Below are 72,089 nucleotides of genomic sequence, written 5' to 3'. Positions count from 1 at the left end.
AGAGGCTGCTGGGGGATGGGCAGCAGGCAGAGAGGTCTGGCTCCTCACCTGGACTCCTGAGAAGCCAGTCAAACAGGAGGAGATGATAGTCTCCCCTCTGCTCTTAGCCTCCACGGAGCTGCTCCCTCCTAAAGTCCAGGAGCCCTTCTGGAAGCAGGAGAAGAATTCCCACATGGAGGTTACAGAGTTCCCCATTAGCACATGATTTAAAGCTGGGATACCAGAGGGGCAGTCCAGGTCCCGCTTCTATTCCTGGTGACCCCTGGCAAGTCACATGATCCCTTAGAACCTCAGTATTTTTAGTCTGGAAATCAGGCATTTTAGTTTGCTCTACCTACTGCACAAAGGGTTCTGCGTTGTGAGCTACCTGTAAGGGTGACGACAACAAAGACAAGGGTGATGTTGATGACAGCACTTGCCACAGACTGTGTGCCAGGCCCTATCGTAGGTGCCTTAATGTATGAACTCACTTCATCCTACAACAACCTCAGAAGTACGTACTGTTATCATCTCTGTTTTACAGACGAGGAAATGGAGGTGCAGAGAGGTTAAGCTACTTGTCCAAGGTTACACAGCTGGTAAGCAGCTGAGCTGGGATTCAAACTCAGCAGTCTGGCCCCAGACCTCACACCCCTGTGACTGAGACTTCCATGGTCTGGAAGAACAATGTTACTCCCTCTCTCCCAGTACGACAACAAGTGCCCAGGGGGAGGGGATCCAGTTTGCAGAAGTGGTCGTCCAGGTCCTGAGAGCGTGTGGCCATCTCCACCTTGGCCATCTCCTGAGGGCGACGCAGTCACTGGGCGGAAGGGGGGCGCTGCTCCAGGGCTTCAGTAACCTTCTGTGTTTTTTCAGTGCAGTCTCTTCAGGCTTTGTTACCACAATACATTTATTTTTGGAGTATTACTATTACCAGTTTGACACCGCAGCCCTCTTATTTGTCAGCCCCATTCTTTCTGGTTTATGTTTAAGTGTGTTGTGTGTTGACTCCACTGCTGCTATCTTTGCTTCTTTTCTAAAAACGGTATTCGAGTGGGAAGCACTGTGTATTCACTCACTTCTTCAGCAGACATGACTTCCGTGTAAGGACGCTGTGCTGATTGCTCTGGGGGACATCAAAGATGAAGTCGGTGTGGCCTTTGCCCTCAAGAATCTTCCAGTCCAGGAGTGACAAGTAACATGCATGGACGTGGCTGTAATGGCACATGGATGCTGTATGAGCATTGCCACCAAAGTCACGGCAGGACTTCAGACAGCTCTCAGGGAAGTCTTTTTAGAGGAGATAGTGGATAAATAAGTTATGGCGCAGAGATCCCAAAACACAGTAGTCTATATAAGATCAATCTTAGGATATAATTTTATTTCCCTCTCCCGTAACAGTGCAGACGCAGGTGGCACTAGTCTGGTGGGACAGCTCAGCTCCGCAGGGTCATTCAGGGACACAGTTTTGCTCTATGCTGTTGCTTTGCTCCACTGTCCTGTTGGGTATTATCTTCATCTGTATGGTTAAAGCTTGGTCATTGCTGCATTGACCTCCCACCTTGTGGCAAGGGCGAAGGGAGGATGGAGGAACAAACAGATGCTTTAAGGCATGGACCCAGAGTGGCTCACCTATTCCGTTGGCCAGAACTTGGCCATTTGGCCACATTTAATTACAAAGCAGGTTGGGAAAAGTAGTCTATAGCCAAGTAACCAAGTGTCCAGCTAAAAGTTCCATGTGGAAGAAAGAGATAATGGGGGAATATTATCTATATCTCAATGACTTGGGCCTTGGCAAATGGACAGGATATTGTGGGGTAGGAATTGGAGGGGGAGGGCATTCCAGGTGGAGAAAACGGCAGAGGTGCGGGAAGGTGCATGATGGATTTGGAGAAAGTGAAGATCCAGCATACCTGGGGTGTGGGATTTATGTAGAGGAGCCTGTGACCCACGTTTGGGTAGAGACGGGGCAGGCTTCATCTCTTTAATAGGCTGCTCAGTCTTCCCATAGAATATGGTCCTTGTCACCTGCCATCCAAAAACGAATCTTCTTTAACCAACCACACAGGATGTGGCCACCATCCGCCCAACTCAGGAAATTTAATTTTGAACTGACAGCGATCTAGATTCTATCACAAGTTGGCTCACCAAGGCTGTGTTACTTTCAACAGTGATTTTCTTTTTAACACCTTTATTGCATTATAATTGCTCTACAATAGTGTGTTAGTTTCTGCTTTATAACAAAGTGAATCAGCCATACATATACATATATCCCCAAATCTCCTCCCTCTTGCGTCTCCCACCCTCCCTCTCCCACCCCTCTAGCTGGTCACAAAGCACCGATCTGATCTCCCTGTGCTATGTGGCTGCTTCCCACTAGCTATATATTTTACATTTGGTAGTGTATATATGTTCATGCCACTCTCCCACTTCCTCCCAGCTTACCATTCCCCCTCCCCGTGTCCTCAAGTCCATTCTCTATGTCTGTGTCTTTATTCCTGTCCTGTCCCTAGGTTCATCAGAACCTTTTTTTTTTTTTTTTTTAGATTCCATATATATGTGTTAGCATACAGTATTTGTTTTTCTTTCTGACTTACTTTACTCTGTATGACAGACTCTAGGTCCATCCACCTCACTACAAATAACTCAATTTCGTTTCTTTTTATGGATGAATAATATGCCATTGCATATATGTGCCACATCTTCTTTATCCATTCATCTGTCGATGGACAGTTAGGTTGCTTCCATGTCCTGACTATTGTAAAAAGTGCTGCAATGAGTATTATGGTACATGAGTCTTTTTGAATTATGGTTTTCTCAGGGTATATGCCCAGTAGTGGTATTGCTGGGTCATATTGTAGTTCTATTTTTAGTTTTTTAAGGAATCTCCATACTGTTCTCCATAGTGGCTGTATCAATTTACATTCCCACCAACAGTGCAAGAAGTTTCCCTTTTCTCCACACCCTCTCCAGCATTTATTGTTTGTAGATTTTTTTGATGATGGCCATTCTGACTGGTGTGAGGTGATACTTCACTTTAGTTTTGTTTTGCATTTCTTAGTGATTAGTGATGATGAGCATCCTTTCATGTGTTTGTTGGCAATCTGTATATCTTCTTTGGAGAAATGTCTATTTAGGTCTTCTGCCCATTTTTGGATTGGGTTGTTTGTTTTTTTGATATTGAGCTGCATGAGCTGCTTGTAAATTTTGGAGATTAATCCTTTGTCTGTTGCTTCATTTGCAAATATTTTCTCCCATTCTAAGGGTTGTCTTTTCATCTTGTTTATGGTTTCCTTTGCTGTGCAAAAGTTTTTCAGTTTCATTAGGTCCCATTTGTTTATTTTTGTTTTTATTTCCATTTCTCTAGGAGGTAGGTCAAAAACGATCTTGCTGTGATTTATGTCATAGAGTGTTCTGCCTATGTTTTCCTCTAAGAGTTTGATAGTGTCTGGCCTTATATTTAGGTCTTTAATCCATTTTGAGTTTATTTTTGTGTATGGTGTTATGGAGTGTTCTAATTTCATTCTTTTACATGTAGCTGTCCAGTTTTCCCGGCACCACTTATTGAAGAGGCTGTCTTTTCTCCACTGCATATTCTTGCAGCCTTTATCAAAAATGAGGTGACCATATGTGCATGGGTTTATCTCTGGGCTTTCTATCCTATTCAATTGATCTATATTTCTGTTGTTGTGCCAGTACCATACTATCTTGATTACTGTAGCTTTGTAGTATAGTCTGAAGTCCAGGAGCCTGATTCCTCCAGCTCCGTTTTTCTTTCTCTAGATGGCTTTGGCTATTCGGGCTATTGTATTTCCATACAAGTTGTGAAATTTTTTGTTCTAGTTCTGTGAAAAATTTCATTGGTAGTTTGATAGGGATTGCATTGAATCTGTAGATTGCTTTGGGTAGTAGAGTCATTTTCACAATGTTAATTCTTCCAATCCAAGAACATGGTATATCTCTCCATCTATTTGTATCATCCTTAATTTCTTTCATCAGTGTCTTATAGTTTTATGCATACAGGTCTTTTGTCTCCTTAGGTAGGTTTATTCCTAGGTATTTTATTCTTTTTGTTGCAATGGTACATGGGAGTGTTTCCTTAATTTCTCTTTCATATTTTTCATCATTAGTGTATAGTAATGCAAGAGATTTCTGTGCATTAATTTTGTATCCTGCTACTTTACCGAATTCATTGATTAGCTCTAGTAGTTTTCTGGTAGCATCTTTAGGATTCTCTATGTATAGTATCATGTCATCTGCAAACAGTGAGAGCTTTACTTCTTCTTTTCCTATTTGGATTCCTTTTATTTCTTTTTCTTCTCTGATTGCTGTGGCTAAAACGTCCAAAACTATGTTGAATAATAGTGGTGAGAGTGGACAACCTTGTCTTGTTCCTGATCTTAGTGGAAATGGTTTCAGTTTTTCATCATTGAGAATGATGTTGGCTGTGGGTTTGTCATATATGGCCTTTATTATGTTGAGGTAAGTTCCCTCTATACCTACTTTCTGGAGGGTTTTTATCTTAAATGGGTGTTGAATTTTGTTGAAAGCTTTTTCTGCATCTATTGAGATGATCATATGGTTTTTATCCTTCAATTTGTTAATATAGTGTATCACATTGATTGATTTGCATATATTGAAGAATCCTTGCATTCCTGGGATAAACTCTTGATCATGGTGTATGATCCTTTTAATATGCTGTTGGATTCTGTTTGCTAGTATTTTGTTGAGGATTTTTGCATCTATGTTCATCAGTAATATTGGCCTGTAGTTTTCTTTTTTTGTGACATCTTTTTCTGGTTTTAGTATCAGGGTGATGGTGGCCTCGTAGAATGAGTTTGGGAGTGTTCCTACCTCTGCTATATTTTGGAAGAGTTTGAGAAGGATAGGTGTTAGCTCTTCTCTAAATATTTGATAGAATTCGCCTGTGAAGCCATCTGGTCCTGGGCTTTTCTTTGTTGGAAGATTTTTAATCACAGTCTCAATTTCAGTGCTTGTGATTGGTCTGTTTATATTTTCTATTTCTTCCTGGTTCAGTCTCGGAAGGTTGTGCTTTTCTAAGAATTTGTCCATTTCTTCCAGGTTCTCCATTTTATTGGCATATAGTTGCTTGTAGTAATCGCTCATGATCCTTTGTATTTCTGCAGTGTCAGTTGTTACTTCTCCTTTTTTCATTTCTAATTCTATTGATCTGAGTCTTCTCCCTTTTTTTCTTGATGAGTCTGGCTAATGTTTTATCAATTTTGTTTATCTTCTCAAAGAACCAGCTTTTAGCTTTATTGATCTTTGCTATTGTTTCCTTAATTTCTTTTTCATTTATTTCTGATCTGCTCTTTATGATTTCTTTCCTTCTGCTAACTTTGGGGGGTTTTTTTTGTTCTTCTTTCTCTAATTGCTTTAGGTGTAAGGTTAAGTTGGTTATTTGAGATTTTTCTTGTTTCTTGAGGTAGGACTGTATTGCTATATATTTCCCTCTTAGAACTGCTCTTGTTGCATTCCATAGGTTTAGGGTTGTCGTGTTTGCATTGTCATTTGTTTCTAGGTATTTTTGGATTTCCTGTTTGATTTCTTCAGTGATCTCTTGGTTATTTAGTAGTGTATTGTTTAGCCACCATGTGTTTGTATTTTTTACAGATTTTTTCCTGTAATTTATATCTAGTCTCCTAGCGTTGTAGTCAGAAAAGATACCTGATATGATTTCAATTTTCTTAAATTTACCACGGCTTGATTTGTGACCCAAGATATGAGCTATCCTGGAGGGTGTTTCATGAGCACTTGAGAAGAAACTGTATTCTGTTGTTTTTGGATGGAATGTCCTATAAATATCAATTAAATCCATCTGTTTAATGCGTCATTTAAAGCTTGTGTTTCTTTATTTATTTTCATTTTGGATGATCTGTCCATTGGTGAAAGTGGGGTGTTAAAGTCCCCTACTATGATTGTGTTCCTGTCGATTTCCCCTTTTATGGCTGTTAGCATTTGCCTTATGTATTGAGGTGCTCCTATGTTGGGTGCATAAATATTTACAATTGTTATATCTTCTTCTTGGCTTGATCCCTTGATCATTAGGTAGTGTCCTTGTTTGTCTCTTGTAATAGTCTTTATTTTAAGTCTATTTTGTCTGATATGAGAATTGCTACTCCAGCTTTCTTTTGATTCCCATTTGCATGGAATATCTTTTTCCATTCCCTCACTTTCAGTCTGCATGTGCCCTAGGTCTGAAGTGGGTCTCCTGTAAACACCATATATACGGGTCTTCTTTTTGTACCCATTCAGCCAGTCTATGTCTTTTGATTGGAGCTTTTAATCCATTTACTCAACAGTGATTTCTGTATCAAATACTGACTGCCATTTAATACAAGTTCTGTAAAGTACCCTGTTAGCCCAGTGCCTAGCAAAAACCTTCACTGTGTTGGATTTTGTGTTAAGCCCTTGGAAGAAATGGCCACATGAAGAAACTTTGATATGTTTCAATAAAATGTTAAGGGTATTGCTTACTATTTTGCTCACTGAATAATATGGTATTTTGCTTTGTATAAGAATCAACCAATTATATGTCAAGTATATATCAATAAAGCTGGAAGGAAAAAGCTTCAAAAATTATAAATGTATTTATAGAGACCCTATGTACATATCACAGACCATATTTGGGATTCTTCATTAAGTTTTTACATTGGTTTTTGGATTCAGAACATATGTATTTTAATAATAATATTAGTGCTTTAGCTCATATGTTATTTGTCTTTTTGACTTGCTTTTCCAAAATGGCCATGTTGCCTTTCAGAATTTTCATGATGTCTGCTGGATTTCCATGTGATTTACTGAACAAAGGAACATTTTTTTCAGGCATAGAAATCTCTTTCTGCAATATGGAATGCTAAAAACAAACAAATAAACAACATATTTATGAATAAAAAAATAATCAACCAGATATATCTATTAATATCATGCTGCTCTGTCCTTGGCATTCAACACTTCAACAAATGTTGATTAAGGCACTATTGGCAGGCACTTTGCCAGGTACTGGAAATACAGAGAGAAGAGACACAGTCCCAAACTTCAAGGAGCTCACAGTCTGGGGCAGGGTGTAGGGGTGTGTGACATGTGGAGCAGATAGATAAGTAATAGGCATTTATGATATAATGTGTGTTGTGAGAGACAAAGGGCAAGATGCTATGGGAGCTTGGAGAGGGAAGGTTGAAGAAGGCCTTCTGAAGAAGCTGAGTCTTCAAGGTTGAGGAAGGGTTAATAATGTGAGGAATGGCTAGAAGAATGCTCCCAGCAAAGGGAACAGAATATGCAAACACATGGAGAAATGAAAGAGGGCGGGGCAGAGGTGGCTGCTGGGAACTCAAGCAGCTACACAGGGCTCTGGTTCAGGGGATGGTGGGAGCATGGCTGGAGTGGTAGCTGGGGCTGGTCACATGGGCCTTGCAGCCACCCCGAGGAGGATGGTCTTTGGCCCAAAGGGTCTGTGCGCGTGATTAGATGCGCATCTTAGAAATGTCAGCTGTGTCAACATAAACTGGGCAGGGAAGGGACAAAGAAGGGAACATGTTTCATCATTTCAGCTGAGAAGTGATGTGCCTTTAAATATGTGAAGACAAGGTGGACATAAAGAGGTGGAGAGAAATTCGAGGTATATGAAGGAAGAAGGACGGATAACAATTGGTGAATGACTTGGGGGTAAAGGAGAGACGCCTGTCAGATGTTGGATTGGGTGGCTACTCACGCAGCTGAAGGTTACAGGACAAGGAACAGGTGAGGCGTGGGGGATGCAGAGTCTGACCGTGGAAACATTGAGATATGGGTCAGGCGGTCAGATGTGCAGGAGGAAGAGAGACTTAGGAGTTACCAATGTGCATGTGCTGGTTAAAGACAGGAGTGTGTTCAAACCTGGTGAACGGGGATGATGCACCTGCTGTGTTGTCACACATTTTATTCAGTAAGAAAAAAGAAAAAAAGCAGCTTATGGAAGGCCTACTGTGGGCCTGGAACCTTCACACTTACTCATCTGGCCTGTGAGGAAGGACCTGTTTAATGATACCTGGCCTGGCTGGAGAAAGGATTTAAGTCTGTAGGTATCATTTGCAGCCTGATTTTACAGTGAGGTTCGGAGGTGGGAAATGAGCAGCTCCCAGTCAGGCTGCACAGAAGGTGGCAGAGGGGGATTTGGAGCAGGTCTTCTGTCACCTGGTCTGCACTGCAACTGCCTTCCGTGATGTGGGTGACCTTTAAGCAGGAGATACTTAGATGGGGTGGAACATGATGACCACAGGGGCGGCATGAGTCAGTGGGGTGAGGGCAACCCGACCATGGCCTTGACCCACGCTCAGGTACTGTGTTCTGCATCTGGTCCACCCCAAGGAGACTCTGCACGGTGATCTCCTGGTGACATTTGGAGAGGGCTTGGCACTCATTGTACCATCTTTGTCGGAGCGGGAGGCTCTCTGCCTCTCTTGGTCTTCAGCATCCCCTGTGGTCCTGGCTGCTGGACGGGAGGCCTGAAATGAGCCCAAACTGGCACCAGGGCACATCTGTCCCTGGTGGGAAGGGAGGTTCACCAGCATTAGGTTTTGAAAGGTGTGAACAAGGGGGTGGGAGGTGGGGAAAAAGAGCAGAGGGTACTTAATTACTGACATTTATTTAGTGCAAGCTTAGTTTAGTAGGTTGAATGCCCACTCTTCACCCCACCCACCCCCAAAAAATGTCCAAGTCCCAACCCCCGGTAGCTGTGCATGTGACCTTATTTGGAAAGGGGTCTTTGCAGACGTAGTTAAGAAGCTTGAGATGAGGTCATCCTGGATTTGGGGCGGGTACTAAATGCAGTGACTGGTATCCTTATGAAAGAGAAGAGAGGGAGACCTGACCACATGGAGGAAGACAGCGTGAGTCTGGGAGCAGCGATTGGAGTGAGGCTGCCACAAGCCATGGGACACCTGGGCTACCAGAAGCTGGAAGAGGCAAGAAAGGATTCTCCCCGAGAGCCTTTGGAGAGAGCACAGTCCTACCAACATCTTGATTCTGACCCAGTGAGACTAAGTTCAGACTTCTGACCTCCAGAACTGTGAGAGAATAAATTTCTGTTGTTGTAAGTCACCGAGTTTGTGGTAATTTGTTGTGGTAGTCCCAGGAAACTAACGCAGCTGGCAAACACGTGGCCGGCAAGTACCTCCTTTGCCCCAGGCAGACATTAATAATCATTATCAGAGTTCTTCCCCATAGAACCTGACACCACCTCCATCATGTCCACAGGGCCCTCCAAGCAGCTGCTTGGACCCCGACTGGAGTCGACAAGCTGGATGAAACCTATTGGCGTCCTTGCTTCAGTGCCTACCACCAGGCGTGGCACTGACAGTTCAGGAAAGGGTCTGGCAGGGTCACTGATCTCAAGGGGCTGAGTCTTGGCCTGTGTGTGGGCGTGTGGGGTGTGGGCAGATCACCCCTGGAGCATTAACAGCTCTTGTTAGTCTTTGAACATCTGCTCAGGCCCACCTGGACTCCTCTCTGGGTCTCCTCTGGCTCCCCAGCAGCCCAGCAGCAGGTCTGCAGACAGCAGCCCAGAGTTGTGGCTTTACCCCTGTGAGGTGACTAATTCACCCACAAAGGCTAAGCAGTGAAAACCACCGCTTGAGCCAATATGATAAGGAAAGTGCACCCGTGCCTAGATTTAAAGGCTATGAATTCCTGAGGAGGCCTCCTTAACTCTTTCTGGAGTCACAGAGAAAAAGACAGCCCAGAGGAGGTGTGACATGGGACCTGGGCTTGAAGGAGGAGTGGAAATTACCTAGGTGTGGAGGAAGAGAGGAGAAGTCATTAAAACTGCAGGCTCCCCTCCACGGGGGACTTCTTATCCTTCTGTCAAGGCGGATTGCTCACCCAGGGCACTCTTTCTACTTTCCTTCCTTCCTTCTTCCCTCCTTCCCCCTTTTTTCTTTTTTCATCCTAGCCCTCCAATTACTTGCATCAGAATCATTGGCTATACTTATAGACTCTTGGGCTGCATCCCAGACGTAATGAGCTAGAATCTCTGAGGATAGGACCTAGGTATCTGCATTTTTAACACCTTCCTCAGGTGATTCTGAAGCACCATCAACTGGGAGTGATTGTACGTAAGGGTACTCCAACATAGCCTACCGTTGCTGGCCTGACACAAAGCAGGTGTGTGTGCTTTTCGGTGGAGCCTTGTTCTCGCCTTGCGAAACTCGTCTCCATATCAAGGCTTCTTGGCTCAGAGCCACCCTGCTCTGTGGGCCAGTTTTGGGCAGGCTGAGCACAGGGGCGTAGCACTCGGTGGCTAGTCCGCGTTTTTTGTTTTTCTCTGTAAAAACAGGTACAAAATTTATTATTAGAGACGTAGCAGAACAACAAGTGGGAGAGCACACAGAGAAACTGTTTAGTGAAGACAGAAGCAAGGCAGAGATGCACACCCTGAGAGGAAGGGTGTGGCATCCTCCTTAATGAGGAGAGCCCAGCCTGGGGTATGGTGAGAATGCCTTTGCTACTCATTAGCTAGATGGTCTTAAGCAAAGCTCTTTTCTCATCTGTAAAGTGGGGCAATGATAGAACCAACCTCAGTGGGTTGTTGAGAGGGCTACGTGAGGGTGGGTATGCACAGGACAGTTCCCAAAGCAGAGCTCTTGTTTGTTTTTATATTTTGTTTTTAAATAATGATGATCAAGAGAACTAACATATCATATCCAAAAGGGAGAAAACCTGATTGAAATCATCACTACAAAGCCCAGCTGAGGGACTTCCGTGGTGGCACAGTGGTTAAGAATTCGCCTGCTAATGCAGGGGACACGAGTTTAATCCCCGGTCTGGGAAGATCCCACATGCCGCGGAGCAACTAATGCCGTGCGCTGCAACTACTGAGCCTGCACTCTAGAGCCCATGAGACACAACTACCGAGCCTGTGCTCTGCAGCTAGTGAAGCCTGTATGCTGCAACTATTGAAGTCCTCATGCTCTAGGGCTCACGCGCTGCAACTACTGAAGCCCGCACGCCTAGAGCCCGTGCTCCGCAACAAGAGAAGCCACTGCAATGAGAAGCCCACGCACTGCAGCGAAGAGTAGCCCCTTCTCTCTGCAACTAGAGAAAGCCCTTGTGCAGCAACGAAGACCCAGTGCAGCCAAAACCCCCCCCAAAAAAGCCCAATTGAAGTTTGGTTGTTTTGATCAAAGTGGTGAGAATAGGGTCAAGTATGCCTGAAGGTCAGCAGTGATTCTCAGTAGATTACACATCAGAGCCACTGTGTTCAAAAACATCAGTCCACTCTGGTTCTACCCGCCCCCATCCCCTCATTAAACTGGAATCTCTAATGAGGAGGTATTTGCATTAAAAAAAAACAAAAGCCCTTTCCTATGGTAAGAATCACCTGGAGACACTTGTAGAACTATCTTTCTGCTTTAGAGGGTTGGGGATGGGTTCTGGAATTTGCATTTTTAAACAGGTGCTTCTTTTTTTTAATTGAAGTATAGTTGATTGTGTTAGTTTCAGGTGTACAGCACAGTGATTCAGGTTCTTTTCCCTTATAGGTTATTACAAAATATTGACTATCCTTCCCTTGCTATACAGTAGGTCCTTGTTGGTTATCTATGGTATTGGCACAAAAACAGACATAGAGATCAATGGAACAAGATAGAAGGCCCAGAAATAAACCCATGTACCTATCATTATTAATCTACGACAAAGGAGGCAAGAATACACAATGGAGGAAAGACAGTCTCTTCAATAAGTGGTGCTGGGAAAACTGAACAGCTACATGTAAAAGAATGAAATTAGAACATTCTCTAACACCATATACAAAAATAAACAGGGGCTTCTTTTGAGAAGTTAGGGAGGCACTGGTTGAAAGCAAGCTTGACCTGTGGGAGAGAAAATTTTTGGCACCATCTAACTAGTCAGAAGCCTCCTTCTCTACTATCTGCAATTCTTTTTCTGTTTAAATTTTTATTTATGTTTTGGTCGTGTTGGGTGTTCATTGCTGTGTGCAGGCTTTCTCTAGTTGCAGAGAGCGGGGGCTTCTCTTATTGTGGAGCATGGGCTCTAGGCACACGGGCTTCAGTAGTTGCGGCATGCAGGCTCACAGGTTCTAGAGCACAGGCTCCGTAGTTGTGGCACACGGGCTTAGTTGCTCCGTGGCATGTGGGATCTTCCCGGACCAGGGCTCGAACCCCTATCCCCTGCATTGGCAGGTGGATTCTTAACCACTGCGCCACCAGGGAAGTCCCACCTGCAATTCTTTGTGATGGCACTGAAACCGTGTAACTCAGATTGGGACTTGAACCCATGGTCTTTTAACTGAGATCACACACCTGGTCTCAGGACTTAATGAAGCTCAGGTTCTTGATGTCTCATGGAAGAAAGAATTCAAAGTGAGAGACAAAGTGATAGGTAAGAAGTGGATTTATTTAGAGAGAAACACACTCTACAGAGTGTGGACCATCTCAGAAGGCGAGAGTGGCCTCAAAATATGGCAATGGTTAGTTTTTATGGGCTGGGTAATTTCATAGGCTAATGAGTGGAAGGATTATTCCAATTATTTGGGGGAAGGGGGTGGAGATTTCCAGGAATTGGGCCATTGCCCACTTTTTGGCCTTTGACGGTTGGCCTTGGAACTGTCATGGTGCTGGGAGGTGTGTCACTTAGTTTATGCTAATATATTACAATGGACGTATGATGAGGTTCAAGGTCCACTGGAAGTCGAATATTCTGCCATCTTGGACCTAGTTGGTTCTAACCAGTTTTTGCTATATCCTATGGCTATGTCATTCTTTTAAAGGCTGTGTCCTGCCCCTTTCCTCCTGTTTCAGCTCCACCTCCAGGCAGGAGTCTGGAAATACTGTTCATGAGAGTTGTGCTTGGAGATTACAAAGCATAAAACCTTAGTTGGTGTGTGTATGTGTTTCTACAAACAACACACTTCTGAAAACTACCTAAGATGATGGTAGAAAAAAGGATTGGCTAAAATTGTAGAAATTGGGGACCGAGATAGTGCTCAGAGAAATATTACCTCTAACACTAAATAAAAACAAAAGGGTGAGGGGATACACCCATGGACAGATGGGGAGAATTTAGGACTCGATCCTGAATGGAGGGTCCTGCAACTGAAACAGGGAGTCCCCGCTTCAGTCACCTTCCAAGATGGTGTAGCTTCACTGACTACTTCCACCTGAGAAGTCTGGGAGCACTAAGCTTCCCCATGTGCTTCAAGCCTAGAAAATGATAGAACCTGTCCCACTACTCTTGGGACAAGGAGGGGCCTGCTTAGCCAATCTTAGCAAGACATGAGCCAGGGGAAGGCTAAGGCTCTCTCTCCCCTCCCTCTCCCCTCTCTTTAGAAGGACCACTCTTCTCATCTCAGCCCCTCCTGTCTGTCTCTCCCCGGGCTGGCTGCCAAGGGGATGGCTTTCCTCGCTGGACCCCATGCCGCTGGTGCCTTAGGTTTTCTGACATGGCTTCTGTTACAGGAACTTCAAAATCACTTGAACAGTATCACGCTCAAATAGTCCCATTTTGAGGAACCATCTCCACTAGGCATGTTGAAGTTTGTAATGAACCAGTCCTGGATTAACAGCATTCTTCCAAGACGAGGATCACCAGACACGGCAACAATTGAACATGATTTGTGAAAACAAAACAACAACAATGAGAATATTGTACAGGTCTGTGAATGTACTAAAAACGACTGAGCTGTGTACTTAACTGGGTGACTCATATGGTGTGAGAATTATATCTGAATAAAACTGTAACCCCACCCCCCCGCCCCAAAGTAAAAGAATTAAAAAAGTAAAATGGAGATAATGATTTCCTGAAAAGGCAGTTTCTCATTTGAAGACGTAATGACCAGACTGTGCGGGACTTGTTTTTCTCTCCTATCCTGTTTAGAAAATACCAGCATGGGATCCTCCATCAGCACGACAGAACCTGACCCACCCCTGCCTCTACAAACCATGCCATTATTGAAGAGGGTGACATTTGACAAATGCCGAAAGAGCCAAAGAGGCTAACCGTTGGTTTTCAGGTTGGGTTTGTAAACTGAATCCTGACTAGCATTAATAATAGTAGCTAGTGCTATGACACGCCAGGCCCTGCCTAAGCACACTCCAGCCTCACAAGAACCCTATAAGGTAGTGCTGCGTTTCACACTGAAAACTGAAGTGTAGTTGGATAAATTGCTCGAAGTCACACAGCTTTATGGCCAAGCCAGAGGCCAACCTCGGGTTCTAACTCTGGCTGCACGTTGCAAATATCCGGAGAGCTTGACAATCCACTGGGCCTTGGTTCCTGGCCCTGGAGATTCTGATTTGATTGATTTGGGGGTGTGGCCTGAGCATCAGGCTTTTTGCTTTTGTTTTGATCATAGCGCACGGGTGGTTTCAATAAGAACCACTCTCTAGGGTCCAGGGTCCATGGGAAACGACGGGAGGTTCACTCCTTGCAGGCACCACTGCCGTGGTTTGGGCAGCTGTCCCTGGTGGCGTGGCTAGATTCCTCCATTCGGGGTTAATAGAAGGAGAAGGACTATGACTTTCAGGACAGTGGCCGTGGCCGCCAGCTTCCACATAACCTGTTAGGCCCTGTCTGATCCTTGACCTCTGCTAGCCTCCCCTCCGCACAGCTGGAAACCCTGATCTCACCCCCCAAGTCCAGCCCCATCCCACCCCGAGCCCTCTGCCCTCATCTCACCCTGGGCGGGGGTGTGAGGGGGTGAGACAGGGACAATTGAGGCATCATCAGCTCAAATATCATAGGACATCGCTTATATGTGGAATCTAAAAAAGGGGTACAAATGAACTTATTTACAAAACAGAAGTAGAGTCATGGGTGTAGAAAACAAACTTATGGTTACTTATCCCAGGGGATAAATGGGGGGGAGAGGTAAACTGGGAGATCGGGACTGACATATACACACTACTATATACAAAATAGATAAATAATAAGAACCTGCTGTCTAGCACAGGGCACTCTACTCAATACTCTGTAATGGCCTATATGGGAAAAGAATCTGAAAAAAAAAAAAAAGAGTGGCTATATATATATGTATAACTGATTCACTTTGCTGTACACCTGAAACTAACACAACATTGTAAACCAACTATACTCTAATAAAAATTAAAAAAAAAAAAAAGTGTGTTAACAGCAAGAATTCCTGGCTGTAAATCCGCCCAACCTTGTGCTGAATTCCTATAACCGACTTTTGGACTTTGTCGTGGGGCTGCACTGTGAACTAGTTAATGTAACTGCATGTCTGCCCAGCTCCTCCGTGAAGAAAGTCCTCGTCAGGAACGCTGCTCCCTTTCTCACGTGTGGCCCTGCATTTCACTCAGGGGTGAGTCTCTTTTCAGCCTTTGACCCCTGTAGCTGCCCCTTTATAATTCCAGTCCCAGGTTCCTATCCTGCCACCGTTCCTGAGTGGGTCTCCCTCTGGCTAGTTTTGCGCTGGCCTCCTTTGGCGGCCTGGCAGGATGATTCCTATGAAATGGTCCTCTTCAAGACCCACATGCTTGCCCTGGGTTTACATTTTCAACCCCAGTTAAGGATCCGCCCTTCACAATAGCCATGTACAGTCCTCTGAAGTTAATAGGGAAGTTGGGTTAAAAACACATAATGAAAATACTCGATTAAAATACTAGAGGAGGGCTTCCCTGGTGGTGCAGTGGTTAGGAATCTGCCTGCCGATGCAGGGGACACGGGTTCGTGCCCCGGTCCGGGAAGATCCCACATGCCACAGAGCGGCTGGGCCCGTGAGCCATGGCCGCTGAGCCTGCGCGTCCGGAGCCTGTGCTCCGCAACGCGAGAGGCCACAAGAGTGAGAGGCCCGCGTACCGCAAAAAAAAAAAAAAAAAACTAGAGGAAAGTAAGTGGGAAACACGAGGCCCCACCCTCAGGACCTCTCAGCTGAGGGCCACCACCCTTCCAGCTCCCCTGCTGCTAGGCAGCCTCTCCCCTGCCCTCCCCACCGTGGGCTGGCTTCCTGCCCATCTCTCTACCATCAGGAGGCAGCTGCAGGAAGGAAGCCCAGTCTCCCCAAACTCAACAAGTTCAGCAGGAGACTGCTAACCTCTACTGAAAAATGTGAGCCTGGCTAGGCCTTTGGCTCTCACGTTGACCTCTGTCCTAAATACAGCCCCTCTGTCTAATACCCTCCTAAATACAGACCTCTGTCCTAAATACAGACCGCACAAGCTCTGACCTGACGCCTCCCAACTCCTCTTCTCACTGCCAGCTCCAGCTCAGGCCTCTGATCTTTGCCTTTTAGAAACCCTGTTCGTGGACAGCACCCTCCCCGGTGGCTTTTAGCTCTTTGTGGAATCTCCCTCTTCCTTCTCGCTTGAGCTAAGGAAACAATGCAACGGCCCAGAGCCCCTGCGAGGGAAGCTGTTTGTTCTCACACCCCGAATTTACCTCAGGCCTGGAAGCCTTTGTTGATATTCTTGTAGCTTCTTATTACTATTTATAGGCCAGTACGTGTTCACCCTCCTGGAGGAGGTCCTCTGAAATCTGGGCCATTCCTCATGCACCGTCTGTAACATTCAGGATTAGCTTCTCTGCTGACGGAAAGCCTAAAATAACAGCGTCTCAAACACAAGATTTTATTAAGTCAAAGAAGTCTCAGAGGTAGGTGTTCCAGGGCAGGTAAGTTGGCTTCATGGTCTCAGGACCCAGGCTTACTCTCTTCTACTGCTCTGCCTTTCTTAGGATGGGACCCTCGTCCTCATGGCCCAGTGTGCAGTGCAAGCTTCAGTCAACACGCCAGGTCGGCTTCCATAAGTACCCCAGCGTGGTCACGTGGCCACTCCAAGCTGCCAGCCGGGCTGGGCAATGTGATTATTGAAAGTCTGGGTGATGATGGTTCCAGCAAAAAGGCCCAACCCCTTCTGCCGAGTAGCAAGGGGCGGATGGATACTGGGAGGCAACTCTCGGTTGCTGCCCGACCCTCCACTGCCAGGGTCTCCCCCACAAGCCCTGAGGACTTTGGGGCTGGTTTCCCTCTGACTTTACCATCATCGTGGGAGACCTCAGCATCCGTGTCAATGAGACCCTCTCCATGCCGACAGTCTGTGCAGCCTCACCTCCCTACGGCCACAGCATGGGCCTCGTCATCCTACCTCTAAAGTGTCGCCTGAGCACAGCCTCTCATCCTCCCTGGGCTCTCCTCACTCCCACCCATCTATTCTGGGTCCTCGCTAGGATCTTGAGTTCCTGGCCTCTTCACACTTACCGTGCTCAGTTTCCTGCCCCTGGCCCGCAGTTCTGTCCCCTCACGGCTCCCCGTTGCAGGCCTGGGACCCAGGCCCACCTCTGTCGCCTGTCGCAGAGCCGAGGGGCCCCGATGCAGCTGCTCTCAGCCCCTTATGTGGACTTGGTCCCTTTCTCTCATTTGCCTTCGCTAGTTCAACCCTAACACTTTCCTCAGGCCCCCAGGAATGACTCCGCTTTCTACTTTTTTAGAAAAGGGGTCCTCAGGTGTGGCCTTCTCCGCCTCGTGTCCCCACTGCCCAAGCTTCTGGGACCAGCCTTTTCCTCCTGCCCCATCTCCTCGCGGAGCTACAGGCAGCTGGCTGCAGGCAGCTACACTTCTCATCTTCGCGCCTCCTCGGGACTGTCACGCCTTTGCGTGTCCCCTGGATTTCCTGTACCTTCAGCCTCGTCTTCCTCGCCTTCCCCATCCCCGGACATAAACATAAGGATCTCGCCCCCGTGTACCTCTGCGCATCGGTCTATGGAGGTCCTCTCGCAGTGCTGGAAAGTCTCCTCACTGCCTCTCTCCACCTCCGCACTCCCACTGGTACTATTTCCCCGACACCCGCCCAGGTGCCCACTGACATGGTCTTTTCAGCTCTCGCCTGGTGACTCTCGCGGGCAGGACTCGCTATCAGCCAGCCCCCTTTCTACCCTCTCACAATCTCTGTCCCCTTAGCTTTCCAGGCACCCCTCATTCTTCAGTCACTCCTTCTCTGCGCTGCTCCCCTGCCCTAGCTGCTTTCCTCTCCGTGTGGATAAAGGTAATTCGTATTTCCCACAAAATGGGGGCCACTCTGGTGGCCAGGCCCACGTCACAGATCTAACAACCCCAAGTCAGCCCAGCACTTGTAGGACACACCTCACCATCAAGGAAACTTAACACACCAGTCATGATTCTCTAACTCGGCTTTAGCTTACCTTGCCCTAGAAAATAGGACCTGCTGGCCTTGCAAGGACATCCTGACTTCCTAGCCAACCATGCCTGTTTCCCATCGTCACTTCTAAGCTCTATAAACTCGCTCTTGCCAAATCTCTGAAGAGGAGGGCTCCTTTGCTTGTGAAGCACTGTACTCCCTGCACCCCTGGATTGTTTCCCCTCGAATAAAGGACATCACATGTGGGCTTTCCTGGTGGCGCAGTGGTTAAGCATCCTCCTGCCAATGCAGGGGACACGGGTTGTAGCCCTGGTCCGGGAAGATCCCACATGCTGCGGAGCAACCAAGCCCGTGCGCCACAACTACTGAGCCTGCGCTCTAGAGCCTGCGAGCCACAACTACTGAGCCCACGTGCCACAGCTACTGAAGCCCGTGAGCCTAGAGCCCGTGCTCCGCAACAAGAGGAGCCCCTGCAATGAGAAGCCGGTGCACCGCAACGGAGAGTAGCCCCTGTTTGCCGCAACTAGAGAAAGACCGCGCACAGCAACGAAGACCCAATGCAGCTATAAATAAATAAATAAATTTATTTAAAAAAAAAAAAAGGACATCACACGTGTTACCAAATTGTTTTATTGTTGTCATTCCACAGTGTCTTGGGCATGCTGAGTTCTCCAGCCTTCCTCCCAGGCCCCCGGCTCTCTCAGGGGCCATATTCCCCAGCCAGCTCTCTCACACCTAGGGGTTCAGCCACTCCCTGCATCCCAACAGGGCTTCCTGGTTTGAAGGAAGCTAAGGTTGCCCAGTTCTCAGGCATGTTTGGGCCTGTCTGGGAGCCCAGTGGACAAACTCGCCCAGGTCTATTTGTAAGGGAACTAGGGATCTCCCGGGAAGAACCCAGCTACTGTTTCATTCCCTCCATCACAATCAACCAACAAATTTACCTCAACACACATTTGTGAGCACTCTTCTAGGCACTGGGGGATCAGAGGGAACAAAACAGACAAGATTTTGGTCTTCATGGAAATACACATAAACAAGATCAATAAGTAAGCTATGCTGTGAGAAATGCTAAGAAGAAAAAGCAAGCAGGTGAGGAGGTAAGAAGTGTGTGTGTGTGTGTGTGTGTGTGTGTAGACGGGTGCTGACATTTGAGATAGTGTAATCACTGAGAGGCAAGCAAAGACTGAAGGGGGGGGTGCATGGCCACATGCAGGGAGAAAGTTCCAGGCTGAAGGAACAGCAAGTGCAAAGGGCCTGAGAGGACAGCAAAGGTCCTTGGCCTGAGGCCTGGAGGAACACCCCAGAGTCAAGGTCAGAGCATCGTGGGGGGTGTGTGTGGGGGTGGTGGTTGTGTTAAGGCTGAGACCACAGGGTTTGTAAGGATTTGGGTTTTACTCTGAAGTGGGGAACAGGGAGGGTTTGAGCAGAGCATATGGTCTGCTGGATGTTTTACTCAGGCTACTGTGTTAAGAATGGGCTGAAGGGGGACTTCCCGGTGGTCCAGACTCTGTGCTTTCAATGCAGGGGGTGCGGGTTCGATCCCTGGTCAGGGAACTAAGATCCCACATGCCTCGTGGCATGGGTAAAAAATTTAAAAAAAAAGAAAAGAGTAGGCTGAAGGGCAGAAACAGGAAGACTAGTTGGGAGGCTGTTTCAATAATCCAGGCAAGGGATAGCAGTGGCTGGGTCTGGGCTGGGAACGATGGAGGTGATGAGAAGTGGCTAAAATCTGCATGGGTTCTGAGGGTAGCGCCAATAGAATGATAATGTTGGGCCCACAGACTGGATGATCCAGACTCTGGGTACTGGTCCTTGTCTACTTGGACCATGCCTTCAGGTTGCACAGTCAGGGTGGGCTAGGGATTTTTTTGACCCTGAAGCAAATTGATATTCCCAGAGTCAATCATTATGGAAAGATGCTAATCCTGGGGTAGGAGTGGAGGCAGGCGCGGACTGGGGCTAGGGTGTCCATGGGGCTTGGATCCCCAGGTGTGGAGATTCTGGGGACATTCCTGGTGATGGTGATGGTGGTGCTGTTGGTAGTGGTGGCTTTGGAGGGGTGGCGCTGGCGGCTGCTTGAGTCAGTCCTGCCCTAGATGGGGCCTGGCCTGTTGAGGGACTAGGGCGCAGTGGGTTTTGTTGGTTTTCAGAGAAGCCACTTCGAATAGTGGTCAAACTTCACCTGCTTGTTGAACATTTGTTCTGTCAACGCAGACATCAGTGCCCTTGCTGGTGGGCCCTGGCGCCAGTGGGTCAGAGCTGGAGCCATGGCTCTTGGGTAGGCATGGCTCTGAGTCTGGGGGGTCCGCAGGGGCCAGGAGCGGGGAGGGGGGAACAGTGGACGCCACGTGGCCGCAGAGGTCTAGTTCAAGAAGTAAGTTCATGTAAGTAAGTAAGCTCAAGTGTTCCCTGGGATTGTGTGTGGGATGAGTCCGAGTTCCCTGGGAGTGGGGAGAGGCAGAGACAGAGAAAGCTGGTCCTGGTGACTCACCGTCACGTTCCTTTTCACTCCAAGCTCCTGTTGCCTGGGAAGTGTGCCTTCTAGTCAGCTGACTCCTGATCTCTCTCCAGGCCAGCCTTCCCTCCCAGTAACCGCACCTCTGGGCACCTTGGCTTCTGATAGCCAAGCTCTCAAACACAGCATGTCCCCTAATGAGCCCTTCGTCCCCTGACACCCTCTCTCCCTCCTGCTCTCAGTCTCCAGAGCTAGGCCCCCTTACCCTCCAGCCAGCTGCCCGGCCAGAGCCTGGAGTGCAGCTTGACTCCTTCTCTCTTTCTGTCTGTCACAGCCAATTAATCCTCTGACTCTGTGTGTCGCCTCCTAAACATCTCTCCACTCCCTCGTCTTTTTCCCAGCCTCGTAGCTCTGGCCAGAGTCCTGAGGTGGCCCCTGACAGGTTAATCTCCCCATCACGTCCTCCTCTCCATCCATCTCACCCCGCGGCCCCCCGGAGTGCTGGCTCCAACCTGCTCTCCTTTCATCAGTGGCTCCCCGTCGTCCTGGGGAGCTCAGCTCTCCCACTGCAGGGCACACGAGGCTCGGCTACCTGTCCAGCCTCGGCCCTGCAGCACTTCCCGGGCAGCCTCTCTGAACACGCGGTGGGTGGGAGGGTGGAGGCTCTGCCCAGTATCTTCTGTTTCCGTAGACCAGGAGGAATACTCACCAAGGGAAGGCGTGCAGGAAGCTGCCCTCCCCGCCGCCCTGTTCTCTTGGACTGGGGCTGGGCTCTCTGGGACCTGGGAGGAGGAGCCCAGCCCCCTCAGCGGGGGTTATCTCCCCGTTTGTCCCGCAGAAACATTCATTTGGTGCCGGTGCGGTGCCGTTTTGCCGGTGTTCATTGACTGGGCTGGGCTTTGCTTGGGGAATGGGGAGGCCTGAGGTTTGGGGTAGGAGAAATCCAGTTTAGAGTGCTATTTATTATTCTGCCAAAACCCGAGCCAAACCAGGCTCTCTCAAACCTCCATGCTTCAGCCTCTGCTCTTCCCTCCCTGAAATGGCCCATCCTCCTTGTGGCAAATTCCTCTCTTGTCTCCAGCCTCCCTCAGGCTCTGCATCAGCCATGGTGTCTCCCCAACCCCTTCCGCGCTCCAGAGCTCCTTTTCCAGGTGTCCCCCCACACTCGGTGCTTTCTTCCATTGTCACCAGTACCTAATGCTACTGCAGTGTTTGTGTGTCTAATGCAAATTGCCCCCCTACCCCCTTACTTCCTTCTCATTTTTGTATCCCTTGCTCCTAGCACAGGGTCCGGCACACAGTAGTTTGCTTGATAAAAGTTTACCAAGGGCTTCCCTGGTGGCGCAGTGGTTGAGAGTCCGCCTGCCGATGCAGGGGACACGGGTTCGTGCCCCGGTCCGGGAAGATCCCACATGCCGCGGAGCTGTTGGGCCCGTGAGCCATGGCCGCTGAGCCTGCGCGTCCGGAGCCTGTGCTCCGCAACGGGAGAGGCCACAACAGTGAGAGGCCCGTGTACCGCAAAAAAAAAAAAAAAAAAAAAGTTTTCCAAATAAGTCAGTTCAACATAGTCTATGCCACATATATTATGTTCTAGGCACTGTAAGGTAAGCACTGGGATACAAGATGAATAGATGGGGACCCTTGGAGTTGTACAGTCTACTGGAAAAGTGTACACACTTGCAATTAAGTCCTTATCAAGTAATACGATAAGTCCTACAATAAATCTATGAAGAATGCAGCTCTTGGGTAAAGAAGTATTGGATCTGGAGTTAAGACTGGGTTTAAATCTGCCAGCTGAAAACTGCCAATTGCCATCCGCCTCTACAAAGCTTGTCACTAACCACTGCAGTCTCTGACCTTCAACACAGCCTAAAAAGAGTTCAGGGTGGAGATCAGGAATGAGGCGCTCTGCTCTGGGAAAAACTGGCAGAACAGGCCTGCAGATAGATATTTTCAGAAGATTTTATGAGCCCAAATTCTTCCAGCTTCTCATATCTAGAGAAGCACTAAAATCATTAAAGGAGACGTCTGCTCCTCGTGACTAGCAGCAAAATGTGTGCATTCTGCCAAAATGTGTGCTTGGTTGCATGTATTCCCCTTCACCAAAATCACATATGTACTGACCTCACCCCTACCTCTTCGGAGCAGTTCCTCCGAGCTACCTGAGAAGCTGTCTCCAGGGCTCTGGTCCTCAATTGGCCCCAAATAAAACTTAACTCACAAATCTCATGCCGTGCATTTCTTTTTTCAGTCGACAAACCCTAGCTCCATAACCTACTAGCCTTTGTTTTCATAACTGTACAATGGGAACAATAGTACCTATCTCAATAGGTTAAAGAGAAAATGAGATGTAGTATGTAAAAGCATCCTGCATAGTTACTGGGCACATAATATGTGCCCAATTAACATTTGCAGAATTGTCCCTGCTGCTAGAGCCTTTGATTTTGCCTGGGGCCGTTGTACAGACTTCGGGCGCTAGATTTGGGGAGGGCAGCTGTAAATTGCATTTCTGGACAGAGGTCTGGGAGCTGTGGGCTGTAACCTGGGGAAGCTGAGGCAAGGCATCTTCCAGAGGACAGGAGCAAGGGGATCTGTGGTAATGTGTCCCCGACCTGCCCCACAGCTGCCGAGTCAGGCCCAGGCCCAAAGGGCTCTGTTTTGTCTGAGGGAACGGGAGCTTGTTGCTGCAGGTCAGGCCTGGACAGGCCCTGGGTGCTGGGACTTGTGTCCAGCTGTTTCATGGGAGCAGCTCACAGCCTTGCCCAGCCCCTCCTGTTCCTCCCATCCCTGCAGGGAGGCCCCAGGGAGCCTCAGCCCAGATTCCTAGAGTGACTGCCAGCTGGGATTTAGAGTGGGGATACTTTTTCCTTGGGGCTTTAAAGTGCCGCCCCCAAAGCAAAGAACTCCTGCCCCAAGTGGTGGAGGTAAAGGTCAAGCAGCCCTGGGTGACATCCTAGCTCTTTGAGTTTGTAACCTTGGGCGTGTAGTCTGACCTCTTTAAGACTAGTTCCTTCATTTGTAAAATGGGGATAAGAATTCCAACCTCCCAGGGCTGCTACCAGAATTAAATAAGGAAATCTGTACTTTCTTACTTTGCACAGTGAAGACTTTTGTACCTGGCGTTTATTGTTCACGGTAGCTGTAGGGGAAAGTTAAAGAAAGGACCTAGAGACTCACTCTGATCTAATCAATCATGGAGTCCAGAGAGTCCAGTGCTTCTCAGACTTTCCAGTTCAAATCACCCAGGGATCTATGAAATGCCAATTCGGACCCAGTGGGCCCGGGACAGCAGCTGTGAGCCTGCATTTCTAACCAGTTGCCAGGGATCCCATGCTGCCCGCCAGGACCACATGCGAGCAGCAGGGCTGTAGGTGCATCTCTTCACCTCCGCAGGGCCCTGCCCCGTTCTCCTGACTGGCCCGGCTCCTCCAGCCTTCCCCAGCTCCATGCAGGCTGCTTACTCTTGTCAGATGAATCTTCCTAAAGCGGAGGAGAAAACTTCTGACGTCCAGCCAAGAATGATTGCAGGAGCCGCTGCTTTTTTTTTTTTTTTTTTTGCAGTACGCGGGCCTCTCACTGCTGTGGCCTCTCCCGTTGCGGAGCACAGGCTCCGGACACGCAGGCTCAGCGGCCATGGCTCACGGGCCCAGCCAATCCGCGGCATGTGGGATCTTCCCGGACCGGGGCACAAACCCGTGTCCCCTGCATCGGCAGGCGGACTCTCAACCACTGCGCCACCAGGGAAGCCCCCAGGGCTTGTTTTTAAGAAGACTTTAAGTGTTATGAGGCTTAGCAAGAAAGGTGGCTGTTTCAGGCATGAGCTCCCTCTGGGTGGGGGATGCTTGCTCTTAGGCTCTTTGCTGGACTCAGTTTCTCTGTTGCGAAAGGGCTCAGCAGGTACCTGGAAGCCCTGGCTGATGGCGGTGAGGAGGACCTGCGCGGGAAAGAGGCCAGATGAAGGGCCCAGAGCCGTCCTCTGTGCCCCATCTCCACGCAGCTCCAGTGTCTGCGGGGAGGAGGAGGGAGAAACAGTGGCCACACAGACATTCAGACAGATCAAGCCCTGCTTTGAAGAGCTAGCAGCCATCGCCTTAATGTGCCTGGAGACGCTCTGGAGAAAAGAGGAAAATGGGCAGAGGCGCTGAGGCATAGGGCTGGTGAGGGGCTCACGGCATTGTGGGGGGCTGAATCCCGCGGGAGTCTTCCCTCAGGTGGGAGGACTTCCCCGGTTTTCTGGTAGTCACAGTGTCAGCCAACAAGAAGCTTTGAGCTGGCTTCACATAGTTCTAATGTCAAGAAATATAAAGTTGAGATTTACTATCCATACATTGCATGAAACTGAAGAAGGAGCCGTGCGCTGGCAGGGTCTGGAGTTGCGGCAGAGACTCGGCCGCCAGGGGTTGCGCTGGCAGAGCCCTAAGGTCGGATGCTAAGAGTAGGTCTGGAGGAGTGTAATTTTCGAGCTGATGAATGAGAAAATGCAGATGGCAATTACGGCACATAAACCACATTCAAGAGGACATTGGGGCCCTTGTGAGGCTTTATCAGCTTTTTTGTTTTTGCATAAAAGAGATGACGGGCATGAGCCTGGCTGGTCTGTTAGCTTAAACACAGATGTGCCTTTGCAGCTGTGATTACACTTGTCGGGCTGTCAGGAGGAAATTGTATATTGAGTATTAATGAACAACTGATTGAATAGAGGAAGCTGACTGTCCACCAGTTGCGGCTCTGATTCCACTTTGACAGCATAGATGTGAGATAAGGAAATGCTTTAAAACACGGGAGGGCCTGGAGTAGGTCTATAGTAAATTATTTTACACCTATGATGGCTCCGCGGGATTAAAAAAAACAACCCACTCTCATAATATTCTTCTTTCATTTATTTATTAATCTACTTCCAGAAAGTGATGGAGGCAACTTACAATTAAAAACACCTATGTAAACTGGGCAGCTTAAATATAAGTCAGAAAGAGCAGAAACTAGAGAGGAAATGGAGAGAAAATTCTGCCCAGAACCCAAGGTAAGAGGTACTGGGCATTAAATATAGGTCCGCTGTTCTCTTGTCTTGCTTTCTTCACCTTCCTATACACAAGACTCTGAAGAAATTGCATTTCCTGTGGCTTCCATCAAAGAAGTTATGAAACATTTCCCCAGGAGTTCAAAGCTGGATTCTGGGTCAGCTTGCAGCACGTTTCTGAGCCCAGAGAGCACTCAGGACCATCTTTTTGGTCCTGTGGCCCCCTACTCTGCTTCCCTCTCCTCACCCTGGAAGATTACTGCTAACTCCCCATGCTTGTTCTGGACCCCAGGTCCTGAGACAGCCGCTGTCTGGGCCTTAGTTTGCAGGGTGGGTGTCCAGTGGAAAGGCAGCCTCGGTGAGTACAGTGAGGCCAGGTCCTGAGGACAGGCTCTCAGCTGGTGTGCCCACCTGGCTGGATTCCCCTCCCAATACCCTTCTGAATTGGGGCCCGGGGGACCAACAGCGCAGGGAGAAGTCAAGAGTGGGAGAGACAGGAGGCTGGAGAGTGGGCGCAGCCTTGAAGGCGTGTTGAACCTGGAACTCTGTGTTTTAAAGCAGGGAAGTGACCTGCCCAGAGTTGTACCTCACATTCACGCAGCACTGGGTCTCCAGCTACTGTGCTGGGCGACAGGACTGAACACAGGGAATCCATCAGGCGTGGAGCTTGGCAGTGGACCATGGCTCGGGTTAAAGGTGGCAGGTCCATCCTGTGGGCTCCTTTCCCCTCCAGTGTCGGTCACTCCCCACTCCTGCTCTCTCGGCTCCAGTCATTTCGTAGATCTTTAAGTTCTGGGAAAGGGCTTCATTCTCTCCCGTATCTGGGCCTTCCCAAGATAGTTTTCCCTCCCATGAATATAAACCCATGAGCTTCACTGGCTGTTACCCGCTCCTTCCTTCGGGATAATGTCCCTGACGTCTCACCCTCCACGGCACCCTGCAGTTCCCCTTTGAAATAGTCACTGTGCTTGTAATTACATGGATGGAGTGGACACTCCCTATTTTTGTGGACCAGCAACCTATTTTGTATGTATGGCTATAGTACCCTTGTCTTATTTGGGGGTACCACCCCTCCTTCACTCTGGACCTATGTGCTTTGGGTAAAGTTGACCCCCGCCCCTGGGCACTGAGAGTAGAACATGTGACCTAGGCTAGACCAATCAGTATAGTCCATCCCTGTGGGCTTCAGTGATTGGTCCAGGAATGGGCAGGTGATCCAATTAAGCCAATCAGGGCTAAGGACACTCAGCCCCTGGATATTTGGGTTTGGGGCACTGACTCACTTCCACAGACCTGAGGCTGTGATGATGTGAACCTGAGTTTTCCTGGACCACCGTGACTGAGATTGAACCAACCCAGAGGGAAGACAGCCAAGAGATATCTCCTAGTGATATCGCTGAAACTCTGAATCAAGCTGTACCTAAAGCCCGCTCTATCTTTGCACGTTTCAGTTACGGGAGCTAATCAATTCCCTTATAATACATAGACCTGTTTGAGTTGGATTTTCTGTCAGTTGCAATTGAAATAGTTTAAATGATAGCATTGGTCTATGTTGTCTTCCTTTTGCCGTGAGCACAGGGACTATATCTGTGTCTCCGGGCCTGGCTTAGTGCCTGGCCCATAGGAATGTTCAACAAATGAATCAACCAATGAAGAGAGGGGTCTCAGAGCTTCCCCAATCTCACCCTTTTTTCCTTTCAGACCCGGAAATGAGGCAGTGGCTTGTGGTTCTTTCTGGGTGATGATTTTGTTACAGAGTCCCATTGCAACCAATTTTCTTTAGAGCTGGAAACTTCAGCTACAAGAAAGCAGCCACTTACAAGTCATGACAAAAGGGCGTCTGGGAAAGACCTGTTGCTCAATGAGATTTTCAAAGTGTCTAAAGTTCTACTGTTGGCAGGATTCCTTTGGTTTACAGTTCTGAGACCTTTTAGGAATTCTCTGTAAATACATATCTGTATCTGCTTATATGAGTATATAGAAACTCTGAAAAGATACACAGGAAACTAATGAAAATGGTTATCTGCAAAGACCTGGGATGGGAATTGGCTCAATGGAAGACAGGTGGGTGTAGGAATGAGAATTTTTATACTGTTTAAGTTTCGAGCCATATGAATGTATTACCTTTTCAAAAATTAAGAAAGAGAATATACATGAGAGTGCAGAACCACCAGAAGCCATTATCAGCTCTTAACAACTGGGGTGGGGGGCATTTATTTATAGCTTGTTTTTCAACTGGTGCAGCTGGTTTTATTGCGGGAGGCCATGATAGACTGGGCAGGAGTGGTTTGTCCTTGTTGAGGAAGGGGAGTCAGAAAGAAGGATGAAGAATTCAGGGGACCATTTGGAGAGATTTGGCCTGGGCAGATCACACACCTGACAAGGTGAGAGGGAGAAGAATTAGGCAGGTTGAAGGGAGGGGTAGGGCATCAAGAATCCTCTTTCCCAGAGGCCCACCTGTCTCTGGCTGGACTTGATAATTTCCAAGACTCCTCTTATCTAAAAAAGTTCCTGACACCCCCATCTGTGTAGCTGTAGGCACGTCCTTTCAACTTTCCAAGCCTGTTGACTCGTCTGTAACACAAAGGGGCTGGGGCTTCCCTGGTGGTGCAGTGGTTGAGAGTCCGCCTGCCGATGCAGGGGACGCAGGTTCGTGCCCCGGTCCGGGAAGATCCCACATGCCGCGGAGCAGCTGGGCCCGTGAGCCATGGCCGCTGAGCCTGCGCGTCTGGAGCTTGCGCTCCGCAACGGGAGAGGCCACAGCAGTGAGAGGCCCGCGTACTGCAAAAAAAATAAATAAACAAAAAATAAATAAAAATAAAACAAGGGGCTGGATTAATGATCCAGTCCTAAGTCCTTTCCAGTTCTGATGATCTTATGCTAAGATGCTGTCTTCTCTCCCTGTGACCCCTGTGATAAAGCCCCACCCCTGTTCAGAAAAGACACAAGTTATAATCAGGGAATAACACATGTACCTTCAGGACATGCCAAGCTTAAACCCTGAAGAGAGCTTGCCTGTCAGAGCACCTAGCAAGCATATTCACGGTTCCTTCTTATGTTTAAATGTTGCTCGCTGAAGTTAAGTGAACGAGCAGGTGGTGAATCAGCTGACAGTGCAGTTGATGTGCTTCCTGCCCCACTCGCCCTGCATCCTGGGGACTCCCTTGCAGGCCCCCTAACGCCCTCGTGCTGCCGCGCGCTCGCCCACCGGCCAGTGGCCTTCTGCAGAGCTGAAAACCCGTGCCAGTGACCGTGACCCTTGAAAGGCTGCTGCCCCTCACCTCTGAGAGAACCCCCGTGAGAACGGGGAAGGCCCTCACCTTAGGAGCGCAGTGGTGGCAGTTGCTATGGTTGTCAGTGATCAGAGCAGCGAGATGGGTGATAGGCCGCATTTGGTGATGACTGGAAGGACACTGACCTGGTGTGGGGTGATGGCGGAGCACCCAGGCTGGTCCGTGGGTCTGGAGGATGGGTGCCCCTCAGGCACAGGCTCTGTTGAGGGGCAGGAAGACAGGTGGCCCGGTGGGAACATTCACAAGGACTCAGCTTTAGATTTCGATACGACAGCAAATGAGACAGTAAATTCAGGGACACAGGTAGAGTGACAGGACTGAAAGTTGTTTGTCACATCACTGAAAACGGGCAGCTCCTGGCATCCAGACCTCATGGTAGGGCAAGAACAGTAGCAGCTGCTCACAGAGGGGCGGAGAGAGTGGGGGGCAAAGGTACCGTTCAAGCCCCATAGACCCTACTGCCTATAATGTGCTGTAAAAGAAAAAGAAAAGGTATACAGTTTATATATTACATATGTGTCATTAAATTCTGTAATTATTACATGGCTTGTGCTTTTGTGTTAATACAGTAATTTGCTCAATGTAATCATTTAAATGATATCAGTATTTCTGTGACTTTGTTTTGAGCCTTCATTTCCTAACTGACTGGGAGTCACAGTATGTGGAGGTGGGCCAGGCTCTTCTTTCCCGGAGGCTCTGTGGGGAGCCCTCCTCTGAGGATGGTGGGCTCATGGTTGCCCAGGCAGCCAACAGGGAATTGGAACAGCAGCTGAAGAACTGACTCAGCTGTCTTCTGGCATCCTGAGCACAGGGCTTTGCCCTCCATCTCTTCACCTAGATCACCTGCCCCAGGTGCGGAGCATACCACTGCATGTCAGGTGCCTTTCTGTGCCAGGGGCTTCCGCACTGGCAGCTCCAAGTTCCTATCTCCAGGTGGATGGGACTGCATTGCCTGAACTCTCTGCCCAGGCGGTCAAAAGTTACACACAGATTTCTTTTAGGAATATGACTTTGGTTGGCTTCTCCTACTTGGCATTTCTCAAAGATTTTTCATTTCCCTATTTCTCCCTGACCTCCTCCCATGCTTAATTCTACCAACAGGAACCTCCTAACAACCTCATGGTCTCACTCCCTCCCAGCCTCATGTCCTGGCCCCCTTTCCCCATGAAGCCCTTTGCTGGTTTTGAAATTATGGCTTACGTCTTGTCAGCAGCCTCTGGTGGTGCCAAAGCAAAGGGAGTGGGGAGGAGAGGACCAGAGGACAAGCCAAATGTTTGTTCTTTTCCTTTTTTAGTTCTGTGGTCTCCAGAGGCTGCTCAGACAGTATGACCCAGAGTTTGAAACTTCCACTGCTATTTATCTGAATACAATTTGAGTTACACTGTGTGCGAAGGGAAGCTGGTAAATGAAATGAGTCTGGGCTTTGAAGTTAACCAAATTTGGGTTGAAATCTCAATTTAACAATTTAGCTGAAGTGGGCAATTTTCTGGAGAAAAATAATTATTAAATTTGACGCAAGAAGTGATGAAAATATGTATGAACCACTAATCTCTGTACTTTCTCTGTACAGAGAAAGTATTCCTATTCTCTATACTTTACTGTATGTTTGAAATATTTCATAATTCAATATGTTTTAAAATGCTAATAATGATCAACAAATATAGAGTCTTCATCCCATTCCTTTAGGGAAGAAACTAGTCACCCTCATCCATAGTTCATACTAACATACAAGTTGAAGAAATCTTGTGAAAGAGTAATTTGACAATATCATCTAAATTAAAAATGTGCTAATTTGATCAAGCAATCTTTTTTTTTTTTTTTTTCTTAAAACCACCACCATTTAATCTCACAATTTTGTGGACCATGAATTCAGACAAGGCTTTGCCTTGGCAATTCTTCTGCTCCACATTAACTGTGGTCACTTGCTAGTACTGTATTTAGATGGCAAAGGGGCTGATTTGGATGGTCTAAGACAACTTCACTGAGTAGGAAAGGCGGGGCTCCACTGGCACCGTCAACCAGAGGGTCTATATACATGGCCTCTTTGGCATCTGGATATATCTCAGATTAGTTGGACTTTTTTTTTTTTTTTTTTTTTTGTCGGTACGCGGGCCTCTCACTGCTGTGGCCTCTCCCGTTGCGGAGCACAGGCTCCGGACGCACAGGCTCAGCGGCCATGGCTCACGGGCCCAGCCGCTCTGCGGCATGTGGGATCTTCCCGGACCGGGGCACGAACCTGTGTCCCCTAAATCGGCAGGCGGACTCTCAACCACTGCGCCACCAGGGAAGCTCTGGATCTGTTATTTGATGGACTACTTACATGACCTGGCTGCTCGAAATTTGGTCCATAGACCAGCACTATAGGCATCACCTGAAAGCTTGGAAATGAAGAATCTGACCAGAAATCCCATTTTTAATAATCTGTAGGAAATACTAGTAAGTGTACAGATATCTCTACAAAGATATTCCCTGAAAAAATATTGAAACAGAAATCTCCATAAATAGAAAAATAGTTAAATAAACCTTGGAACATCCACACCATGGAATACCATGAAGCCATTACAAATGAGATAAATCTATGTATACTGGTCTGGAAAGATGTCCATGATATACTATTTGGTAAGAAACAAACAAACAAACAAATAGCAAGACAATATATCTATATCTATCAGGACTCCATTTTTGTTCAGAAAAAAATTTCAGGAAATATCTCTATCATCCATCCATGCATCTATCCATCCATCCAAAAGTTCAGAAGGATGGGCATCAAATGTATAAAATTTACCTTTCGGGATAGTGGAGAGATTTTCACATTTTTCTATATTGTATTTTAATGCACAAAAAAAAGTGAGAGTAGGAAAGAAGTTTTTATTTTCTGTTTTGCTTTCTCTATGTTTAAATGAAAAAAACAAGCCTTAAAATAAAGCCAAATCACTGTATTTTGGGAACATTTGTGCTGAACAATCATGCTTAAAGGTCAGGAAGATATGGTTTCCCGGTCTCAGAAAGCCTGTCAGCACAAACACCCTCACCCTTGCAGTTTCCTCAATTGCTTTTGACAAGCCTGTTACCTTGATTTTCCATCTTTTGTTGCGAGGAGTCATTTCATTGAAACTCTCTAACTTTAGATCCTATTATATTCCTTGAAGTGCTCAAGGAGTTGATTTTTGAAGTGAATCCGTTAAAATGTTCCACTTTTCTTCCTCACCTGGGTTCACAGCTCAAGACAAGTGCTTCCATGTAGAAAGGGCTGTGAAATATTCTCGGTAAGACTGATCTAGTGTTTGGTGCCTACCCTTTTCTCCGAAGAACAAAGACAGGTGGTTTAGACTAGGGAGGATTTCTATTTTCAGGCAGAGAAAGACATTTAACTCCACCACTACAAGATAACTTTAACAACAGCAAGCAGATTTTGATGAAAAACCGGAGTGCATGATGTTTGGGAATGTTCTTCTGGGTGCTTTTCCCAGAGACCAAAGCCCAACAAAGACATGAGATCCGGTCCTCAGTGCAGGTCTGCCCCCTATGGGCTAGATTCTCAATTTATTAGTTTCACTAAGTCAGCCTTACTCAGAAGAAGGGTCTTTTTAAATCACCAAGTAAGTCCCTGGAACAAAATTTGTCCCTTTCTTGTCCACTGTGATGAGCTGTTGCCGCGAAGGCTTCTTCAGGACTTCCTTCCTTTTCTGGTCCTTCAGGCCTCAGGGATGGCTGGTGTTGGGCTCATAATGTGGGTTGATGACTAGACAGCTGACCTGGAGTTGCAGCAGGAATTTTAGACTATGAAAGGGGAAGTTTAACGAAGTGCTTTCCTTTCTCCTTCCCTGGGGGCAGTGTATGTTTCTAGCACAAGCATTGACACATGGGTTAGCAGTTTCCATTTTGGTCACATTAGAATCAACGATGAGCAAACAGGGAGATGTCCAGCAGTGAATTTCGCTTGGCTGTGAAATCACCTCCCTGCACCAGCTCTGCCTGTAGATGTCGACACTTTGATGTTTGGTACCGACCAGAGTCAAAGACACCTAACTCAAAAGACCAGTTATCACCATTCATTAGGAAATGACCCATGTGTTACCAACTCTACTCCTGTCTGAAAACTATCACCTCCGGGCCCTGCTGCCACAAACCCGGCACAGTGCAGGCAGGCACTTTAGGTGAAACGTGCCTGTGCTTTGAAGCTCCTTTTAAATGGGTCGCTTTGGGTCTCCTGCTATAAGACAAAACTTGGTGGTACTAAAATATACTTAAGGCAAAATGGAGAACACTGAAGGAGAGGACCTATCTAGAACCATGGCAGAAAGTTATCTTTAAGGTGTGCATTTTTATATTGACAGAGATCTTAGCAAAGAATTCACACTTAGTGCCAGGCACATTAACCGTTTTATGTGGGTTATCTCACTCACTTCCTCTCAGCAATTCTGTGAGGTCAGCATTCTTACGGTCTCTGTTGCACAGGTCGGGGAGAAGGGGCTCGGGGTGGATTAGTGACCTGCAGAACACCATGTCCCCTGCGTGCTGCACAGCCAGGATTCCAATCCAGGCCGTCTGCTTCCAGGTCTGTGCTCCTTACCTCACCCACTCCAGCAGCTCACGTAGGGCACTAAATACTGATTAACTGGGCAAAGGCAAGGAGGCGCAAGGAGCCCCTTTGCTGAGGACACAGTGCTGGGCCACGTGTGTGCCTGCATAATCTATGCCTTTACGGGTGGAGCCATATAAATCCTTTCCTTCTCATTTCCTGGGTTTATTATTGGACCGGGTGTATTTCAGAATAAATGTGCTGGCAATTAAATTAAATATATAAACGTCTTCCACAGAAGCTGAGTGGAAAGAAGCCCGAGTGGTCTTTTGTGCATAGTCAGCTGCGGGGAGAAACCAAGAGAAGGGATCTGGAAGGCCCTTGCTGGGTCCTTCCGGGCTCCAGATGCTGAGGCTGGAGAGACTTATAATAGGCTATGCCTCAATCCACTGGGAAAAATCTTGTTTAATCCCCTATCCCTTAAGAAAAATGTAAAGGTAAAACATTATATCCTTTGAGAGCAAATCTTTCATAATTTCCCCTACACATCTTGTGGATGTCAATTTTAAAAGAAAAATCTTGAATACAAGATACAAGCCAATACATTGGCTTCTTAGCTCTGTAAAGTTTCTCTACTGACTTAAAATTGTCCTTCATCTCTTTTCTAGAGTCCTGTTTTCTACCTAATATTATTAGGGAGTGCTGCTCTTTGCAATGGAAGATGGTGCCAGTGGCTCACTTTCTGGAGGGCACATTTCTGAGATGCCTCTTCTAGTGGGCAAGGATCTGCACTGTCCACATTTGGAGGTTGCTATTCTTATCCATGTAAGACGAATGAGTCATTATGGGACTCAAACCTCAAACTCAGCACTGACCCCACGCTGTTTCTAGGTACTAAGAGAAATACTGATGACAATACACCCTGAACCCTATATGAAATAATTACTTTAAAATGCTTACATCATGGAAAGAGATCCATGAAAATTTAATCCTGGGACATTAAAAATCACTTAGTACAACCTCATAGTTTTATATTGGCAGTAAGAGCTCTTAGCAAATAATTTTTTTATTTTTAAAGCAAGTGAAGATACTAAAGCCCAAAGAGCAATGAGACATGCTCAAGATCTTGTCACTGCCAGTAGATTATCAACCCTGGCCGCGCACTGAAATAAGTGGGAGAGTTTTTAAAAAATACTGATACTTGGGCCTCACTGAAGACAAGAGTTTCTGGGTCTAGGGTCTGGTTACTGACACTTTTTTTTTTTTTTTTTTTTTGCTGTACGTGGGCCTCTCACTGTTGTGGCCTCTCCCGTTGCAGAGCACAGGCTCCAGACGCGCAGGCTCAGCGGCCATGGCTCACGGGCCCAGCTGCTCCGCGGCATGTGGGATCTTCCCGGATCGGGGCACGAACCCATGTTCCCCGCAATGGCAGGCGGACTCTCAACCACTGCGCCACCAGGGAAGCCCTGGTTACTGACAATTTTTAAAGCTCTCCAGGCAACTAAACTTAAGCCAAAGTTGAGACCCGCTGAGGCTAGACAAGAACCCTGGCCCTAATATTCTCCCAGGGTTATCAAAATTGGGGCAGGCTCTCATTCCTCATTCCTGAGCACATGGAAGGCTTGACTAATGAATTCTGGAACTCCTTCCTGCTGCGTCTAACCTGGCCTCCTTCTCATTGGAAGCTACCACCTGTACTTCAGTGTTGGGAGACGATCTGAAGCCTAGCTCCACCTGGGCACTCTACCTTGCGTCCTCTAAACAAAGTCATGGAAAATATCTGAAAGTATTATTCTGGTAAAGCTGGGATTGTGTATTCTCACATCCAGTGTATTCATCAGTGAGTCGACCAGGGCTCTGCTGGGGAATACCAGGGTGAAAGCCCTGGGTTACTCAACTGAGGTTCTGGTTTAGCTCATCTGGCAGAAAGCAACTTCTCCTTTCCCTTTACACACAGATGGAGAGTCAAGTGGATCTAGGTTTGAATCCTACTCTGCTATTTACAACCTATGTGATTTTGGGCAAGTTCTTTGTGTCTCAGTTTCTTCATCTGTAAATAAGAATAATGATAAAACTATGTCCTGAGTCCAGCCTTCTTGCCTCTCCTCTGGTATTGATCTCTAGCAAAACTGAAGCCTGGGCCGGCCGGTCTTCTTTATCTGTCTGAATCTCGATCCTTTCAGGTCCCTGAAAATAACTTGTTTTGATAAACAAATCCTTGAGAAGAAAGGCCTTACTCACTAGTATTCAGAGTTCCTACAAATGGCCTTCTGATGACGATGACTACATTACAAAACATCTTTTCTTGGGTACTTTGTACTCTTTTAGGCAGAGATGAGCTCTGCAGTCTCCTAACAATTTGGATTTTATCAGAATCTGTTCTATTCAAACCTGAGAGTAAAGGGTAGACGGCTGACCGGATGCAAGACACAGCAGTCCAGCAGCCTGGGTCATCACTCAGGGACATGAGCCTATGTCATGCAGAGAAACCATCTTGCTTCTAGTTGGAACCAGAGTTTGGTTAGATCTGTGAGGCCAGCCAACCCCCCAGGTCTCTCTCCCTGTTGCTTTTTGGCTAAAATGTAAGTTCCTTCAGGCTCTCATCTCAACACTGCTCAACATCTCTAGCCATCCCCTACTCACTCACCTCCCCGCAGTGTTGCCCCTGGGCAACTTCATTCCCCACACCTTCCGGAATGCCCTTTTGTGGTGAACTCCACATGCCCTTACACTGCCTTAATTAACAAGGCTTTCTTGGAATGGCTCCCTGAGGTCCTTTCATTCTCAAAGTTTGAGATGTTATTCTTCTCCCCCTGAGTTCAGATGAGGACATGCAGTCCTCTTGGAATGAAGGGGAAGATTAATTGTGAACAAAAGTTCCACACAAATAGTACGCGTCACTCGGAAGAAGTGTTCGTCATCTTTCTCCCTCGACTGCATCTTCCAATTAGTTCCATCTCATGGGACTACGTGGGACAGGTTCTTAATCCAATCCTACCTCTCCAGTGCAGCCTCTTATCTAACCACACCACTCTGCCATATCTGTGGTATAAATCAAGCCAAAGAAATTTACTTGCAGCTCTTTAAAAACAACTTAAGAATCATTACCTACAAGAAAGAAGAGCCTCCTTCCCTCCCACTTGGATTTCAATGCCTATGCTCTGTAAGGACGCTGTTTACTTCTCTCAGAGAGTATTCATGGCCTCAGCAGTCAGTGGTTCACTTCTTTCTGCCACTGACTGAAAGCTCCAAGGGGATGCAGATCATGCGTTTTGGAAACCTGCATCTCTCTGGCCCCAGAATCTGGGCTCTTCCTCACAACACGAACACCATCTCCCAACGTATGGCTAGCACAACACTGGACCCACAAGGCATTCTAAGAGGAACAGTATTCAAGTATCTCAAGCTGGAAGGAAACTCATATGTCATTAAATTCAACTCTCATTTTGAATTTGAAGCCCAGGACTCAGTGGCTTACCCACGATGCCCCAGGAAGTTAGTGGCACACGGTCCCAGATAGTTTCCCCTGTACCACTAGGAGATCATTGCAGACTATAAAGATATTGCAATCTAATCTCCAAGATGAATATAAAATAAGCACACAGATAATTATAATACAAGGCATTATATGAGAAATAGAAAGTTTGAGAGCAGATGGGAGGGGGAGAAATCACACCTTTAGGCTGGGGTGAGGTAATCAAGAATGTGCAACAGTCCTCAACCTTTTTGGTCACAGGACCCTTTTACTGTCTTAAAAATTACTGCAAACCCCAAAGAGCTTGTTTTTTTGTGATTATATCTATTGATATTTATATTAGAAATTAAAACTGAAAACATGAAAACCTATTTAATTAACTGAAATCCACTGCAAATCACTTGTTCGAATCACTACTAGTCTCATCAGTAAAGTCTCATGCTCAGATTGGTAGATACGAGTTTTCCAAAATTCTAATTTTTGCTTGAAGACTTACGTTTTATCATTGGCAACAAATACTAACCAGTAATTTTCCTGGAGGTGACTCACTTTGTTAATTTTTGAGAAAATGTATGCTAAGTAAGTCTGAATACCCATAGTTTGTCAGTTGTTCTTTCAAGCAAAAGTGGATTCCATGAAAAAAGTGGTTTGTGCAGCTCACAGATTGCACAGGTGCTTTTTGTGTACTCCCCATTAATCACACAGAATATTTAAAAGATATGCTTTATTAATCTTACTGCCTTTATGAAGGACATTCTTAAGTGAAACTGACTTTTTCTATTGCAAGTGCATGGTGCCACTGCTTTGAATCGTAAGGTGTCAGCAGTTTTTATTATTTGCACCACGAGTATAAATGTCAACAAAGTGAAAACGTGTAAAAGCACTAACGTCTTAGTGTTATGAAAATAGGTTTGACCATGTGCGCCCCCTGAAAGACTCCTGGGCACTCCTCTGTAAGTGGACAACACTCTGAGAACCACTAGTGTACAAGACACAGGCTTTGAAAAAATGAGTCGGATTTTGATAGAATAAGATGAGGGAGGGCAGGAACATTAAGACAGTAAGATGTGAAGTGTATCTAAGGAACAGTGGGGGGCTGTAGGTCTAGTTGGAAGAGGAGGGAAGAAAAGGCAGAAGAAGCCAAAAAAATACTGTGAAAAGCCTGGAAGGCCTTCATGAAGATCAACTAGGTTTAAACCAGACAGGAAGAAGAGGTTAGGGTGAGCAGGTGTTTTGTTTTTTTGTGTTTGAAAGTTATTTCAACTTATACAAAAATAAAGCTAGACATGTTTACATTTACTAGTTATAAAATAAAAGTGACAGCAGAGCTACCTTCCTCATATGGAATATTTAGGGAATGAATAAACAAACATGTGGTGAAATGCTTTCCTATAAGAAACATGTTGTACCAATTAATTTAGATAGTATTACTTTTAGAAAGACGAATGAAGGAATTTATTAAGCACTTATTCTGAACTAAAAACTATACTGCTATATTATTTTCACGTTATATGATTTAATCCTTACAACAAGCTTACAAGAGAGGTATCACCACTCATATAGATGAGGCAAAGGAAACCCCAAAAGTTTAGTAACTTTCCACAGGACATGACTTTCAACTCTGATTTTGTAACACTTCATATTGTCACCCATTATCTTCGGGGAAAGTCTGAAAACAAATTTAATTATCAACCATATGTATATCTATATATTCCATGCAATATTTTTAAATAGGGCACATTTTGGTGTCACAAACCCAAATAAAAGTGATACAATGTAAAATCTCTAAAGAGATTGTATATTTTGAATTTTTTCTTTCCTTCCAGAATTACCTTAAACAGTATGTAAAGCTGATTACTAGCTGGTATCAGCTGATAGAAGTTTTGTTAAAACCTAACAGCTGAAAAAAAAAATCAACATTCGAGTTACTGTTGAGTTTCATCACAATACTTACTGGATTCAGGACCTTTTTCCCACCACATTTAAAAATATCAGATGAGTAAGAAAAGGAAGGAAGACGATTAGAAACCATAGTTTGATGCCATCTTCTTTGGCCCAAGAAAAGAAGTGTTAAGTGTACTGACATCATCGTACAGGTCTGGATGCACACCACCATATCAACATGGCTCCTTCCTGCACTTGGACCTGTTCTTTCAGCTACTACACTCTCTTACACGTGCATGTACACAAATTCACGCTTACACCCACACTAAAACTTATGGTATGCCTCTCTTCCCCGATGAAAATAAATAAATTCTTTGTTCAACTGGATGGTTGGAAACATTTTGTTGACATTTTAAAGGAAATTATCAAAATTATATCAAATTAATCCCCAAATGAGTATTTTATTATAAAACAAAAAAATACACCTAAATACAGAGTAAAGCTACTTATTATTTATTCATTTCTAGGCAAGATAAGTGTCTGAGAGTACAATGCAGTTCAAATAAAGTAGCTACCTGGCTTGATAAAAAATACTCATTAAAGGTAGAAAATTATTATGAATATTGAAAATAAATATGCAAAACATCTTGAAAGTTTTACAGACTTTGTCCTTAAAAATTATAGTTGATTAGAAACTATACTGTTCTGCCACATTGATACTAAAATAGCTGCATTTTGGCTTAAATTACAACTGGTAATAATCTATACATTTGTATATAAACATAATATTCTTTCTACATTTTCGATTAAAAATTATACAATATTAAAAAGTTTATAAATTGCCAACAAAAATGTGAACTCATTTATACATTTCTGACATTAGAGAACTAATTATTATAATTATTATGTTATGGAATGCCAAACATGGGCAACATATCTAAGTTATAGAATAGTTATGATGAAATAATAAAAGAGGAAAAAAATTTCAAATCCATAATTTAGTAAATTTGCTCATTTAAATTAAAAAGAAATCACCATTATGATTAAATGTGCCAAATTCCATGAGGTTCTGAATGTGTGGATCTTGTTGCTTTGCTATTTTTGAAATAGGCAACTTCAATCCAAATCCCCATTTCCTTTTTTATTTTCTTTAAAAGGATCAATTTTTTTTTTAAATGTATGTATGTATTTATTAATTAATTTGACTGCATTGGGTCTTCGTTGCTGCACGCGGGCTTTTTCTAGTTGCGGTGAGCAGGGGCTACTCTTCACTGAGGTGTGCAGGCTTCTCATTGAGGTGGCTTCTCTTGTTGCAGGGCACGGGTTCTAGGCATGCAGGCTTCAGTAGTTGTGGCATGCAGGCTCAGTAGTTGTGGCTTGCGGGCTCTAGAATGCAGGCTCAGTAGCTGTGGGACACAGGCTTAGTTGCTCCGTGGCATGTGGGATCTTCCCAGACCAGGGCTCAAAGCCATGTCCCCTGCATTGGCAGGTGGATTCTTAACCACTGCGCCACCAGGGAAGTCCCCCACTATGTTTCCGACACAATTACACTGAGATAAAAGTTCAGGGGGTAAAAAATTTTTATTGAAAGATAAGATTGGTAAACATATTCTTAATACAAAAAATGTGAGCATCTGCCACAATGAGATTTATCCTGTTGGAATACTAGACTTACTGGAGCAAGTGATACACATATGCAAATGTGTCATGGTTAGGAGAAGGAGTTTAATGACCAGATCTTTCTTTGCCTGAGTAAAATGGCTGGAACAGATTCAGTATAAGACTATGCAGATCATAACTTTGCTTCAGTTCCTCGCTTTCAGCAAGCCTGTGTCATGCATTTGAACAATATATTAGACACAGGCGGTAAAGAGCTGCTGGCAAATTGGAATCTCTTGATGGGGCTGCGAGCTGGTAATTTTGAGGTAACCGATCTTCTGAATGTGCTGCTACTGTAGGGCTCCTCAAGTCTTAGTCATATTAAGAAGGAGCCCAACAGGCTACCTGTTGGTTCAGCTATGCTTTCTTTTTTCATGTACTCACCAATAAACAGTATGTCAACCTGATCCTACCAGAAAAATCTACAGGCTGCCTGAGAATATATTTTACTTGCTGTTCTCTTTACTTAATGGAGTTTTAGGGCATTAAAGGCAAGAAGGTACTTGGAAAATCCAAAAATGACCTGTCTGTATTAGGATTTTTCCTTGTACTTTTAGGTGCATCAAAAAAACCCACTTTTATATAGAAATGAATACTTGCTAAAAGAGCAAACTAAATAACTTCTGATATCTAAATGAACAAAAGGAGGAGAAATAAGCTAAAACTGGTAATATATACTTACTACTGTGCATAGTATTGCTTTGAATTGGTGAAGTTAGATCAGATACAGGCAGTGTTTTCACCTACAATATACCTATACTCCCGAAAACCCTTCAATTAGCCACTGATCACATGGTTTCTGACATGTCTAAATTATGATCTTTGCTAACAACAGATTTGACTGGAAGAGGTGATGTGTGCACCCCTCAATGACCTCTCTGCAGGGCCAGCTTTATCCCTTTTAACTGCTATAAAGAGGAATGTTTATGCTAAGTATATTAGCAGTCAGTAATGCTGCAGTTGCTACTGAATGGCTATATATTTGTATGAAACTCCACAATGAAATTTCTATTTAACAGGGGACAGGCTAGCAAAGAAGTATTTGGATAACTTGTTACCTTACTTACTAAGTGAAATGTCCATGTATCAAAAAGGAATAATTCCAAAACGTTAGAGCACATTATCTTCCCAAGTCCATTTGGTCTTTGAAAATTTATACAGTCATTAAATGAAATTTCCTGTCTTTTCCAAAGGGCATGATACTATGTCCCTTTACCTAAATATTGTGACAATTAATAGAGACTGTTCTCATGGATGCATTTGTCTGAATGTGGAAAGTCTGCGTTCTTAGTGTTTACCGCAAACCCAGCGAAGGTGATGATCCGTCTGAAGGTCAGTCAGCTCTTCAATGGTTCTCCAGCTGCACTGGCAGGCGTATGCCCGTGTTCCTTTCTTCTTTACCAACTTTGTTTTTAATTTGTGGAATTCTGGCATATTGTTCCTATTAGTAAAATAAGAAGGTTTTAGCATAGTAGCTTTGTTCAGTGCTTAATGACTTAAAAAAACAAAAAAGAAATTCTAACTGCTTTATTTTCCTATCTTCACAACATCCAAACGCTAAACTACCTGGTGCTCTCACATGAAAAACAGAAGATACACTTTGGCGTTCTCTTTCTGAGGATTTCAATGTTTTTAAATGGCAATCCTCTAGGTCTGTTTATTAAGGCTGTTGTAGAACACAGTGACCTAAAGAGAAGAATTATTGATCTGTCTTATCAGAGGCTACATGATATAAGAATAGAGTGGAAAAGATGGTGGTTCATCTCCTACCTCAAATACTCACCTGTGCCATATTTTAAAAGCCTGCAGTGTGGAGGGGCTTCCCTGGTGGCGCAGTGGTTGAGAGTCCGCCTGCCGATGCAGGAGACACGGGCTCGTGCCCCGATCCGGGAGGATCCCACATGCCACAGAGCGGCTGGGCCCGTGAGCCATGGCCGCTGAGCCTGCGCGTCCGGAGCCTGTGCTCCGCAACGGGAGAGGCCACAACAGTGAGAGGCCCGTGTACCGCAAAAATAAAAAATAAAAAATAAAGCCAGCAGTGTGGCAAATGGAGGGCATATAAGAGGCATAAAGATAACAGGCTTCTGATGGGTTAACTATAGAAATTTTTCATTAATAGAGAAAAAGTGCTTGTTATTTCTATGTGTTGAATTCATATTATATCTCATTTGTTTCAATGATCTGCTTATTTACGTACACTACCAGAAACAAAACAAATGCCTATCCTGAAATAAATGTCAGTAATTTTAACATAATTAAACCTATGCACAGAACTCATGAAAAACGATAACCATCTGACTTGATGCTATTACAAAAAAGACTGCAGAAGTTAAATTTAATTAATAGGAAATCAATTATGATTTTCATAGTCCATGTACTGAATTTATGTAAATATTCCATGACAAAAGAAAATGAAAAAATTCAAAGTGAAATGATGAAAAAATACATAGTGAAATGATGAAATACAGTATAAGTATTTTTAAAGAAAGAAATACACTGTTAACTGTTGATGTCACTGCTACAGAAAGCAGGAAACAAAGTGCCCTCTGGTGGCCAATGGGCACCACATTCAGTACTGCACAAAATTCAGGCACAATTGAGGTTAGACCCTAACAAAACCTAAGAGATTTTCCAGGCCAACTGTCTGACTTCAGGAAACTGAGACTTTGACCAGCTGAACAACTTAGCTAAGGTTACAGTGAGATAGGGGAAGAACTGAATAAGTTCTACTGCAAAGAAAAAAGCCAAACAAAACTAAATGTGTTTAATGAAAACTAAATGGCTAAATGAAGGACTGTCCTTTATTCAATCTGCAATATATTTTGACAAACTTAACATGTCACACTTGATTGAATACTTAGAGATTTCAGGAGTAGGAATCATGAAAGCCAAGGAACTATCAATAATTAATACATTTCAAGTAGTGCATATTTTAAAAGCTGAGAAAGAAAATTTCATTATTTCCCATAAAGCAAACACAGTTTAATAGAAAAATAAGAGCATTTTATTTAGCTATCATGGCAGGATGGTCAAGTATAGCTTATACTTCTTTTAGAAAGTTCTAGAACTTCTCAAAGCTAGGATACACTTATTGCCCTCAAGTGTTTCCTCTCCCCTCTACTTTCAAGCAGATCACATCTTCCTTCACAAAATCAGGCAGTGAGATGTGAAAAGGCCTCCATTTCCTAGCTGTCCCCTTGAACACATCAGTATATGACCTCTTTCCACCCAGGCACAGAGGCGGCCTCTTCCTATCCAAGGCCCACTTTCCATCAGCACTCTAGACCCCAAAGCCTCCAGGACCTTGTTACTCACATAACCTTCCCTTCTCTTGTCTTCCCCACCCCCCCCCCCCCACAATATAAACATCAAAGCATCTCCTATCTTTTTAAAAAAAATATTTATTTATTTATTTATTTTTGGTTGTGTCAGGTCTTAGCTGCAGCACGTGGGATCTTTCGTTGTGGCATGCAGGCTCTTCGTTGTGGTGTGCGGGCTTCTCTCTGGTTGTGGCACATGGGCCCCAGAGTGTGTGGGCTCTGTAGTTGCGGCATGCGGGCTCTCTAGCTGCAGCACATGAGTTTAGTTGCCCTGCAGCATTTCGGATCTCAGTTCCCTGACCAGAGATCGAACCAGCATCCCCTGCATTGCAAGACTGATTCTTAACCACTGGACCAGTGGTTAAGGGAACCACTGGACCAGGGAAGTCCCAGCATCTCCTATCTTAACCAAATGATCCCTTAACTCTGCATTCACTGACAGGCTTCCAAGTCACCTTTCTGGGTAATATCATCCAGTTTCATGGTTTCATCTACCACTTTACAGTCTACATTTCTTAATCTGAGCTTCAGAGCCCCAAAGAGTACGGGCTCTTGACCTGGGATTTTGGGACCACACTAGGCTTTATTTGGGTTGGATACTATGAAATCTCTCAAATTGTAATTTTTCTATGTATCTGTATATTTGAATCTTTCTGTGTGTATGTTGAGAGGATTCAGATTTTCAGAACAGTTCTTGATGTGAAAAGTTTAAAAACTCTTACATTAACACTAGAGGAGACTCCTAGAGATTTACATGAGAATGGATGCCAGAGAGGTGTGAAGAAAGCCTCACACGGTTTTCTTTATGCTACTGAAGAGTGCTGCAATAATTCTGATGACTTGTATCTGAAAATATAGTCTTTGCTTAGGCACAGGTTTGGGGGGCCAAAAATGCATGATATGTGTACTTTACTAATTTTTAGCCCTTAATTTTTATTTGAAAATGTGAATGTATAGTTCAGATACATTTTTATAACTTAAAAACATTAGGTATTCACTGAGTATTTAAGGATGTACAAATTACAAAAATATAAGTAAGACACTATCCCAACCACAAGGAGGGAGGCAGACATACACCAACCTAAGATATTTTCAGTCTTTTATTACAGTAAGTGCTATAACCGGTACAACGTGCTGTGGACACACGGAAGAGGATGAGTTTACTTCCAAGTTGAGAGTGGTAAGGGAATCATAGAAGATGAGCAATGAACCATACCCTGAGGGACAGGTAGGGTTTAGGTAGATAAAATGGTGGGAAGGTAGCCCAAGAGGTGGAGAGTTTATACAAAGTCATAGGGAATGGGAGCATTATGGGAGCATTGTTTTTTTTTTTTTGCAGTATGCGGGTCTCTCACTGTTGTAACCTCTCCCGTTGCGGAGCACAGGCTCCGGACACGCAGGCTCAGTGGCCATGGCTCACGGGCCCAGCCGCTCCACGGTATGTGGGATCTTCCCGGACCGGGACACGAACCTGTGTCCCCTGCATCAGCAGGTGGACTCTCAACCACTGCGCCACCAGGGAAGCCCCGGGAGCATTGTTTTGATGTAGCTAAAATCTTGCAAAGGTGAAAAGTATACCATGGAAAGACAAACAAAGCTGGGTAATAGATAGTTGGGGACTGGATTATGGAAGGTCTTGAATGCCATGCTGAGGAATTTGGACATTATTCTGTAAGCAGAAGGGTTTTGGGCAAGAGGATGGCATACTCAGAGTTATGCTTTAATTCTCAGCAAGTGAAGGGTGGTCTGGAAGAAGAGATTGTACACAGGAAAATCAGTGAGGAGGCTACTTCTGAACTCCTGTCCAGAAGTAACATGTCCTTAACTAGGCTGACAGCAGACAGATGGAAAGGAGGAGATGATGCGAGAAATATCAAAGAGGTGGAGGCCACACAATCTGGCCAAGGTCACCAAGAGGCATTACTGCACAGTAAGAAATATAAAGTTATATATTAAGTACATTTTTCACAGAGTGAAGTTCTTTAGAAACATACCTGAAAAACAGGTAATCACATGATTTGTCCCACCCATAGTCATCGCAGCTTACCACCCAGAAATCACAGGCTATACAACGCAGATGGTCACATGCTCTGTTCAGAGAAAAAGAACTGTACATTAGAAATTACTGTTAAATTTAAATATGAAAATATGCTGATTTATTCACAGACTATACCACATATTACAGATTACCGAGTAAACAACAGAAAAGTAAAGATGAATCTGAGTATAAATTTTTATACTATTGGTCTGATTACCTATTTGAACTTTCAGGTTAAATTTCTGCACAAACCTACCTATTTTACTAAGATCTTGCATACTGATACTTAAGCTACCTTCTTTACGTGTTTCCCTTCCTAATGAAAATTTCAGGATGCCTCTACCACAGAATTTGTCACATTGTATTGAAATGCTGGGACAATATCTTCTCTGTGCTGGGACAATAACTTATTTGTTTCTGTTTCCCCACTACTTGGCATTAATGTATTCATTCACTCACTTAAAAAGTATTTACTGAAAGACTACTATGTGCTGGTGAGATTCTGTCCTCAAACAGCTTAGATTCTAATTCGAGAAGAAATACTCATAAATTATGTAGCACGTTAGAAGGTAAAAAGTGCTTTAAATGAAATAAAAAGTAGAGTCGATAAAATTGAAAGTACTGGGAGGAAGTGTGTTATAATTTTAAATACAAGAGTCTGCATAGGCTTCACTGGTGAGGTATATCTAAGCAGTTTCTTTAAGTGGAGTGGTAGTTGGTAAAGGAAGTGGGGTTAATAGAAGGTTATATTTAAGAAGGAGAAAGAGTCGGTTTGTATACTGATGGCAAAGATGCAATGAAGGGAAAAATGCTGCTGATGAGAGAGGGTAGAACTGCTAGAACGATACTCAGCACATAACAGTTACTCAGTGACAACCTGAGGAACCAAAATGCCAAGCAAATCTCAAAATTCATATAGTACATAGTAACTTCAGGAGTAAAATGATAATATATGGTAAGAATTATGAATTGCTGCTGCAAACCATTTGATTTGTATAATAATTGTGATTTAAAGAAAACTTCTCCATTGTCTGAAGTATTTTAAAACTAGAATCAATGTAGATACATTTGATCATCTAAAAATTAAAAGGAAATAACAAGAGTTTTAAAGATACCAAAAACAAAGTGAAAAGACCAATAATAGACTGAAAGAAAACATTTTCAACACATAGTCAAATACTTATACTGATAAAGAGTGCTTACAAATGACAACAAAGAAAGAAACTCTAAAAATATAATGTCACTATGTCACTAATATAGGTAGCATAGATTAGTAGTTAAAGAGTGTAGATAAGATTGCCTACGTTCAAATGCTGATTCCCTAGCTGTGTAACTACAGTCAAGTAACTTAACTTCTGTGACTCAGTTTCCCTATCTGTAAAATGGGGATAATAATGCACACCTCATAGAAGAATTATGAGGAGCTAACCAAGTTAATATTGATAAAGTGCTCATGACAGTGCCTGGTATACAGCATTTATTAAAAAGTTAAAATACTACATAAAGAATTAAAATTTCAAGCAACCATGAAATATATATTTAAACCAATTAAGTTAGCAAAAATTAGCCCTCTCAGACATTTCTGGTGGGTATGTGAACTGCTATAACCTTTTGGGAAAAATCTTGGCATAATTTTACAATTAAAATTATACCTAGCTGCTGCACTAGCAATCCCATTTTGGGGAATATATTACATATAAATAAAAGCACCAGAGTATAGGCGTGTATCTCAAGAATAATTTCTACTGCAGTGCTGTTGAAGTGGCAAAAAACAGGATACCACCTGGATAGCTATCAAAGAGGGAAAAGACTGAATAACATTTGTACTATGGAATATTAGGCAGTTGATAAAAGAGTTAATTAGATTTAACTACTGACATAGAGGTGCACAAGGCAAGGTACACAATAACATATATAACATGATCCTGTCTTTGTAAAAACTACCCCACAAATTTTCCTGTATAGGTGTTTATAACAAGTTTGTAAGAACATGGAGAAAAATGTGGAAGGTAATATACCATGCAGCTATCACTGGTTGCCTCAGGAGGGGTGGGAATGGAGAGGAAGGAAGGAGAGTACTATCTTTCTCCTTATACATTTTGACTTTTATTTTTTTCAAAAAGCATATAATACTTCTGCAATTAAAAAATAAAATAAAATCCATCACTATATTTTTTTTCACTTATTTCCCTCTAAAATTCAGATAACTTAACTTCAAAATTGCAAATATATTTTGGCCTGGAAGTTTCTTTGAGAATGAATGCTTTGTATTTCTAAAAACATTAATCACAACAATAATTAAACACTTAAAATCTTAAGTTTCATAAACAATTCCATATTTCCTTTTAAACTGTTAGCAATTTATGAAGTTGAATTTGTACATATGGAAATTCAACACAATTACATTTGTACACATTTGAACTTGGATTTTGAATGTACAAGTCAGGAAATGCAAAATGATGGTTCCCAAAGCTGCTATAACTTGCTTTCTTATGCATATGTATTTATTACATGATTGCACAGAGTGTTAACTTTAATGCCTTAATACATATGTGCAATTTGGCTGAATTACTGCTGTTGTGGGAACTATAATTTAGAATTTCCTGACATTCTGTATGTGTAAAATTTCAACCATAATGTTAAATACAGCTTTTTAATTTAAAATTTAGCAGTTTATTCAAATCTATTCACACTACCATATTTTCCTACCAACACTGTCCTTTGAGAAAAATAAAACTAACTTGCAGCTAAGAAATCATTCTGCTGCTACGATTCACTCTATTAGACCATTATTATACCAGTCTATGGAATAATCCAGGCTTGCAAGTAGTTTAAAAAATAACGAGGAGAGTAAAATTCAATTTGGCTTGAAAATAACACCTTGGTTTTATCTATATCTTATTAATGCCACCATGCTTTGCTACTGCTCTTCCCCTTTATACCAAGTGGGTAAAAGATTCAAATCTTTACACTCTAAAATCATTCGAGATTACTCTCAAATCAGAGCTTGATCCAAAAATTAAACAAACATAACACATGAAAAAGAGGCAGAACAGACCCGATTTCCTTCATGCCCTAGGCATGTAAATCAGTGCTTATTTTCAGGGCTTAAATATATTTTTCTTTTATAACTATATATAAAAGAATATCTAACATAAAGTCATGGTTCCAATGAAAGATAAATTGTCAGGTCTTTCCTCGAAAATGTGAGTAAATACAAACATGGAAGTGTCATCAACAGCTTTGTCCTTTTATCAGGCTAGTAAGTAAAATCTTTACTATTTTAAAGATGTTAGTGGTGGGAATGTCCCAAATATAGCCCAATATAGTCTTCTGCACAGACCCTGGTTCTCAGTCAAATCCTTCAGATCTACACAGTAGACTGGGGAGTCTTGCTGTTTGGGCAGCTGGAAAACAACAGCTGCAATAACAAAAGCGGCTTCCCTCTTACATACATTATAAAAGCGTCTGCAAATTGGTATACTAGAAGGAATAATGGACTAGGCGTAAAGTTACACGTTGGAGTCCTTGCCTTGGGCAAGGCACAGGGCTTGGGAGTCATTCTTGACAACTTTCTCTCTTGCCTCCAACAGCCATTTAATCACTGAATTCTGTCAATTCTATGTTCTAATATCTCAAGTGTGACCCTTTTTCCCTACAGCCACTGCTACCACTTAGGTCACAGCTGCCATCCCTGTCTCTTTCCTGGACCACCGGTACCTACTGCCTGTTGACTGGTCTCCCTGTGTTCTCTCCTGTCTTGTCCCTCCAACTTCCAATCCATTTTCCATTCTGGAACCAAAATTTCTTTCTTTAGAAACACAAATATGATTATGTCATCCCTACCCGCTTAAAAAAACCCCCAAACAACCCAATGGCTTCCACTGCTATAGGACATATTTTTCTAAAATCCTCCAGGGGACCCCAAACCAAACGTCCCCCGACTACCTCTCCAGCCCCACCAGGAGCCATTCTTTCCCCCACTCACTACACTCCAGCTCACCTGGCTGCTCCCTGTTCCTCCCACACCCCTGGCTCCTTCCAGCTCAGGGATCGTCTAACGTGGTGGGTCCTCTGGCTCCAACGCTCCCCTGTCTTTGCTTAATTCCTACTTATTTATCATATCATAGTCTGATTAAATGTTATTTGCTTAGGAAAGCATTCCCTAACACTTCATATTAGTTAGGATGCCAATTATCTATGCTTACAGTATTCTGTACTTACCCTTCACATTACATATTATGTGGAAATTAAATAGTTATTTGTGGAATTAAAGTCTCTTTCCTCATCTAGACTGAAAGCTCATTGAGGGCAGGGAAGTGTCTATTTATTTGTTCACCACAATGTGTTCACTCAAAACCTAGGACTAAGCAAGGACATGATGAATTAATACGTGTTTAATGAATTTAACATCAGTGCCTCAATTTGCTCATTTATAAAATGGGGTTAAAAATTCTTGCTCTACCTGCATCTTGGTTTTTCCCTGTGAAGCAGGTGAACCAATACACATATACTTACAAAAAAGTGCTCTGGACAGTATAAAGTACTTCATACATATAATATTTTCCATGCACATGAGTATGTATGTGCTTATCTTTCTGTGTGTGTTGATCTATGTCATGAAGAAGGTGGTCAATGATTAGTATCTTTGTGATGGGTGAAGAAGATCTGTGAATATAAACATTTACCTGTGCATATATATGCAAATTGTATGTGTTTTCCCTTCTTGTCACTGTGCAAAAGGTAGGAATGGGGTTGAAAGATTGTGGTATTCTCATGGATCAATGTTATATAATAGACATACACTGAAATTCCATCTGGAACGAGATTCTTCTCTGCTAGAACTAAATCAAAGTACATGTAAAAATATACTACATAAAAGAGAATCTTAATAAAATATTTACTCTTGGAAGTAAACCAGAACACATAGAGATATTTCCTGAGATAAAATGGAAAAGTAGTAGAATATAGGATTCTTGCAGCTGAGGTATAACACAATGAGAAGGCAGCACAAACAGATGAGAAATACCCACAAACAACTCCAAACAACTGTACCTATAGTAGCTAGCTGACCTGCAACATGGGCACAATTTTAATGTATTATTTCATTTAATCCTTACAATAACTCAGTTTCCTCACCCATAAAAACTAAAGTATTTATGGGTGAGGAAACTGAGGTTTTGTAAGATTATATCCCTTCTCAAGGCTTCACAGCTTGTAAGAGGCAGAGTGAATATCTGAACTTAGGTATTCTGTCATCAGAGCCCTTTTTCTTCATGCCCTGGGTATAATCATGTGTTTCTTTATCAGTTTCTCTACTGGCAAGTGTTTTACGTTTTTTGGTATCTAGTACCTAGGACATAGAGGGCATTCAATGAATATTTAAAAAAAGAAAAGGAAAAGGAAGTTCAAACAGAATGACAAAATGAGTCTACAGTAAGTGAATTAAGCAGGTAAGACAGTGGGGACATGCATTAGAAAGGACTGTCATTCTAGACAGGGAGTAAGTGTAAAAATACTCAGAGGTAGAAAAATATAAGTGGAAAGTAGAAGGATAACAAGTGTTCTAGTGGAAGTAGAGTATCTAGCCCAGGCTTTAACTGGAGGTGAAAGAACTAAAAAGAGAAGAGGAAGAACAACAACTTGGTAAAGCAAACAATGAGTTTAGAGTTAATATGAGACAGATGGCAGCTCTCATGTTCCTTCTGAACAGGGGAGAGGTGCTCAAAATGTTATGTTAGGTATATTTTCTTTAATGCTCTATGTGGGTGAGACTACAGAAGATGGAAGTGGATGGTAACTAGGAAACGTTTGCCGTAAAGCTCAAGGATGACTTGAGGGAAGCCTGGATTCGAGGCCGAGTGGTCTGGCAATGACTGAGACAAATCCAACTGGGTAGACACAGTAAGTCAGGATTGATAAGCAGCCAGACTGTATTCTTCTCTAAGGGCAGTGTGTGTCTCTAATCCTTCGAATAGACAGTCCTCAACGCACGACGATTCAGGTGCTATCAACTCTTTATTTACAGCCCTCACAGCAGGCATCACCCCTGTGGGTTGCTATAGCCTGTCTGCTGCCTGGTGTTCCTGGTCTAGGCTTCCCCAGATTCCCAGTTTCCCTCTGGTCCTATAGCCCTTTTTTTCCAGGCCTCCTCGGATCTAGGCCAGCTCTACCACAACCCTCCAACAATGTCCTTCTGGATCCCACTTCCATTATTCAATATAATGGTTATCTCTCCTGAAACGTGATCAGAATGCAATCATACAGCTCAGTCTTTTACTTCTTTTATCAGAAAATGAAAAAGTGCTTTAGAAATAACTAGACAAAATATAATAATCTAGTTAAGTAGGCCTCTATAAAAATAGAACCAAACTTAACAGGACAGTAAAATGATTTGCTGAACTACTTACAACAGACAAGACATGGAAACAACCTAAATGTCCATCGACAGATGAATGGATAAAGAAGACGTGGTGCATATATACAATGGAATACTACTCAGCCATAATAAAGAATGAAATAATGTCATTTTCAGCAACATGGATGGGCCTAGAGATTATATATCAAGTGACGTAAGTCAGAAAGAGAAAAACAAATACCATATGATATCACTTATATGTGGAATCTAAAATACAACACAAGTGAACTTATCTACAAAACAGAAATAGACTCACAGACATAGAGAACAGACTTGTGGTTGCCAAGGGGCAGGTGGGTGGGGGAGGGATGGCTTGGGAGTTTGGGATTAGCAGACACAAACTATCATATATAAAATGGATAAACAATAAGGTCCTACTGTATAGCATACGGAACTATATTCAATATCCTGTGATAAACCATAATAGAAAAGAGTATGAAAAAGAATGTATATATATGTATAACTGAATCACTTTGCTGTACAGTAGAAATTAACACAACATTGTAAATCAACTATACTTCAATAAAAAAAAAAATTGCTGAAAATCGATCTGTTTCCCCACTTTACGACAATGACAATGGAATAGGCTAGGAGTCTGAGGCTGATAGGGGCTTGGGGTAGGTAGCATCATGACCATAAGATTGCCCTGAAAGAGGTACTGAGTGAGATCCTGGGTGAAAGGAGGGTTGGGGAAGAGACAACAAAAGGAGGCTTTCTCCTTTTGAAATATGTAAAATCAAGAGACTGTGCTTAAGAACTCCTTGGGTACTAGAGACCCACAGCTTCTCATGCTGACTGGCCAAGGCAATGGGGGTGACACATCATATAGTTCACCTGTCCTACTCACTGGTTTTCACTGCCTGGAAGGAAAAATGGCAAGATAGAAGCTCAACTCCTGGTGTCTTGTGGAAACCAAGCTGGGATGGAAGTGATCCAGGCACTTCAAGTGGCTCTTAAAGAAGGGTGTCAACACAATGAACAACACATACCCAACACCATAGCTTTTAACAACTATCACCCAATAATAATCAGTATTTCAGTAAAGTGTTCTTAGACTGGCTAACAAAATATACCTTTTATTATGAAACAGACTCATGCCAAGATGATAAGAACTATGTTTTAACAGGGTATCAATTTGGAAAAAACTAATTAAGAAAGTATAACATATTTCTGACATCTTACCTCTGTGAAGTATTTGTCCCAACCCCACATGGAACAGCACTTCCACCAAGGTATACTGGGCTGCAGCTGGACATGTTCAACAGACGGAAGAAAAATAAAATTAAAACATAAAAGAAACATGAGAACTTAATTTGGCCTCATTGACTCTATATTCTTGTAATCAAATTGTATATTTTCCTGAGCAAGCCAACTATTTCAAGGAAGAGGTATTTATTTCAGGGTCAGTGTGTTATTGGATAAAACCTGTATATTCAGGAACACTCAAGGAGTTAAAATGAGTCACAGAAAAATGTGTTTGCCAAATAACGTAAGGGACAAAGTAAATACTGAAGAATATAACAGAACATTAATTTTGAGAAACATTCACACTTTTTTTTTTTATGCAGCAGAAAATTATTTACAATAGCAATAACCTCCCATTCAAGTTCCTTTACACTAAGGAGTCACAGACCATAAGAACACTGAAAAATGCTGCTGTTGGTCTGTCTCCTGAAAGCCGACCAGTGGTGCTTTGTTGCTCAATGTTGTTAAACGGTAACAAAATCTACTAGACCATGCTCACCAGTGTGTATAATTCAACAAAGCAATCCCAACTTACTTCTTACCAGGGCCTTGAATGGAAGCTCTGACAGATGTGTTACCTGAAGATTTAGATTTTAATTTCTGTTAAAAAAACAAAACAATAAAAGGCCAAGGGTAACTTAGAGAATTGTAACATGAAAACTAATATTCTTTATTTTATAACAAGGACATTTTAAAAATGGCTTAAAATTTCCTATGATTTTAAAGTTTCTGAAATGAAAACAATGATCAAAACCCTTTAAAGGCAAAAGGGAAGTAGACCTCCCTGAGGAATTTACGAATTACTATGCTAACGTTTAGTCTAGAAAATTGATATACTGCCATTATTAGCATGCTAAGATTTAGAGTCACTTTATAACTCTTCAGTTAATACTAGAGTTCAATGATTTAATATGAAGGAGCTGCTATTTAAAACTTCATCCTGGAAAAATTCAATTGAGGAGTAAAAAAACCTCAGGCTCATTTTAAAGGCTGTGAATGGTACTCACCTGAACTAAAAATAAACTAACCAAACTCCTGGGTAACTTCAGGAATATTAATTTTGATCAGATGAAATGGTATCAACCATTAGATGTCCAAGGAAAATGTAGAGCTACCTAGTCACAATCATACAGTAGTTCCTATATGGTTACATAACATCATCATTAGCAAGCATTTATTAAGTGTTAACTGGTATAAGGTACCAAACAACATGGCCGACCACATACTAGGACCACCGCCAAGGAAAGGATGGAGAGAAGGCAATTTAAACTATGCAGAGACATGCCATCAATTTACCTAGTAGGTGAGGAAATTTAATGGAGGCAAAAATACTTTACTATTTCTCTTAACTCTTTTATTTGTTGAATAAAACTGATGTTAAACAGAACTGGAAACATTTTTGGTGCATAGCTGAAAAGTAATAATGTGCCTACGTCTCTTTTTGTCTTTGGGAGCACGCCCCATGTGCCATCCAGGCTTGTGTTTGCAACTCAAGGCTGGCACACTGACATCTGCTGTTGTTTCTGGGCTTTCTTGTGTGAGTCTGCAACTGATATAATATTGTAAGTCAACTATACTTCAATTAAGAAAAGAAAGAAACACAACAGGACGGGCGAGCAATGGAGGAGGGACCAATACTCTCAAGAGCATCTGGCCTCTGAGGACAAGGTGGGCATATGGACGAGCAATTCAGAGACACTTCCTTTCCTCATCCAATCAGTGTTTTACATTGATCTGCTTTCCTCCAGAAGTTTACTTGGGTTGCTTTCTCCCCTGCAGGCTGGAAAACTGGATATAATAACTAACTTCAAAAAGGGAGCACACAGAAGAAGTGCATAAAAGCTTATTCTTCATGATTATAAGAGCTATTTTTATTTCAGATTAGTATATCTTCTCTAATACTTCTTTAGAGAAGTATTTCCTTCTCTTTCTGAAATGCCTTGAACTGAAGAGACAGTGCCTCACACACAGATACATACCCTGTAGTGCTTACTAAATAATGAACTGCTCAGATGATCAATGAATAACATCATGTAGTTTTTTTCCTACCACTAATTAAATTAGTATTGCTATTCAGCATTTATGATGCATTCTGTTCGCAGAGTATTCAACACCATTGCTATTGTGTTGACATGTTATTCAACTAGGCCATCAGATTATTAATTTACCACAGATGAACTGAAAATGTTAAATTTAGAGAAATTAAGATTTTTTAAACTTGGTTTTATTTTTATTCTTTGTTTTTCTAATTGAAGTATAATTGACCTACAACACTATGTTAGTTTCGGGGTAAAACATACTGACTTGGTATTTCTATACATTACAAAATGATCACCACAGAAAGTCTAGTCACCATACAGAGCTATTACAGTATTACTGACTATATCCCTCATGTTGTACATTTCATCTCTGTGACTCATGTATTTGTACATCCCTCATGTATTTCACTGACCTCTCCCACTCCTCTCCCCTCTGGCACAGAGAAATACAAAGCTTAAGATCTATACCAGTCACTTAAATTTTAGTCTGACAAAAAAAGAAGTGGCCCATATCCATAATCTTAACACAATCATTGCCTAGTTATTTTTAGTCCACTGTCTTGCTTTAATCTTCCCTACCTTAAAAACAAACAAACCAACCCTCTTTGGTATTATATTTATTTCTTAGATTTTTTTCCTTGTGGTCCTTGTAATTTAGACTTCCATTTGGTCTCTTTCTAACAAATATATATATATATATATATATATATCTAACAAATATATTCTGTGCCTACCAAACTGGTAAAAATGAAAGTATATACATTCTCATCACTGCTGGTGAGAAGAATACAAAGAAGACAGTCACTTTGGGAAACATTTTGGCAATGGGTAGAAAAGTTGAAGATGAGCACACCTTGTGACTTCCTAGGTTTATATATCCTAGAGAAACTCCTATACATGGGTTAAAAAAAAAAAGACATACAAAGATATTTGATGAAGCACTGTTTGTAAGAGCAACAACTTGGCATAATCAAAATGTCTAATCACCAGGGATGTAGATAAACTGCGGTGGAGTTACGTAAGGGACTGCTATACATTAGTTAAAATTGTTTATGGTTACATACATATGTAATAAAAGTATAAAAGTATGGATGGAAAGGCTAATGGTTACCTTTGGGAAGGAAGGCAGTAGAGTAAGATTTGGAGAGTTCTTAAACTATAATTTTTATTTCTTTAAAAAAAGTCCAGGGAGTTCCCTGGCGATCCAGTGGTTGGGACTCAGCGCTTTCACTGCTGTGCCCTGGGTTCAATGCCCGGTCAGGGAACTAAAATCCCACAAATCACATGGTGTGGCCAAAAAAAAAAAAAATCCAGAGGAGCAAATCTGGCAAAATGTTAAGATACGTTCAGTATGACTAGTAAATATATAGGTGGCTGTTATATTATTTTATGAGCTTTTATAAAGTTGATACAGATATATAAGCATTTAAAAAAATAAAATACTACCAACTTAACTGATTAGTTCATGGGATGAGAGCAACGGCAAAGCATTTGAGATGCTAAGCACATTCCTATAATGAAAGCTGATTTTGGTCTTTTAGAAAAGTATTCTTACAGTATACAAATAAATACAAGTAACCAACTTCATCTGCAAGTTGACTTTTGTTCAACAGCTTTTCTAATTTCTCATTCTTGCTGAGAAATAAAAAGCAAAACACAGTTTCTACTTTTTTTCTTATTTAAATCTCAGTGGAATAATTTCTTTAAATAATTGTATTTCTCAGAATTCAAAGGACTATAGATACTTGTGTATTCTAGTAAGTTTTCAGACTATTCTAAACATGTCTTGAGATAATGAAAGAATTACTGTACATTTAGAACATTTGACTTACAAAGCATTTTTTGTCAAAGTTGGGCTCTTCAAATATTTCGTTAATAAGACTGTCAAGATCATGTTCTTTTTTAAATGTTTCTGTTGATCTGAAAAAATAAACAACAAACAAACAAGAAAACAGCTGAAGCTTAAGTGCAGATAAAGTCAGCCAGCATGAGAAGAGTTTTGTTTAAATAAAGTCCATTACTAGAGTTGATAACAGAAGGACAAATGTGATGTTCTTTTTTTCCTACTATGGACATAGCCTAGGATTCTTGAGAAAAAGGATGTAGTTCATCAGGTACAAATTCCCATGTGTACTTTTACATACTTAAAATACAACGTTTAAAGCTGTACGTTATATATAAGAGAAAGGTGGGTATGCACTTTTCTAAATTACATCAACCATTTATTTAAGAATACAAAATATTACAAAATTATAAGTAGAACCTGAGAATTATAAACAAAGATAATTTTAATATGTCTAATTTTCCCCTAAGGGTTCCATTGTAAGTCAAATAATCATACCTCTTTACTACAGGAGCCAAAGGTTATATAACCAAATGATTAATTACACACATACACATAAAAAAGTGATATTTGCTTGACAGAGTATCTCTACCTCTTTACCTTCTGCGGGTATAATCATCACAGGATTACTGACAAACTGTTACTGCATGGAACTCCTATTTAATAGCTAACATTTACTGAATACTTTACATAGATGAAGATATAGGGACTGAGAGATTCAAAAACTCGCCAAGGTCATATAAATAGTGGGAGGAGAGGCTTGGAATTGAGTCTAGGGCAGTCTAGACACCTAACACTAAATGAGATTAACTCTCTTTAGAGTTTACGTTACAGATGCTGTATATCATTATAACTTTATAACTTCATTGGATCATTAAATTATTTGTTTTAAAAGACAGGTTTTTTTAGACTAACTCTCTATTTCTAGAAACATATTTGCTCCAAAACTGTTAACATCAGGATTATAGCCCTCTTTTGATACTGCTTAGAGTAAGATAATTAACCTGATGTAAGAAAACGCAGAGGCTACTGCCTAACACTGAATGTCTGATTCCATCTATGTCCAGACTTTGCCTCTTCAGTTTTTCCCTTTCTAACTTTTACCCCTAATATCTTCCACTGTATACTGGTTTCTTCCCAAGTATGCTAAGTATGCTTTCCTCTTCAAAGAAACATTCCAAAACCCCTCTTGAAGCTGCCACCCTATTTTACTCACTACTGAAGAGTAGTCTATATCCATTATTTCTACTTCCTTATAAGTATATTGGATTTAGCATCTGCTGGTGATCTGGATAAGGGTTTCTTAACCTTAGAAATACTGACATTTGGGACCAGATAATTCGTTGGGGTGTGTGTGTGTGTGTGTGTGTGTGTGTGTGTGTACCACAGTGAGAGGGGCAGGCTATTGTGCACTGTAGGATGTTTTACAGCATCCCTGCTTCTACCCACTAGATGCCAGTAGCACACCCTTCCCCAGTTATGACAATCAAAAATGTCAAGACATTGCCAAATGCCCCTTGAGTGGTAAAGTCATCACCTGTTGAGAACTACCCACCTAGTTTAAATTATTTAACCTCTCTGAACCTCAGACATTTTATATGTAAAGAGGAAATCTAGACAACTATTTAAAACTTCTTCCAGGTGTAATATTCCATCTCTGGCCTCTATATCCCTCAACTATAGTGAAACTCTTTTTTTCAAAGTCACTACTGCCCAAATCACTATATTCAATGGCCTTTCTCGGTTCCAATTAGCTTTAATCTTTCAGAAGCACCTGACACTTGTGTACCAATTCCTTCAATTTCTTTTGTGACAGCAGGTTGCTAAGATGTCCTCTAGAAATTCTCTCCTCTGGTTTTCATGATGTACTCTCTGATGTACTCTGTACTTTCATGATGTACTTAGCAGTAGTTCCTGGCATCCAGATGTGTCATGGTCATTTATTATCTGCAGAGCTATCATTTTTAAGGGACAATTTCGGTAATTTAACTCTTTTAAGAAAAAGAGATACAGGCTATATCACTACACAATTGGCAGGTAGTCTCCTATTAATAAATTCATAATGTAAATCAGTTCCTAACTTTTAGGTATCAATTTTGGCTCAGGACAAAATTTTAATATTTGACATTATATACTACATTTGTTATTAAGTTTAGGGTCTTTGTTGCTGGTTTTTTTGGGCATAATTTACAACTACACTGCCAAATGAAGTGAATGACAACACTTGAATTCAACACATGAATGACAACAGTACTGGTTTGTTACAGCTTCTATAAATGTATTATTGAAAAATCTGAGGTAGTAAGGTGGGATGGGATGCTACGAGGATTATGGATGGATTTTAGTAGTGTAACAACAGGCTATGGAGAGAGGTACAAAAGGACCTGTGCTTGGAGAGGATCCGTCCACCTTAGTAACCCTTTCCATTTTCAGCAGCCTGCTCTAAGACATCCTATCCCTCTGTGCTAGTTCTCCTAAGATGAATAGGCTCTGGAAGGCTCTTTGATAAATTTTCTCCATGCCCCAAAGGAATAAATAAAAAGAACAAAAGAACTTGCAAGGTAACATTGTTGTAGGATAGGAATGGTAGATGTGCTGGGAATGAGTACATAAGAATGTCCAGCATTCAAGATAATAATATACAAATTAGTGAGAGTGATATTTGCATAAACAGTCAAATGAGCGTTAGCCCATTCAAAGCAGTCATCTTTTTTGGCCGAGTCCCCACTAGGGATGAACCCATGCCCCCTGCATTGGGAGCTCGGAGTCTTAACCACCAAACCGCCAGGGAAGTCCCCAAAGCAGTCATTTTAGTTGGCTCTACAGTTATTTTTTTAGAATGCTGCCAAGTACTCGACTAATTTTTAGAACTTCTGCTTCTAAATTTTAGACTCTTTTCAATGTTTTTATCTTCTGAGGGTGAATTTTTATAAACAAATGTCATTAGAGGTAAGTCTTGTAAATTGGGTAGCAATGGTGTTGGGTTCTGGGAAATCACACGCAGGTGCGCAAAAACAAAACAAAACCCACAGATGCAGCCATAAATAAACAAGATTGACTTTCTTGGGTTGTTCCAAAGCTGCCACTGTGTAATTCCACAAGCGTCTCCAAGAGATTCAAGCAAGAGTCACTGCAGAGGCTCCCAAGCCATCACTTTGAAGGACAATACTCACTCTGGCAAAAATTTTGTTTTTTTGGAATTGAGGGGGGAAGTGAGATAAAGAAGAAAGTCCTATTATTGAATAATTACACAGAAGAAAAATGACTGACAAATTTGAAAGATACTTTTTCTGGATCAAAAGCCAAGACTTAAGAAAATTCCCCAAATTTCAATTTGGATGCCTGAGATCATCTGGTACCCTTAGCTGGGGCCATGGGGAGAAGGAAGGTGGCTGGATTAATAAAGACAGTGTTACCAATAATTAAACCTTTTAATCTTAAATCTAATCTCATTCAATTATCTGAGCTTAAAAAAAAAATCAACTAATGATGGAATAGAATGGAATCGTTTTCTCCAACAATTGGCCCAAGAATTGTTCTGCCTTGGGAATGGGGTCCCAAGAGGACCAGAGGCAATAGGATGAGGTTCTCTGTGCGGGCATCTCAAAAGCGGAAAAGAATCGCTCACACAAACGGAGGCCCGGGTCACCGTGACCCCCTCGGGGCTCAAGAGAGAGAGCCTAAGCTGCACCCCCTCTCCCGCATCGGAACCTGAGCGAAACCGCGGGCTCTAGAGGCGGGGCATCAGCGGGGCCAGTCCTCTGGGGCTTGCTTGGGGGGCGGAGTCGGGCCTTGGGAAGAGATGTTAGGATCCTACAGGCCGGGGAGCTGAAGTGTGTGCGGCCCCGGTAGTGGGGAATTGAGAGTCTGGGCCCTAGCAGGAAGAGGAGCTGGAGGTCGCGGGCGGGGGTACATTTCTTTGGGTCCAGCGGCGGAGGGGTGGCTTTAGGACCTGAAGCAGGCTTCACCAGAACAGCCCACCCCTCCCGCCTGTTAACCTGAGATTCTCTTCCGCCTCGGCTCGGTTCCGGTCGTTGCTGAGGATGCCACCGCCACCGCCTCCGCCTCTGGGCCGTTCGACCATACCCAGTCTCAGTGGGTCTGGTCTGCAAAACTTGGACTCGACCTCATCCAAGAGCTCGTCCAGGTCCTTCGCCATCTTGAATCGTCATGTCCTTCCCTTGCTCTGGTAGCTACAGCACCGTGTGGTTTCCAGGGGCAACGCGAGGATCCGCAGGGCGCGCTGGCCACCCCCGCGCATGCGCGAGCCATTCCGAGGCTGTCTTAGGAGCTCGCGATGCCTGGGCGCTGACGCGCTCGCGCGGAAGGATGCTGTGGAGTAGCCAGGCTCCAGCGCACAGGCTTTCCCGCGGGGCAAGAGGTCTGACGGAACTGTCCATTCCTACTTCGCGACGCTTTGCTTTTCTTTGTTCCAGATTGTCTGGAGTGTTTTGTCCCATCTCCCTCTTCTGGACTCAAGTTGTAACCACAATCACACGACTGCGTAGATCCCTCATCCGCTCTTCATCTTGCCCCATTGGGGTCCCAGTTGTATTCCAGCAGTTCATAAATTCTTTAAATAATCTGTGGAGAAGTCTGCAAAAGGAAAACAAGGATTTGTACCAAAAGGTTGATTGATCGTAGTCGGCAGGATTCGAACCTGCGCGGGGAGACCCCAATGGATTTCTAGTCCATCGCCTTAACCACTCGGCCACGACTACTGTTGACGTTATCTCTGGCAATGAGATCTATGTAGTCTACACACAAGTATCTACTCCAGTAACAGGTATGTTTAGATCGTGAGGAAAACATTGCAAAACTGTTCTGCCAGATAAGAGCATATTTGAATGTTATGGCTCTAATAATGTTACCTTCTTGAAGGGCTCTTAGAGCATATCTCGTCCAACCTTTTACTCTCCATCAGAAAAAACTGAATTTTAGTAAAATCGCTAAAGTTAGCGTCAGAAAACAAGAGGTAAGGAAGAAAGCCTGGTGCTGCTGTACACCTGCTTGCAGAGGTGTGCATTTCCAGGAGGGAACCGGCAACCGTGGGGCCACCGACCAGCCTCCGGGCTTCCTTGCCGGGCTCCCAGCTCCACCCCTGCCCCTCTCTCTTGGACAAACAGCTCCCAAGGACTCTTTTTACCCACTAGGCACTAAAATGCTGTTGCCCACTGATTTAAATTCACTATGCAGGGCCAGACTGTCCCACAGTGCCGTAAAAACACTACTTTGAAAAGTGTGATACGTGATAAAATGCAAGGTATTGTCATTTCATGGTACTGCTGTAAATACTGTGCATACCTAAACCTGAACTTTGAGTATTTCTAACGTGGGATAGCAAAGAGGTTGGCAGCCTTGGAAACTCTGGAGCTAGTTTAATCGAGTTGAATTAGTAGCTCCATTTATTTGGTTTGTTGTTTGTTCAGAATATCTTTAATGTCCCTGAAGAGCAACATGAAGTGGTGTGATGGAGCGAATGTAGAGCGTACCTTTAAATATTCGACTTTTGGGAGACAGCTGTTAAATGCAACCATTATTAAAAAATTAAGTTAAATATATTAAAAAACGAAAGCAATACTCAAAATTCACTACAGTCTAGTTATTTCCCTACATTTTACTATAATTTATGCTGTTGAGGTTATTTACATCTATTGTATCTGAAATACTATACAGTGGGTTGTTATTGTGAATCTCTTCCTAACTTCCTGTTAGTGATGTCACTTGGGTAGCTTGGAATCAGGCTTCCTGAGTGTACTTACTCCAGGGAAATTGCACATGCTACAAAGTACTTTTCTCACTAGAGTTAGTTGTCAAGCATTTAACAGCACATCACTAATGTTTACCACCAGACCAACCTTGAATATTCCCAGCAAGGCAACATTCCACTTACCTGTCTGGCTGCCCTGGTTATACTCCCTGAAGTTTTCTTTGTTTTAGCTATCAGAATCCTAGCATATTGTATGACTTCCCACTCAATATTTTAAAGTTTTGTTTTGTTTTTCCCTAACTTGCTTTGCTGGGTGATGGTACTTGGAACTGGCCTCCAAAAAAAGACAGGAATAAGCCACTTGATACTGAAATTGCCCTTGCAATATGGTTCTGGGGGAGTTACGCATAGTTGCCATACAGTTTAATAGGCTTAAATTAATAATTTGATTTTTCTCTAGAAAAGATGAAATCTGAGGTATACCACCAGTGGCTGAAAGAATCTTTTAGCATGTAGAAGATTTGCATGAAGGACTATGAAAAGATAAAAGAGGAAATGTTTCTAGTTGTGTGTTTTGTTTACATGAATATTGGAAAAAATTGGAGCTTGTTTCCTTCTTCCACTCCCACTCCGGTTTTAATAGCATATCATGTGTAGATCGTCCAGAGGTTTGGTGTCTTGAGAATTTCACTTACAGCTTGTTCAACTCTTCATTGGGTCTTCTGACCTCAGTTGTGTTGTCTTTCTGGTTTGCGTGAGAGTGAGAAAAGTCAAGTTCAGTGTCTACAATGAGAAACGCCACATATCACATATGTGTATGGCTGTTTGATAAATGGGATGATGATAGCATACTATTAAAAATCTGCAGGGAGTTCCCTGGTGGCCTAGTGGTTAGAATTTCAGGCTTTACTGCTGTGGCCCAGGTTTAGTCCTTGGTGAGATAACTGAGATCCCACAAGCCACAGCGGCAAAAAAAAAAAAAAAAATCTCCAGATGTCAGGAGCGATACCAGGTGAACTTCAGCGGCCTCTAAGCAATGGAGGTGGATGTACGTGATGAATGTATACTTGGCTTTGGAAGAGTCTGCGTTCATGCAAATCATATTAGAAGATAATTAAAAAATATGTTATATATTCCTTTGGTCTTTTTGTTTTCCAAAGTGAAGAATCTTATTTATTCTCTCTATAATTGTTCATATGTGTAGACAGTGATGTGAATCCTTGTCCCTTAACTCTTTCCCAGTCTTGGAAAGCATGCCGAGTGTCAGATGTTTCATAAAGGAGTATAGCCAAGAGTCTTCAGACAATACAATTATTAAACACGGTAAAAGTGGCGTGCTGTGTATTATTGCATTTACTTAGCATTCCAAGCAAGTATTTTAGGGAAAAGATGTCCATGATAAGAAAATAAAGCCCTGTTGACTTTCCCAAGTAAATAGATAGATAAATAGATACCCACCGCTGGGCAGTGACAGTGGCATGGGTGTGAGGGAGGAGGCATCTTCACAGAACAGTCACCAGCTTCCCAGCAGCTAATGCTATAGAAGAAATGGAAATAGCATTGGGGGCAGCTCTGATTCTTTTAAGCCGTCCTGAGTTAGGCCTTGATGCCGTGTAGGTAAATTCAGTCCATAACACGCAGAATCTTTATTGGAATTTGTACATTCATCTCTCACAGCTGTGGAGAGTTTAGACTAGTCACAACTCTCACTGGGATACTATCATCTTTGTAATTTGAAAAAGGATCAGGAGCCTGCAGGCTTGGAACGTCTTGAGAAAGCTCTGGCCCTGAAATACATCATCACACGTGGGGGACACCACTTGCGGCATCATCGCAGAGAGCTTAGGAATGCCGAAATCAAGTACTTCTCTGGCATGATTTCAAATGGCCTGAGAACTGTTTTTTTTTTTTTAACTGCAAAACAGATTCTTTCCTCTTCCATCAACCGCGTTGCTGTCAATGTGTCCAGTGTTAGGTGCCAGAAATGAGCATAGCCTCTTAACAATAACAATGACAAGGTTAACACGGCCGCCGGGGGCTCTCTCAAGAATCTGTTAGGGTGTATTTGGATCCGCAGGCACGTTCTGAAGATGTGCACCTCTTCAGTCTTTCTAGCCTAAGTACATTTCTCTTCGGCAGCCTGGACAAAACCTGTCACTTTTTTGGCCAGACCTTCTCATGCTTTCAGGCCCCTCGGCCACTATTTCTCATGGACCCCCATGTGTCCATATGGTAGCGCTAGGCTCAAAGTTGGTATATGGGAAGCAGCCTCTGACAGCACGGAGGCCTGGTGAACTATAGTCATTTGTTCAAAAGGCCAGTACTCACAGATGTGCTCTAAGAGGGTCATACAATTTTTGATCCCACCCAAACGGACATTTTATCACCATGCACATAGCAACCAACAAACAGATCAGCCCGAAGAGGCAAGAGCTAATGTATGTGGCGCAAACCCATCGTCCCTTTGAGGAGTCAGTAGTCGAGCCTTTGTTTGAGGCTTTGACATTAAAATAATTTCTTCACTTCTGTAGTTCTGTGAGTCCAACTCCCTCTTCCCTCTTCCTTGTTTCATATCATTTTTTGCTTTATGATTTCCAGCCTTCAGAAAGTTAAACCTGATTCAAGCAAAAGAAAAAAGGATCATTTGAGGAACCATGTGGGGCAGTAGGAATTTCAGCTAGGCGTTATAACGAAAGCAAAGTGAGAACCAAATGGATGGAGGCCATCAGAAATGTCTCACAGGCCGGGGCTTAGGGTTTAGTGCCGCGTAGTCTTCTGTGTTCCCGATTGGCCATAGTGCCTCATAGGAAGGAGGCCCGGGTTTTAAGCTGACCAGGTTGCTCTATTTCCTCAGTTACACTTCCACCTATCAATCATTCTTTATAGTTTTAAAAAAGATGCCTGTAGGTTTCTGAAAATCCAAAAGCTCTCCACCTACCTGAAAAGCTCACAGAAGTCCCTAAGGATAAAGCCAACAGAACTGTCTCCCTTACAGTGAACTGCCCAAGGAATATTATAGGGGGATGGAGAGGACTTTAGTGATTGTGTATAAAACTCTTTCGTTTTACAGACGAAGCAGTTAAGGCCAGAGAAGTGAAGCAATTTAGAAATTCTTTAATCAAGAGATTTTCATTGCAACCATTACATTGTCTTAGTTCATTATCATACTGGTTATCCTGGATAAGACTGTTTTTAGTGGCTATAAAATTAATGATATAAATTTAATATCAGATTGCCACACTTTGGAATCCCTTCATTCCCGGATTGACCGTATCAATAAAAGCTATTTTACCCCCTCTAGTTCTTTGTCTCTGATTGTCTGTGTCATTTGGAGGTACCCACTGCTCTGTAGTTTTAAGTGATTATGTCTAGACCTCATATTGCATATGAGGACACAAACTCCTAAAGGACAGGGGCTGGAACTGATGCATATTTGTTTCTCCTGTAGTGCCTAGGAAGGTGGGGGAGAAGTGTGGCCTTTGGGAACATTTAAATTGAAATCCTCTTATTATACTACTTTTGGGGACTAGGAAATCCCCACTGTATGCTAACAGTGAGGCTGACTCAACGACCTGTGAATTAGAAGCCTGTAGAGATGCTAAGGTCTTTCTTTCCCCATTCCTGCTGATATGGGCGCAGAATGGTCTGTTCAAGCCACAGAAACTCTCAGCTGAAGGAGAATGAGTCTTTTGAGCGTGCAGGGAGGTCTCAGCTCCAGGAGAGGCTGTGGAACTACAGAGAGACCTTGAGCTCACCTCTGCGCCCCCAGTGCTGGCATGGGCCTGGCCTTTGAATGAAGGGGCAGATTCCTTCCATAGAAGGAGCAGCATATTTTCTGGCCTTTGGGTTTTTTTCTTATGAAATGGACATCATCTCAGACTGCACGCAGTCATATTCTGTGAATTATTTATCATTTATTGGCAGAACGTCTCTGATTGCTCTGTCAGTTCCTGTTTGCCCTGCTTGGTTGTGGGTACTGAAATATCCCATCTGCAGGATGAACCCTCACCAGCCCCTGAGCTGTCCCAGGACTTGCTCACTCTTCTTCATCATGGTTAGATCTGGAATTAGTCTGGGATGGCCTAAGTCTGATATCCAGGGAGCAAAATGCCACATTGATGTCTGCCCCGTGAACCCCTGTGTGATGGACTTCTACTTTTAGATTGAACTCCATTTCTGTTCTTGGGCTGAAACTTTGTCCAAACCCCAAACCCTTTTCCAGGGCTCTAGTAGTTTCCTAGGGCTTCCAAAGATAAATTGCTACAAACTTGGTGGATTAAAAGAACAGAAATTTATTCTCTCAGTACTGAAGGCCAGAAGTCTGAAATCAAGGTGTGGGCAGGACCACACTCCCTCTGAAGGTTCCAAGGGACAGTCTGTTCCTTGCCTCTTCCAGCTTCTGGTGGCTTTTAGCATTCCTCGACTTGTAGCCTCATCACTCCAATCTCTGCCTCTGTCTTGACATAGCCTTCCCTGTGTGTCTTCTCTGTGTGTCTATTTTATGAGGATCCATCTGACTGCCTTTAGGACTCACCCAGATTATCCAGGATAAGCCCCTCCTTTCAAGATCCTAAAGTTAATCACGTCTGTAAAGATCCCTTTCCCAAATAACGTAACATTAATAGATTCCAGGGAGTTGACATGGATATCTTTTCTGGGGGGGTCATTACTTAGTTTACAAAGGCCCTGATAGCTCCTGGCCCATGTTGGCCCCTCCTCCTGGGAGATGGGCCCCTTGTCTTTCTTGTTTCTGGCTAAGTTTAAGTTTCAACGTGAATGAGTCTGTCTGGAATTCTGTCACCCACTTGACAGTATCTCCACAGCTGTGGACACATCTTGCGAGTATCTCCACAGCTCCCACGTTCTTACTGCCTTTCCGGGCCTCCAGTTCTAGCCCCTTGGGTATAAGTGTCAGGCTGGATCAGATCCAAGCTTGCCTTTAAATAATGTGATTTTGCCTGGTGGACTCCTTTCCCACAGATAAGCGCAAGGGCAGGTCAGTTCTCTTAGCCTGAGTCGTACTGGAATGGTTTCCATCCTCTTGTCAACCTGGCATTGAGGTCTCAGAATGCCTCATGGCAATGCCTGTGTCAGGTATAGTATTCTCATGTCTATAGTATAATTTATTGCACACCTGCCATATTCTGAGCTCTTTGTATAACTTATTTTATTGAATTGTCACATGTGAAGAAATAGGGACAGAGAGCTAAAGTTACTTGCCCAAGGTCAAACAACCTGGGTTTTGAAATTGGGTCTAACTGCAAAATTCATGTTCATTTTTTTGTGCCATACTATATTTTATGTGTTTTCATTATTTATCTTAAGGTTATCTTCTCTCCTCTCATGGCTAGTTATATCCTTAGCTTTCTATGGTACAATCAACTAAAATAAAAATTTAAAAAGATAACTTTCTTAATCTAAAGGAAACATAATTTAATGAAAGGCAGCATACTAATGGTGGTGAACATGTGGCTTTAGGAGTCACATGGGCCTTGGTTTCAGTCTCACTTCCCCAGTTTACTAGCTGAGGATGGGGGTACTTGAAGGCATTCTTTATCTTCTCTGTCAATTTCTTCATATGTTAAAAAATGGGGTTAGTAATACAGTAGTGGCTTGGCAAGGATGTTGAGAGGGTGGAATGGGAGCCCAAGGTGGAGGCGACAGAATTGCAGAGCTACTGAGAGAGCAGGACAGCCTCTAACAATGAGCCCAGTGGAAAAGACCATCTTTATGGCCTAGCACCTCTCTGGGCTTGCCTAATGTTTTCTGTCCAAAGTCGGGGCACTGCTTTGTAACAGACAGATTACTGGACTAAGTAGAGAGGAGTTAGTTTCATTCCTTTAAAACAAATCTACACATCAAAGACTACTTTGCTTGAGCCCTAGGGAGGGGCACAAGATGGAAGTTAAGCCTCCTGAGAGTGAGGAAATAGTCAAGTCTGAAGGGGCCTTTGAGGGATCCCTAGTGAGGGCAGAGAGAACAGGTTAATGATGTTCCAGTGCAGATTAAGTCCGAGAAAACATATATCTGTTGCACAAAATCCTTTCTGTTGAATCCTGCTGCTACTACCCCAGTTCAAACTCTTGTCCATTACAGAAATCTGCAAATATCCTCTAACTGGTTTCCCTACCCCCAGGCACTCTTCCTCCAATCAGACCTGTATACTTATACTCCTGGCAAGCTTCTTAGAACTGACTCACAGTAAGAAATTCAGTTTAGATGACAGCACAGTATACACATACATCTCTCTGCTGTCTATCTAGTCATCTACTTCCTTACCTGTATGTTATCTATCTAAAGTGAGACAAAAGTTTTATGAAATTGTATTTTAATCTATGTGAGATGCATTCTGATATATTCTGTTCTCTTCCATTCCATTCCATTCTATCCTTTTATTTGGAAAAAAAAGTGCTAGTCAAAACCTACTTAAATTGATTCCTAATAAGTAGTGACCCATGGTTTGAAGTGTTCTGTCCTTAGAGCATTACTCTGATTATGTCTTTAGTTTCTTACTAAAGCTCTGATGGTCTTACATTGCCTTCCATATGAAGTCCAAATCCTTAGCCTGGAAGGCTCCTAGTGCCCCCTCAGATCCCCCTGGCAGGAGGCAGCAGACTGGGGGCTTTGGAGTCAGGTGGGCCAGAACCGAAGGCTGGTCTATGGCACTCAGAAGTACTGTGGCTGTGGACAAGTTAACTTAATTTTTTATATCCCTGAACCTTCCCTTGTAAGAGGCAATAATGATGCCTACCTCACTGGGCTGTTGTGAGGGTCAGATGAGAGTACACACAGTAAGTGCTCAGTAAAAATGAGTGGTGAGGTTTTCTGCCCAGTATGTGCTCTGGTTCCCAACATACTCCACTTCTGGCTGTTTTCCAGAAGAACTTGGTGCCCTCCTATATCCGTGCATTTGCTCATTCTATTACTCCTTCCCTGACCTGACTGCCTTTTTTGGGGAAGTCTAATCAATCTTTCTTGACTCAGCCAAAATGTCACCATTTTAGTTTCAACTGATCGATGAATGAAAAGTGGTCCACTCCTCCCTTGAGTATCTGTAGCCCTATAACCATGTTGTGGCACTTATCGTCTGTCATAGTTATTTCTAGTGTCCCTTACAAGAATGTGAGATGCATGAGGATGGGGAATGTGTTCACCCCATGTGTACTCTCCCAATGTGCATCCCCTCAAAAGACTTAGCACAAATAATATATTGAATGATTAAGTGTGTAAAATTGCCACTTGCTGTAGGAAGCTGGGATGAATATGGCTCTAAGTTTTCTAGTTAAAATAGAATGTTTGATAACTGTGTATATAACTGAGGATGTCTTGCCTATCCTATATTTTTAATTCCATCAGAAATAAAAATAATCCTTGGTTGATCTGAACCTTTCATATATACATAGACTGCTCATGTAAGTGACCGGCTTGGGCTGTTTTTTTTTTTTTTTGGCTGCATTGGGTCTTGTTTCTGTGCGTGGGCCTTCTCTAGTTGTGGCAAGCGGGGGCTACTCTTTGTTGCGGTGGCTTCTCTTGTTGTGGAGCATGGGCTCTAGGCACGTGGGCTTCAGTAGATGCAGCACGTGGGCTCAGTAGTTGTGGTGCGTGGGCTCTAGGGCATGCAGGCTTCAGTAGTTGTGGCTCGCAGTCTCAGTAGTTGTGGCTTGCGGGCCCTAGAGTGCAGTCTCAGCAGTTGTGGCACACGGGCTTAGTTGCTCCGTGGCATGTGGGATCCTCCTGGACCAGGGATTGAACCCATGTCCCCTGAAATGGCAGGCAGATTCTTAAACACTGTGCCACCAGGGAAGTCCCTCAGGCTGGTTTTTTATCAGTGATATCAATGTGGTTAATGACCATTCCCAGAATTAGCTTGTATGCCCGTGTCTGTGTGTGCTTTAATTCTTATATCAGTGCATGGTAGGGGAAAATTAGTTAGCAAAATAACAGAATGGTATAGTTCTAGAAGAAATCCTGGCTTAGGAGTACAGGGTGGTGGTTATGAGTACAGGCTCTGGACTTAAACCTCCTGAATTTAAACACTATTTAAATAGAATTCATCTATTTACTGGTTGTGCTATTTAATCTATTTAATCTCTCTATGTGTCTATGTCCTCACCTGTATAATTGGGGGCTAATGAGAGTACCTACATTTTTAGGACTCTTGTGAGGATTAAAAGAGTTAATACATGTGAAGTACTTAACTAGTATCTGGTCAGCATCTACCCGTTGAACACTATGCATACCCTATGTTCTAGAAATTCCGCTTCTAGGTATGTACCCAATAGATATGAGTACATATATTTACCAAGAGACATTTACTGGAATGTTCACAGTAGCATGATTTATTGATATAATAGCCCCAAACTGGAAGCTACCCCAATGCCCATCAACAGTACAATGGATAAATAAATTCCATTATATGTAAATAATAGGATGTTATATAGCAATGAAAATGAATAAACTTTATGTGCATGTGACATGGATGGATCTCACAAACATAATATGGAGTAAAAGTAGCCAGGTATGAAAAAGTAAATACTGTTTATGACTCCTTTATATAAAGATCAAAAACAGGCAAAACTAGAAAATAGAATAATGACTGCCCTAGTTGTGGAGAATGACTAGAAAGTAGCATGAGGAGAGTATCTGGGGGTGCTGGATATGTTGACTTTTTGTTGTGGGTACTGACTATGTGGGTGTGCTTAGTTTGTGAAAATTCACCAAGCTGTATACTTGTGATTTCTGTACTTTTCTGTATGTAAATTATTTTTAAAAAGTTTTTAAAAGCACTGTTGACCTGAACTTAATAGACCACTAGATATTTCTCCAGCAAAGATGGGTTTATTCAGGATTGGCAGAGAATTGCAGTTTTGGCTCTGCAACCATAGCAAGCCATGTGCAAGTCCCCACGCGACAATGGAAGAGTGCTTTCACAGAGGGAAGAAGTAAGTTGGGAGGGCTATGGTAAACAAAAGTCCATGGCTTTTCATTGACTGAGTCCTTTCCAGGGAAGAAGAGGAGTCATTCTTGTTCGTTTTGGGCTCTGCTATCGTTGTAGGGCATGGGAATT

At 43.3% G+C, this 72,089-nt stretch overlaps 1 protein-coding gene across 1 annotated transcript; it reads right to left on the bottom strand.

Moving 5' to 3' along the window:
- Positions 1–40,312: 40,312 nt before the first annotated feature.
- Positions 40,313–61,477, bottom strand: CFAP418 (cilia and flagella associated protein 418). Its single transcript, XM_082674781.1, has 6 exons — positions 61,311–61,477; positions 57,302–57,389; positions 53,966–54,030; positions 53,368–53,433; positions 45,724–45,819; positions 40,313–41,850 (listed from the first exon to the last, which is right to left on the bottom strand). Exons 1-6 carry the CDS (start codon positions 61,469–61,471, stop codon positions 41,697–41,699), a joined length of 630 nt encoding a protein of 209 aa, XP_082530907.1. The 5' UTR covers positions 61,472–61,477; the 3' UTR covers positions 40,313–41,696.
- Positions 61,478–72,089: the final 10,612 nt, after the last annotated feature.

The sequence above is a fragment of the Grampus griseus genome (genome assembly GCF_964374135.1).
Source record: "Grampus griseus genome assembly, chromosome: 17".
Taxonomy (NCBI): Eukaryota; Metazoa; Chordata; class Mammalia; order Artiodactyla; family Delphinidae; genus Grampus; species Grampus griseus.
This window is presented reverse-complemented; position numbering and strand designations above follow the sequence as displayed.

Excerpts from the sequence above, each read along its gene's own strand:
- CFAP418 (XM_082674781.1), bottom strand. The coding sequence starts at position 61,471 with ATGGCGAAGGACCTGGACGAGCTCTTGGATGAGGTCGAGTCCAAGTTT. Across the intron at positions 53,434-53,965 it reads ATTCAAGGCCCTGGTAAGAA|CTGCAGCCCAGTATACCTTG; the intron begins GTAAGTTGGGAT and ends GAACATGTCCAG. Across the intron at positions 45,820-53,367 it reads GGGACAAATACTTCACAGAG|AGCATGTGACCATCTGCGTT; the intron begins GTAAGATGTCAG and ends TTCTCTGAACAG.